The sequence below is a fragment of the Alexandromys fortis genome, unplaced genomic scaffold (assembly GCF_014885135.2).
Source record: "Alexandromys fortis isolate MF-2015 unplaced genomic scaffold, M_Fortis_MF-2015_v1.1 scaffold_75, whole genome shotgun sequence".
Lineage (NCBI taxonomy): Eukaryota > Metazoa > Chordata > Mammalia > Rodentia > Cricetidae > Alexandromys > Alexandromys fortis.
Genome location: NW_026067956.1, coordinates 5187603 through 5259691, shown reverse-complemented (window position 1 = coordinate 5259691; position 72089 = coordinate 5187603). Strand labels below are relative to the sequence as shown.

Below are 72089 nucleotides of genomic sequence, written 5' to 3'. Positions count from 1 at the left end.
AGCTCTACATAAATCTCACAAAGTAACACTGGTTGTTCACACATCTTTGCTCTTGTGCCCTGTGCACTGGGAAGTGTTCTCAATTGGTCCTTGTGAGTCAAGAACTATCCCTGTGGGAAATGAAAAAGGCCTGAAGCCAGAGCCTCATCCTTCCCCAGATGCGGGCAGCAGCTAAAACCTGACCTCTAAGGAAGAATGACCTCTTGGCCTGAACCTTGTCTGCACTTTGCTCAACTAACTGAACTCCCCTCAGTGTGAGACCTGGCCCGGCCCTTGTAGTCCTTAACAGCTTTGTGAAGGGCTTGATTAGGAGGCTCTTGCCCCTTACCTCCAAGAGGTACAGAAGAGAGACAGCAAGATGTCTCATCTGGTCAAGGAACTTGCTACCAAATCAGATGACCTAATGTTTGTCCCTAGGGCCCACGAGTGATCTTCTGACCTCACATGCACACACATAGAATAAATAGATAAATAAATGCAATACTTTTTACATTTTTAAAAATAGTTTTAAAAATGAAAAGGAAACATAGATAAGTGAAATAAAATTAGATGCTCTGTGACAAGAAACACGTCACACGCTCCATGACAAGAAGCACACTTGACATACAGTCATGTGCCGTTTAACCGCAGGGATTTCTTCTGAGAAATCTGTCAGGCAGACATCAGAATGTGTTACACAGATCTAGAGAGCATCTGAAGGTACTCTAGCTGGCCCAAACACGGTCAGTATGACTCTGGCAGGCCTCGCCCTTCCCCATTCTTTCTGCCTTGCTAAAAATCATTAGATTGCATTCCTAAAGTTAGCCACCAACATCTGTTCCCATATTTGGCCACTTCCTCCTCCTCGAGCTGACTAACAAGGTCAGTATTGAATGGAAGTATTGAAGCCCCCTTTTGGCTGACCAATTAACACGCCCAAGCAAAACAAACCAACTCCTCCCAACTCCCCTTTATAAACCGCCATTTCCCTATGGTCCACGTCTGTCTCCTCTCTATCCAGAGGCAGTCCTTTGTCCCTCTGGTGCAAATCCCTCCCTTGTTCCCTTCCCCTTCTTCCATTTCCTCTATCTCCTGTCCTTGTCTCTAATTCCCTGCCCTTTGTCTGAGGAAAATAAATCTCCTTTGTGCTGAGAATTTGGTCTTGGAGTGTCTTGTGTTGATACCATTCCCTTCAGGGTCATCTACCATACACTTGGGGAATCTGGCGCGCGGGCGCGCGCGCGCGCGCGCGCACACACACACACACACACACACACACACACACACCACACTCCCGGTCTAGCATATTGTTCATAATGAACCAAGCAATATTAAATTCAGAACTCAGAGACAGTGATGTGGTGGATGTGAGATGTACAAAGCTGATGGCAGAGTGACAGTCCTATTGTGTTACAGTGACCTTTCTGAAATTTTATGAGACAACTATACTCCTGGTAATAAAAAACATAAATACACGAACCAGTAGCATGGTTGCCAGTTACTATTAATAATATTATGTAATATCCCTAATTTGATGTCTTTATTTTTTATACAACTGATAGCATACTGTGTTCATACCAGCATCGCCCTCCCCCCAACACACAGACACACACACATACCACACGAGTGACAAAGTTACTCTAACATCTATAGGAGATTTGAAATTCCGACCTCACACTTGGTGTCCCTCATTGGCTCTCCTGTCACTCTGGGACACTGCTGTCTTAGGAACAGCGAGTCACAGTATTTTATTGTTGACTCCTAGGATCATGTCCCAGCGTAAATGACGCCTCTTACTGACTTTACAAAGGTGTGCTTTAGTCACTGGACTATGCGATGGGAAAGTGTTTTAGTTAGGATTTCTATTGCTATGAAGAGACACCATGACCGTGACCACTCTTACAATGGAAAACATTTAATTGGGGTTGGCTTACAATTTCAGAAGTTTAGTCTATTATTGCCATGGTGAGAAGCATGGCAGCATGCAGGCAGACATGGTGCTGGAGGAGGAGCTGAGAGGTCTACATCTTGATCCACAGGCAACAGGAAGTGGACTGTCTCCCTGGGTATGACTTGAGCATATGTGAGACCTCAGAACCTGCCTCCACAGTGATATACTTCCTGTAACAAGACCACACCTACTGCAACAAGGTCCCACCTCCTAAATAGTGCCACTCCCTATGGGCCAAGCATTCAAACACACAAGTCTATGGGTGGGGGAATACCTATTCAAACCACCATAGCTTTATAGCTATGTAATAATGCAATCTCTCAACTATAAAACCCTGTAAAATCAAAATTAAAAAAGAACTTACTTTTTGTAGGAGAATGCTTGTGTTTCCCTGGCCTGTCAGACTCCCATAATAACCACACAGAAACTGTACTAATTAAATCACTTCTTGGCCAATCACTATAGCATGTTCCTAGCAAGCTCTCACATATTACTTTAACCCATTTCTATTATTTTATATTTTACCATGAGGCTCATGGCCAACTGGCAAGGTTCCAGCTGGCAGCTCACATCTTCCCCCTCTGGTGGCTACATGGTGTCTCCTGACTCTGCCTTCTTTCTCACAGAATTCAGTTTAGTTTTCTCTGTCTAGCTCTGTTCTACCTTGCTATAGATCCAAAATAGTTTCTTTATTAATCAGTGGTAATCACAGCATACAGAGGAAAATCCCACATCACCTCCCCTTTTCTGTTTAAATAAAAAGGAAGGTTTTAATGTTAACATAGCAAATTTACATATAATAAAACAGGTATCAAGCAAGAATTACAATTATAACATTTATATATAATCTTTTATCATAACTAAGGAAAAGTATAATTATAACTATCTATTCTCCAACTCCATCAAAGACTCCAGAAAGATATAATATTACCTAAGTAAACAGGAAGTGCATTGCAAGCAATTTCCAAAACTCTAGAGTTAACAGAGTCATCTCGCTGCTTGGACAGTCACCCAAAGTTCTGTACTGTTGGGACATCCATCTTCAGCCTACAGGCTCATAGTTCCTGGCAGACTTTCCCATGAAGAAGGAAGTTTCAAAGACAGCTCTGACTATATTGGCAGTTTGTTAGTCACTTTCTTCTGTATCCTGCAGAATGTTTGGCAGACTCTTTCATGAAGCAGGAACCCTGAAGGACCATCTCACCTTTAGGTAAGTTCAGCAGTCATTTCTCTGTGGGTCCTGCATGTTCAGTTCATACAGCATAACATCAAGCAGTCCAGGCAAGAGCAGTTTCTTACCCAAATGGCTAACCAATGCCATAAGGAACCTCTTCAGTGCCAATCATCCTCTTGAAGTACCTCGGTGCTGCCAGGAGCAGATGTAGCTCACTGTCATGATAAGTTCTAAGTTCTTAAACATTTTAAATGTCATATTCTATAGTCTTTGAAAGGATTGAAGAATGCCTATCTAACTGAAATATATCTCTATATATCTAGAAACCTAACAAGCTTGACTATTATAAATGACTATCTATTTGTAATGGATTCAAGCCACAAGTTCCAGGCAAGTCCCAGGCAGGGAGCCACATGATGGGTGAGAGACCTTGATGGGGCAGCCAGTCCCACAAGAAGAGATAGACAGATAGGCATGCCACAAGACCACACCACAGGCTGGTCCTGGGCAGGGAGCTATGCGGCCTGCGGGTGAGAGACAGATGGATAGGCACACCATGCAGAGTGAGGTTGGATATTTATTTAGTGGGTTATGGAAGGGAGAGGGAGAAGGGTGAAGAGCAGAGAGAGGAGCAGAGAGAGAGAGAAACAGAAGGGGAAAGGGGAGAAGTGGAGAGAATGAAAAGAGGCAGAAGTTGCCTCTTCAGGGGAAAAGATGGAAAAGGAAGAGAGTCAGGCTGCAAGCAGGAAGATAGATCTGCCTGCCTCAGCAGATGGGGGGGAGGGAGTGGGTGGGACTTGTCTCTTAAAGAGTCAGGACAGATCATGACACTATTAATTTATATTTCTTAATTATAAGTTATATTTTTAAATGATCTACATAAACACAATACCTTAATTAAGAACAGAAATATACAAATAACAAAATTAACCTTAAATTTGTATCAATAAACCAATATCCATACCAATGCAAAGTATTCATTTCTATATCACTTACTTCTAACATATAATAATGTCACAGAATATACATTGTGTTCTAAAATGGAGGAAAGGGAGTTTAATGAAGAAATACTGGGCCAAAGCAAGACCTAAAACTAACAGGGCAAACTCCAAATTCTGTATTTTTATGCCTGATGTCAAAATTCTCTTCAGAACCCCAGTTGTTTCCAGCTTTGTTGACTGCAACACACTTCTTTTGCTTGGACTGATTACATACCCTGTTAACAACTCTCCTTGGCAGTATATCAAGACTCTGGCATCTCCAACATCTTGGGGTCTCCAAGGTAATCCAGGCTTCACCTTCACAGCTTCACACAATGGATTCTCTAGACCTCCACGCAGGGACACCCCTGACTCATGCCTGTCCTCAGTGGCTTCCTAAGTCACAGAGGGAGATCTCACAACCTCTTTCTTGTATCCTTGACTCTAAAGCTGGGACCATATGGCCAACTTGACAAATTCTGTGGCTTGCTGGGAGTAGAACAGGTCCCTCTCTTTCAATTACTTTTTTTTATTGATTGTTTTCCTCACTTCTTAAGCTTTTCTTTAATTCCTTTTACAAGTTAGTAGTTTATCTGGATGGGGGTCTTGCCCTGAGGTCACCACTCCCTTTATTTCATTTGGCATCACATTTTTCTTTCAACTTCTTATCTCCTTGTGCACTGGACTTAGCACCAATATACTTCCTGGTGCTCTTTTTCCCCTCATAAGAGTGTCCACAAATAACCACACAAAACAGTTAATACTAAACTGTCTTGAAATCTCCTTTGCTAATACCATTAATCTAAAACTCTTTAATTTAGCATCAGGCAGATTTCTTTTTAACAAGATCAGAAAGCAGTCACACATTTTGCCAAATACCATAATATTTCTTACTTGCTAATATTCTTACTTACTAATATTTTTCTCTTCTGAAATCTCTTGAGCTGGGCCATCATGATCTACACTGTTCTCAGCACCACTGTCTTCCTTGCTCCCACTAGCATGGCTCATTAAACTCTGCTTAACATGTTCAACTGTTTTCCTAATCCAGAGCCCCTAAACCTTCCATATTATTCCAACAAATGGCACAATCAGGCCTGTCATAAAAATACCTGGAACCAACTTCTTCTGTCTTGTTTCTTTCTGTCGCTGTTCTATTGCTGTGGAGAAACACCATGACCACAACAACTCTTATAGAAGAAAAGTATTAAATTGAGACTTTCTTACAGTTTCAGAAGTTTAGTCCCTTATCATCATGGCAGGGGAACATGGCAGCACCCAGGCAGACATGATGCTAAAGAAGTAGCTGAGAGTTCTACATTTGCATCTAGAGGCAACAGGAAGAGAAAGACACTATGCCTGTCTTGGTCTTTTGAAACTTCAAAGCTCATCCCCGTGACACACTTTCTTCAATGATGCCAGATCTCCTAATCCTTCTCAAGTAGTGCCACTCCCTGATGACTAAGCATTCACATATATGATCCTTTGGAGACCGTTCTTATTCAAACAACCACACCCAAAGAGAGAACGGGGAAGAGGATACCTAAGTACAAAGAAGAAATCTTTATGAGAAAAAAAGTACTGGGCTGTTTTTAAAATTACTGACTAGTAATTTTCATTGTCTGGGCATTTCCTGTTTCTTTGTTCATTCAAAGATGATGGTGAACCAACATCTCAGCTGCTTCAGCTTTGTATCTGTGAATAAGGCTACTGAGAATTTGGTGTGAATATGGTGTGGACATACGCTTTTAACTGAATGATAGTCCGTACCTAGGGGCACAAATGCTGGGTACAGGGCAGGACTATTGTTAGTGATTGAAGAAAGAGCCATTACTCTGTCTTATAAAACACCTGTAATTTGCATTCTCTCTAACAACGAAAGAAACCAGCAGTGCTCTGTTCTCAGCCACTTCAGCAATGCTAGGTTGTTTGAAACTTGGCCACTCTGCAGTGCAATGACCCGCGCCTGCTCTGGTTTGCAGTGGGCTCTGCCACGGAGCACTTTCTCACATGTTAACTGGCCCTCTGTATTCCATCTTCAGAGAAGTGTCTGCCCAGATCTTCACCACACTGTACATTGTTGCATTTTAACAGTTACTTGCATATTTGGGTATAAATTCTTTATCAGATATATGTTTTATAAACACACATTATTTACCCCCATCTTGTAGCGCCTGCACTATGGGACTGTATGAGAGCCTGGAACTAATCTGGAGACTTAAAAACACACATGCACAGACAGATAGCAACACAGGGACACGGGTCATCCTTGATACAAGAGTGTCAAGTTTATTGTGCTCCAATGAAGCTTATACAGGGATTCCATGCCCCATCTCTCAGGATCTTTCAGCTGCAGGCCTCACCAGAACCCACTTCCCTGCCATCAAGGCCTCATGCTCAGAGCAGCTGCAGGCACAGGGGTTTTGCTCATTTCACTCCAGCAGGCAAAGGGTCTGAGATAAGCAAAGAAAGTCAAGGGGCCAGGGGTCTGCAGCCCCCAACACCATTTGAAATTTTGTATTCCTGGTTTCAGTCATTAATATCAACAACTACCAGAAAACATCAATGTAAAATTCCAAGAACAGATAGTTTTTAAGTTTTTTTTAAATATTTACTTATTTTTATTATGTTCTGCTTGTATATATTCCTGTATGTCAGAAGAGGGCACCAGATATCATTATAGATGGTTGTGAGCCATCATGTGGATGCTGGGAATTGAACTCAGAACCTTTGGAAGAGTAGTCAATGCTCTTAACCTCTGAGCCATCTCTCCAGCCCCCAGTTTTTAAGTTTTGTGACCAAGTTTATATAATAGTGTGTGCCTACAATCCCAGCCCTTGAGGGATGAAGGCAGACATCTAAGGAATTTAAGGTCATCCTCTACAGTAAGTTTGAGGCCAGCTTGGGCCACATGAGACCCCTCTCTCAAAAACACAACAACACAAAATAAAAGTTTTGGGTTTTTTTTTTTCTTCCCAGTGCCTGGTATTGGATCTTGAAGTAGGAAGAACCACCCTCAAAGTGGATGGGAATGTCACATAGGCTAGGCTCATAGACTGAATACAAAGGAGAAAGCAGGCTGAACACAGCACCATCTCTCTCTGCTTCCCAATTGTTGACACAATGTGCTTCACACTCTTGCCATGGTAGTCATCCTTCTCTCCCATGGTAGACTGTCCCCTTCAAACTGTGAGCCAAAATAAGCCCTTCCTCCCTTAAGCTGCGTTAGGCAGATCTGTCACCACAAGGAGAAAAATAGCAGTATACATGTCATGGTGAGCAACACGGTGAACAAGTGGCCCAGTCTGTTCTGTCTCGTCTATAGCACGAGTCAATCCTGTCCAGTTTCTCACGGGTGCTGCGTCTTCTGCTCACCTGATGGGTTGTTTCATAGCTGTCCTGACTACCACAGTCACTGTCTTAGTTCAGAGACATCATGACCAGGGCAACACTTAGAAAGGAAAACATTGAACTGGGGCAGGCTTACACTTCAGAAGTTCAGTCCAGGGCTGGAGCGGTGGGTCGGAGGTTAAGAGCACTGGCTGCTCTTCCAGAGGTCCTGAGTTCCATTCCCAGCAACCACATGGTGGCTCACAACCATCTGTATGAGATCTGGTGCCCTCTACTGGCCTATAGGACATAAGTGGGCAGAATACTGTATACATGATAAATAAATAAATCTAAAAAAAAAAAAAAGAAGAAGTTCAGTCTGTTGTTGTCATGGCAGGAAGGATGGTGGTATGCAGGCAGGCAGACGTGGTGCTGGAGAGGGAGTGAGCAGTCTACATCTGGACTGGCAGGCAGCAGGCAGTGACAGTGGCACACTGGCCAGGCTTGAACTTCTGAGACCTCAAAGCCCACCCCTACTGACGAACCTCCTCCAATAAAGCCGCACCTCCTCCAGCAAGGCTTCACCTCCTAATAGTGTCACTTCTTAGGCACCTATGGGGTCCATATTTATTCAAGCCACCACATCGACTCATGGTGCCAATGGTGCATGTTCAACGGACCCCAGTTTTGCCATTTGACAACAACTCCAAAGTGCAAGAGCAGCAATAGGAAACAAAGAAACATTCCCAACAAGGGAGAGGAGGAATGCGTTTGGTTTATTAAGGAAAGTTGTGTGTAGCCATTGCTGACGTCAGCAGCACAGTGGATATTCTTGAGAAACAGCGTTTACACAATGTCTAATACAGCACATCTGTTGTAGCTGTCTATTCTGTTTGTAGCTGTTGTTAATTTCTTATTGTTTCTGATCTATAAATTAAATGTTATTGTTAAGTTGGGAGCTTAGGCCCCAGCCTCTTGCATCTATCCTAGCCCCCTGACCCTGAGAGTTAGCACTCTGAACTCCAAATCCCAGCAGACCAGGTCCTGATCCTTCCCTGGGGGGACTCAGGACCACTCCCACAGAATATTTAAGTGAATTCCCAAAAGAGGAACAGGTGGTCTCTTTTCCTTCCTCCTGGTGGTTGCGTTCGAGGCCCCTCAGGGTTACCCGAGAGTGCAGAACTCCCATTAAACCTGGATATTTTTTAATTTGGCTTGTTTTGATTTGGCTTGATTGAGATTTTGCGTCAGTGTTGAGCTCGCGTTATGAAAATATTCCTAACAGTTATCACCGTTGTACACAGCACATGCGGGACTTGGAGGTGTTCTGGGTCAGATCTTGGCCCCTCCATGGTAGAGAAGAAACTGTTCTGCATTTCAGTCTGTGGATCTCCCCCCAGGGCCTTCACAGGACAGAAACTTTCATATTTTTAATAAATCCCACTTACTAATTTTGATAGATTGTGTCTATTGTATATTACGTTTTTAAAAAACTGCAAAAACCTAAGGTCATTCAGATTTTCCTTTATGTTTCACCTTAGAAGTTTCAATTTTCTGTATTTAGAGTTGAGACCCATTTTTAGGTAATTTTGGGGAAGGGTGGAGACTCCTTTTCTGTTGAGTTCCCATGTCTTCGGTGTCTGAGACCAGGTGATTATATTCCCGTGTGTCTGCTTCCACTGGCCCATTTTCCTATCGTTTCGCTAAGAGTATAGCTTTATACATTGTTAGACTCGGGTAGCCATAAAAAGGAAAATTGAAGATTTGTTCTTTATCTACTCTCTCTCCCTTGATATAGGTCAAATTTTTGACCCCCGTCATTGTCCCTTCTTGGGAGAACTTTGAACACCCACCCCTTCCCCAGGCCCTACTAGTAAGGAATGTCTTCAGCTTTGATTGCCGGGCCAAGTCCTTTCCCCTTTCGGTTGCGAAGGGGTTTGTTTTACACAGAACCCTAGCACCATGTTTTTGTCCTGCTGCTTTATTTGCACTTGCATTCCGTGCTCTGCTTGTGTCCTATCTTTTCTTCCTCAGCAGGAAAAGATGTCCTTGTTAGTATCGCCTGCCTACATTTGATTAGATTAGATTTGATTTTTAGACAGGGTCTCTCTGGGTAGCCTCAGTTGGCCTGGAGCTCACGCTCCTCCTGTCTCAGCCTCCCGAAGGCTGAGATTACAGGTGTCCCCAACATGCACACATATCCTGTTTTCTTTTATCGTGGGTTGGTTTTCTGCTGTTTGAATGCGCCACGCCAATGTGTAGATATTTCCAGTGTTTTTTTTGTTTTGTTTTGTTTTTTTAGTTTTTCGAGACAGGGTTTCTCTGTAACTTTGGAGCCTGTCCTGGCACTAGCTCCTGTAGTCCAGGCTGGCCTAGAACTCACAGAGATCCTCCTGCCTCTACCTCCCGAGTGCTGGGATTAAAGGCGTGTGCCACCACCGCCCGGCCAGTGTTTTGTTTTGTTGGGTTCCTGGCAGATAGCGTCTGAGCTTCCTGGATCTGTAACTTGGAAGTTTTTGTTAATTTTGGAAAATTCTCAGCCTTCACTAAAGATTTTTGGTTTTTATTTTGTTTGATTTTAAGAGTGTGTGTGTGTGTGTGTGTGTGTGTGTGTGTCTGCCTGGGTGCACTTGAGTACAGATGCCTGCTGAGGCCAAGAGAGGGTGTCAGACCCAATTGAGCTGGAGTTACAGGCAATTGTGACCACCCTGTGGGTGCTGGGAACTGCCCTCCAGTCCTCTGCAAGAGCAGCAGGAGCTCTTACCAGGTCATCTCTCCGGTGCCCACTACTATAAGTTTCTTCTGCCTTTCTCTCCTCTAGAATCCCCACTACCCATTTGTCATAGCTTGAGCAGTCCTTGCACACAGTGAGGCTTGAATTGCAGGGAGTCTGGTTCCAATGCTGCTGTGTCTCCTTCAGACTGTTTCTTTCTGGAAGTGTGCCTTGTCATTTCAGTCAGTCAACTAATTAATTACTGAAAGTGGGTCGCAACATGTGAGGTGACAAAGGGAGGTCAGGAGGCTTGTAGTGTAAGGTTTTATTCTGCTGGGGCAGAATCTGTGTTTAGTGTTTTCTGTGGCAGCCACAGGACTCAGTTTCCTCCCATCCCCCGCCTGTCCCTGCCACCCCAACCCCACCCGCCCCTTAGGCCTGGTATCCCCAGGAACTCCTTTTGCAATCGTGCAGCTTTCTTGTGTAACCCACTGCCTTTGATGTGGTGGGAAGCTTCCTGTATTTCACCGTGAGAGCCCAGGTGTCAGCCGGCCCCATCCCTGCACTGTTCCAGAGTTCCAGAAGTTCTTTGGAGATTTTAGGAAAGGCTTCAAAGGAATGGCAGGAGTAGGAGGGCTGTGCTTCTTCTTGTGGGACAGGTAAGGCTCAGGTAAGACAGCATCTTCGGAAGGCGGGCTGTGTGATGGAGATTATCTTGTCCGTAGTTCTGCTGTTTGACCCTCCTCTCCCCCTGCTCGTCCCCCCCCCCCCCAATGCAAATGGTTTCTCTTGTCTCTGTAAGAACCCTGTGGGGGTTTCTAGAGGTAAAATCCATGAAGGTGTGGTGTCTCCCTGGTCCTCCAATGGTCTCTAATGCACAGGACTCTACACACAGCTTCTGGAAGTCACCCCGGTCATCCTGGCTCTGATGTCCTGGGCCTCAGTTAAACTGATGTGGTTCGGGTGAGGCCGCATTGGCATAGGCTACCAGACTGGGGAAACAGGTTTGCCCTGTGAACTCAGTCCCAGTCCGTCGGTGAATCTAGAAAAAAATCAGTGACTTTCAACTTTTTGTTTTGTGTTGTGAGGTTGGGGTGATGCATTCCAAGCTCTTCACACACAGACGTGGGAACCGGAAGTCCTCTGAACACCGCCATGCTTCCACAATCTTTATTATTACCCAGATAGCACTTTTCATCTTGATATGTGCTTCACGTGTGGTTTCAGTCATCAACACTTCGTTCCTAGTCATCAACACTCGGTTTAAGTCCGTTTGTACAAAAACTGTAAGCAAACACTGGGAATGGTGTTATTTCAAGTTCTGATTTGTTGTGGCTTTCTCTGTGACCTTAATAACATGTCATTACGGGCTGAGGGGAAGGCTCGGTGAATAAAGTGCTTGTTATGTGAATGCAGGGACAGGAGCTGGCATAAGCGGCTTAGAGGTGGAGGTGGAAGATCCTGCAGCGAGCTGGCTCGCCTGACCACCTGCATGAGTGAGCCGACTTTCACCTGAGAGACCCTGCCGCAGTGATGAGTGAAAGGGGAAGAATGAACGTGGAAACATTCAATGGCAACTTCATGCTTCCATGTTCACGTACATACACATGCATGTGTACACATACACACATGCCTCCGTTCATCTTGTATGCATTCACACATTAAAGCAACACATGCATGCATGTGCGCACACACAAAAATTCGTTGCACCGTGGGTCTAATTAAAAGGACGGTTGATCTGCCGTTAGAGCAATACAGTTCATTTCACTCATGCCTGGTGCAAGGGCTTTTTTTCATTTTGTTATTTGTTTTTACCTGTATGGATGTTTTGCTTGAATGAATTTCTGTGTACCATGTGTGTACAGTGCCTTCAGAGGCCAGAAAAGGACATCAGATCCCTTGACATGAGTTGCCATCAGGTGGGTGCTGGAAATCGAGCCTGGGTCTTCTGGAAGAGCAGCCAGTAATCATAGCCAGTGAGCTATCTCTTCTGCCTCTAGGATTTAATCTTAAAATGCATTTTAAAGGTAGGTCTTTCTGTGTTGTTCATGCAGGTCTTGAATGCCCAGACTCCCTTAAGCCTCCTTTCCCAGTTTCCCGGGTAGCTGACATTACAGGCGTGAGCTACTGTGCCCAGCTCCAGTTCTTGGCTTTGGTGACCTCACACTTGTCTCACGTTGGCTGCTGCAGCACCGTTAACTTCAGCTCTTAAATGTCCCTTGTGTAAGCTTAGAAGCGAGAATCAATTAACTATAATTACAAGACACTGAAGCAGCCAGTGGTTTAGATAATCTGCTCCCTTCAGGAAGTTCTGAAGTCAGTTATCATTAGTGAGTCCAACAGCAGAAGAGATGAAAGCGACGTTCCGTCACTGTGACGAAACACGTGGCTTTCAGTGTTGTAGGAAGAAAGCAAGTCAATTTGGATCACAGTTTTATTTAAAAGCGCTGCCCGGTTCTCACGAGGGCCTTGTGGCAGACGGTGTCACAATGACGCCAGTGCCGAGGAGATCACAGGCAAGACAGAGAACCAGAGGATTTACGGGACAAAGAAGCTCTGTTACAACCCATTCTTGTAGGAAATAGTGGGTTGCCCTCTGCTGAGGGCAATGTCCCAATGATGTCTTAAAGATCCTACCATTGGTTAGCATCACCAAACTGGGTGGCAGTGTATGTTGGAAGAGATGGGGCTGGGTACCAACAGCTTGTTCAGGGGCATGGCCCTAACGACCTGACTTCTTCTCAATAGGTCCTAATTCTCAAGGGTGATACCACCTCTCAAGGAAAGCATGCTGGGGGCCAAGCATTAACGCATGGGCCTTTAGGGGATGCATAAGATGAGGGTCATAGCAGGGTACCTGTCTCATAGGGTTCTCACACGCTGTAGATCAGAATCATGCCGACAGCACACAACACGCTAACCAGCTATTTAAAGCATCAAGAATGTGCTGGGTTGCAGCTCTGAGAGGGTGGACCGAGCATGCATGAGGCCCTGGATTTAATTCCCAGCACTGAACACTTAAAAAGCCCTGGTTTAAAAAAAAAAAAAAAAAAAAAAAAAGACTGTTTTTCATTCTTAGCTGGTGAGGAAAAGCATTGTTTCCCTTAGGAAATACAAAACCACCCAGTGTATTCTACTCTTCCCAAGTGTTTCTCATCCTGAAGCGTAGACCAGGTTGGCCTCGAAATTACAGAGATTCACACCTCTAATCCCAGCACTCGGGAGGCAGAGGCAGGCGGATCTCTGTGAGTTCGAGGCCAGCCTGGTCTACAAGAGCTAGTTCCGGGACAGGCACCAAAGCTACAGAGAAACCCCGTCTCGAAAAACAAAACAAAACAAAACAAAACAAAAAAAGAAATTACAGAGATTCTCCTGCCTCTGCCTCGCTAGTGCTAAGATTAAAGGCATGTGCCAAGATTGCCCAGCGCGCGCGTGCGTGTGTGTGTGTGTGTGTGTGTGTGTGTATGTGTGTCAGGGTTTCTCTGTGTAACAGTCTTGCCTGTCCTAGAACTCACTCTGCAGACCAGGCTGGCTTCAAACTCACAAAGATCCGCTTGCCTCTGCCTCCGAGTGCTAGGATTGAAGGCGTGTGCCATCACCAGCCAGCATTAGGTATTTTTCTGCAGTGCTGTTTTCAAATTGGCCCCTTGTGTAAAATATTTTGATAAGCCTTTTCTCTTCAGTATTTATATTCCTCACTGTAATAAATAAAGTCTTAATTATGTACATTGATACAAAATTACTAACTTTCAAGTTCTGTTTTTTTCTGAATACTGCAGAAAATGGGTAAGTATATAAAGTATATAAAAATAAAGACTGATACATGTAAATCTTGTTCTTCTTTAAGGAATGGTTTACTTGCAAATAGTTAAAGAGGTGGAAGCCATCATTCTCAGAGACCTCATGTCCACTGCCAGATACCCCTTCCCAGACAGATACCTGGGGCTTGGAGCTCTGACCCAGCTCTGCTGCTACACTGCCTCTTTTCTTCTGGCAAGTTCTGAATAAAGAAGGTTGCCCCTTCCAGGAGTGTGTCTCCTTTCCTGTTTTGTCCTGGGTGCTGAGGGTGGGGTGGGGACAATTCCTTCAGTGACATTAATACTTGAACTGTGTTGCCAGCACTTTCTCTCACGTTCTCATCAGGTAGGGTGTTTACCACAAACATGGCTGACAATCACTCTTTTTTATGTGCATTTGTGTTTTTCCTGCATGTATTCTGTGTGAGGGTGTCAGACCACTTGGAGCAGGATTACAGACAGGAGTGAGCTGCCAGGTAGATGCTGTGAGTTAAATCCTGGGTCCTCTGGAAGAGCAAGCATTTCCAGGTGGATGCTGTGAGTTAAATCCCGGGTCCTCTGGAAGAGCAAGCATTCCCAGGTGGATGCTGTGGGTTGAATCCCAGGTCCTTTGGAAGATCAAGCATTCCCAGGTGGATGCTGTGAGTTGAATCCCGGGTCCTCTGGAAGAGCAGACATTGCTCCTAACTGCTGAGCCGTTCCTCCATCTCGACAACCACTCTTTTAGTCGAGACCTCTCCAAAGCCAGGAAAGAGGCAGCACAAGAAGACACAAGCAACCACTAAAGGACTCTGAGAGGAAGGTGTCTTGTGTCGGGCTGAGGAGAGAGACCTCCCCACCTCCCTGGCGGCCAGTGTGAGAAGGCATGAGAGCAGCTCCAGGGGTGGAATGGCAACATGCAGTGTCCACTGGGAAAGCTGCAAGACTAGGCACAGTGGAAGGGACGGATGCCGCCTCTTCCTCCCACCTGCAGGGACTTATGGGAGAGTCCCACCAGAGGCCATGCCTCACACACTCTCACACCATATGTACCCACACCACGCATGCTCTACAGCCCTCAAACAGTCCTCACACATGCATGCTAAGTGAGACACAGGATCTCACGGTTCACTCTGCTCTTAGTAGTTGTGCAAGGTCAGACAGCGCCCACAGTCCCGGGCCATTCTGTTCCCGCTGCTTTCATTTTTTTCACTTTCCAGATCAGTTAACACGCTAGTACTGACTGGAGATGATTTTTATAAGTAACAGTCCATCTACTACATTGCAAAAACTGTCTTCAGATCTGTGGTTTGCGTTTTAAACTTGCGCACACGACATCATCCGCTGGAGCAGTCTTCCAACAGTTTTCTGGTGTATTCTGTAGCATAGGATTGCTTGAAATTGTATTTTTCTTCATTGTGTTTTATATGTTTTCCTTTCTATTCATATTTAGAATTTAATTTTCTAATCTCTTCAGTATTCACTCCTGTTTATTAACGTAGAGGAAACATTTTGTACTTGTTTTCTAGAATTCCAGATTTACTGTTAAGATTGCTGACTTTCTGAACCAGGTCTCCTTGTACTGAACTGAAGCATCAAGTCATGAAGCCGCTTCCTGGGTATATACACTTCGGCTTATACACTGAAGGCAAAACCAAGTAATGCATATATTACTCTTCCTGGAGCTGACCTCCTCCCCAGAGCTGACCCCTTTTTTCCAGAACTGAGCCCCTCTGCATAACTAACCCCATTTCCATAGCTGACCCCCTCTCTCCATAGCTGACCGACTCCCATAGAGTTGACCCACTTCCTCAGGACTGACCCCTTTCCCCCAGAACTGACTCCCTCTGTATAGCTGACCCCCACAGAGTTGACCCCCTTCCCCCAGAGCTGACCACCCCTCTCCAGAGCTGACCCCTCTCCTAAGCTGATCCTCACTCCCTGTGTTCTCCTCAGAGCTGATGCCAGTGCCTCTCTTCCTGTCTTTTGAGCAGTACCCTGGCCTCCTCCTCTCCTCTCTGCCTCAGAAGCCCTGTTCCAACAGCCCAGGCTGATCTTGAACTTTCGATGTCCTTACCTCAGCCTCCCAGGTTCTGGATTGCAGGCCTGTCACCAAGCCCAGCCTCGGCTCTTTCTCTGAAGAAAGACACATAGAGACATGGGCTCTTGATACGTCCAGGTGAGGGGCTCATAGAAGTGTTAAGACTCGACAGCTGTATTTACCCACTGTGACTCTGGGGCAGCGTGCATGAAGAGATAAGACAGATGTCCATTCTGTCATGATTTGTTTGGCAGATGAAACAATAACGTTGTCCCTGTTTTTTGTTGGAGAACATTGGCAGTCACTCTGATGCCCCACACTGAGGCATTTTTGTATCGGGGATTGCTCATTCATTTCTGGCCACCCAGACCCAAATAATCACACAGAAATATATATTAATTACAACACTATTTGGCCAATTAACTCAGGATTTTTATTAACTAACTCTTACATCTTAAATTAACCCATTTTTTTATTAATCTGTAATATCGCCATAAGGCTGTAGCTTACCGGAAAGGTTTTAGCGTCTTTCTCCTTCGGCAGCTTCATGGTGCCTTCTTTGCTCTGTCTATTCTCTATCTCCATTTGGATTTCCTGCCTGGCTTTATTCTGCTAAGCCATTGGCCCAAACAGCTTTATTTGTCAACCAATAAAGCAACATATATACATCCCACTCACATTCTCTACCATGGAGATCTTTGCCGTAGAAATCAGGCTGGGGTGGTTGGCTGGGGAGGTCAGTGCACCTTTGGCATAGTTCAGGAGGGTCATCATTTTATAAGGAATGGGGTCTGAGTCCAAGTGGGAGGGCACATTAGCTTGATCATGGATCCCTCCACAGGTGCAGATTTGTGGTAAACTATATTTTCTTCAAGTCCCAAGGAGATTAGCCAGACTCAGGTTTCTGGTGGAGAAGCACCGAGACATGCCTGTTCCTGTCTACCCTCCTTCCGTCAGCTTGATCCTCCTAAAGCATGCCACAGAGAAGGGCTGCTACTCAAAACTCAGGGGGCCCAATCTGTGCCCTCCAGAATGGAGCCTGGTCTCTTGAAATGGGGTGCAGGTAGGAGACTGGACACTAGGAAATCTGAGGAGGCTTGGGCAGTCAAGGTTGCTTCATGAGTGGTCAGAACCGAGGGACATTGTGTGGGACAACAAAGAAAAGGACAATCTATAACCATTGCCTCCACCAACTCGAAGGTTCCAGAACACCTGGGGCAGTACACCATTATTTCAGAAAATGTCTTCCTCTTGCATCTATGCAGAGAGTTTTGACAAAAAAAAAAAAAAAAAAGCAGGCAGAGGGGAATCATTTTTTTTTTTTTTTTTTTTTTTTTTTTTTTTGAAAGACTGTGTCCTCATCCTGGTCTTCTGAAAAACACCAGTCAACTTGCTGTGATCCATCAGGAAAACAGGGTGCCAGGCAACTGTGGACCCAGTGCCAGGAGCTTTGGGAATAATCTCAGGGAGCCATCATGACTCCCCTCCAGGAGGCAGCCATGCACTCCCTGCTTTGGCCTGCTTTCTGCCACTATGACAAAATACCCGGCTCTGAGTGGTTTATAAAGAAGTTTGTTTGGCCCATATCTCTGGAAGCTAAAAAACCAGACAGCATGGAAGCAGTGTCTGTTTAGCATTGTATTGTATCACAGTATGGTAGAGACACAAGGCAAGGCAGAGCTATCTTCTAGCTTGCTCGGGTCTTTACCTTCTTACAAGGCTGCCAGAGATGCCTCATCCTTATGGCCTCTTCTGCTCCTAATTACCTCTCCAAGGTCTGACTTTTAAAGAGCATCAGGGTGCAAATCTAGGGATTAGGTTTCTGAAGTGTGAACTTTGGGGGGATATATTCAACTAATCGTACCCCTTGTAAAGACCATAATGAGGGAGAGACTATCTTCCAGACTATGTTAGCAATGAAAAAGGGAAAATGCACACCTTGTACATTTTGTACCTATCAGTCAAATTGAGGTTTATATGTATGCACAGGAAGATGAATGTGTTGTTTTGAAACTTAAAAGAAAAAAACAAGTTATATAATGTGTTAATTATTTGGTAGAAGACACTGACAAAAGCAACTTAATGAAGAAGGGTTTTATTTGGCTCACAGTTTGAAGGTGCATCCTCATGGTAGGGAAGCTGTGTGGCAGGGGCTTGCTGCAGCTGCTCACTCGTATCCACAGTCAGGAAGGAATGGATGGGGCTGCTCATCCAGCTTCAACTCTGTATTGTGGTCCAGACCCAACCCCTGGGATGTTGTCACCCCTGTTGACACTTCAATTAACCTAATCAAGATAACCCTTCACAGGCCTGCCCAGAGGTCAACCCATCTAGATAACCCTTCACAGGCATGCCCAGAGGCTAACCAATCTAGATAATCCTTACAGGCATGCCCAGAGGCTAGTCCATCTACTTAACCCTGTACAGCATGCCCAGAGGCTAACCCATCTAGATAACCCTTCACAGGCATGCCCAGAGGCTAACCCATCTAGATAACCCTTCACAGGAATGCTCAGAGGCTAACCCATATAGATAACTCTTCACAGACATGCCCAGAGGCTAACCAATCTAGATAACCTATACAGGCATGCCCAGAGGCTAATCCATTTAGATAACTCTTCACAGACATGCCCAGAGGCTAACCCATCTTGATAATTATTCACAGGTTTGACCAGAGGAAAACTCATTTAGATAACTCCTCACAAGTGTGCCAAGAGGCTTGTCTCAGAGGTTATTCCAGATCTTATTATTGAGTTGGCAATCTACTTTAACCATCACACAGAACAGCACGTGTGTTATAAACCCAGAAAGTGTCCGTGCAGATGCCTACACACAGGGGGACAGAGAGATGAACACTCTTAAAGTGTACTTCTCTTTTTGAAGGCTTTCTTAATCAACTGTCTTTGAATTTGACTCCTCATCATAGCGGTGAACTAGCTCTCCAAACACAAAGAATACTATCTATAAATTGGTCCCTGTTTCCACTTTGCTCTCTGAAGGGAGAAATTATGGCACACCCTCTCCACTGTCCCCAACACTGAGGACCACATAGCTCTCCAATGGAATAGGAATCACTACAGTCATCTTCTGATTAGACACACTTAGAAATCACCATGATCTTAACTTTCTAAACACACTTCATTTGGTAAGGAAATCTCCAAAATCCGTTTAGAATGTCATTTGTCCTGGTCATTCTTCATTGGCAGGTTCCTGAGAAAGAGGACTAGGAGATGAGAAAATAAACAAGATAGGGAAGTTGGGAATGGGAGAATCTCTCACAAGCTGATGGTTCATGTAAGTGAGTTTATTAAGAAGTACAGCATGTTGGGGCTGGAGAGATGGCTCAGTGGTTAAGAGCTCTGGCTGCTCGCTCAGAGGACCTGTGTTGAATTCCCAGCACCCACATGGCAATTCACAACTCCAAGATCTGACATTCTCACACAGACATACATGCAGGCAAAACATCAATGCACATAAAATAAACATAAATAAATTATATATAAAAAGGAAGTACAGCATCTTATATACAGTTTGAAGGTGGGAAAGGGGGGGGGATAAAGCAAAAATTATCATACAATGGGATGAAGTCAGCAGGAAGCTAATCAAACCACGTTGCTCGAAGGGAGTCCAGGATATCTTCAGTGTGCTGCAGACCAGCACACACCGCCTTGGGGCTGACAATCATAGCCCTTCCAGGAGAAAAGCTGGGTCCTCAGGATCCAAAGTCATAGCTCTCCCAAGGCCCGAGACCCAGGCCTTTACTGGCCTTGCCAAGCATGCTCCTGGTTTTAAACTGGGAGCTACATTCCTTCTCCACACACCAAGGCCTCAGGGAAAGCCTTGGGTGGTCCTGGCTCCCAGGAGTCATCATGGGTCTTGGTTACTCAAGGTGGAGAGAGATGAGTGGGGAGGTTGTACAGAGCAGTGCCGTGTGTGAGGATGAGTCCTTTCTCCACCTAAGCATCTCACCGGGTACAAAACCATGGTTGGGATAACCTCTACTTATACAATGATCCGAGGTCATATTCTATGAAGACAAGTGCTATGCCATCATAAACCTAGCTTTCAATTTTAAGATTACCCCATCAGTGGGAAAAGCGTGGAAATTTGAGAATCTGACAGAAAGAATAAAGTCCAAGATTTGTTCATTGAAAACTACTGTATTGCATTTTTCTCATTTTTAATTAGTTCCTTGATAAATTTTGTACAATGTGTTTTGATAACATTCATTCCCAGACCTACCATCTAATACTTTGTCTTCTTTAAAAAAAAAAATTGAAACTCGTTGTGGTGGTTCGAATGTGATTGACCCCCCCCATAAGCTCATAGGGAGTGGCACTGTTGGGAGGTGTGGCTTTGTTGGAGTCCTGGTCTACCAGAGACCAGTGGTCAGCCTTGTGTTAGTGCAACAACACATTGAAGACAGCCAGCCTATAAAAAAGAATAAGTTTATTTAGTTCACACTTGTGGAGGTTCAGAGTTCAAGCTCAGGTATCCCTGTGGACAGCAGAAAGTGTTGAAACAGCCAGTGGGCAGAGACACATCTCTTTCCTACCCTGCTGTCCTCTCTGCCTCCAAGAATAGAATGGGCAGAGAGCAGAGTACCAACAGGCAATGCTTCATTGCCAATTTGGGTAAGATAACAAAATGGATTATCAAGAAGAATTTAAACGATACAAGTTTGAGCTCTTGGTAGTGAGATGACGAGAGCTGGGAAAATTCTAGAAAGTGTTATAGCCCAAAGCTCAGGAGTTCAGGTACCAGGTGAGCACAGTGTCCGCAGGTCACTGGCAGAAGAAGTGGGAACTCGCCTCCTGTCTCTGGCAGGCTTTGAAAACTGGAGTCTCTGGTTTCTGGTCTCTGTGGCTTAGGGACCGAGTCCCTCTATCTGCTACTGCTGGTGGAGTCCTGGAAGCTGGCTCACATGATCACTCTGCCTGGACAGAAGTCTCAGGCATGGCATGAGGAATTGCCAGTCCACAGGGGCCTGGCCTGAAGAGTCAGCTCTGAAGTCGTCCCATCTTCCTCCTCTGCCAAGTTTTGCAGAAAGAGTGTCCAATCTGCAGGACCAGCTGGGCCCTGATTCTCTGAGTCGCTAACCACATCCAGCCAATCAGAGAAGAGCTAGCTGTCAGTTGCCCACCATTCTGGTTGCAGCATCTTTGCAGACATCCATTTGCTGCTCTTCCAGACTGGTCACGGGTCTGCTCTGGTCCTCTCTCTGTCCCTTGTGCCATTGGGAAGTTTTCTTTTCTTTCCCCCATTGCTCCATTGTCCTCCAGGCTAAAGTTTCCTGGCCATCAGAGAGCCTCCATCCCGACTGGGCAGGAAGCTTTATACTGTGGGCTCTCAGTGTCACATAACGGTGGGAGCAAGTGGCCACATTTCATCCCAGGCTGCCTAGAGAGCTAGGTGGGCACGTGCTTGACTTTTGTGACAGCTCTAGCAGAAAATTTAACTCAGAATCCCAAGAGAAAGAACTCGATGTTTTTAGAGGCTCTGACCCTTAACGGGGTCCCAGTTCTTGAAGGTCTACAGCATGTACTACCACCACCACGCTGGATAGTAAGCCTCTAACAGAGAGCTCCATGGAGGGACCCAGAGAAAACACCCAGTGTCACTGATAAGATCACAAAGATGAGAAAGCCTTTGGTCAGGTAGGGTGTTAAATAGTGTGCTAACAGGGGCACAGCGGTCAGTCTTAGTGCTTTGAGAACAAGGACTAGTTATTACCCATGGTTATTTTCTGCTTTGACAAATAGATGCAGTTCTTCCTACTGTGTGTGTGTGTGTGTGTGTGTGTGTGTGTGTGTGTGTGTGTGTGTGTTTTAAGAACGTCAGTTTTCTCTGTCGGGAGTATTTTCTGCTCTTCTCCACACATGTCTGTTGTGAGCTCGGCCTTTGCTAGTCCCCATTCTATCTCCTCCAGGCAGGCAAAATAGGGACTTGGTTTCCTCCCTGTTAACACTTTTAAATATCTGTGGACTCTTATCAAGTCCTGGCTGTCTCCCTCCCACCGCTACCTGGCCTGCACCATCAGGGCGTTTGATCTCAATGCACTATTTGTTCCTTTGATCATCTGGGTACAGTGCTCAGACCCTCTTGGCGACAACAGCTCCTCCGTCACTTGCAGCATTCCAGCTGGTCTTTGGAGAAGCAGATCACAGAGAGTACATTCCTGGTGGCTTTCTTTCTTTCTTTCTTTCTTTCTTTCTTTCTTCCTTCCTTCCTTTCTTTCTTTCTTTCTTTCTTTCTTTCTTTCTTTCTTTCTTTCCATGATGTAAACCTTTGCAGCATTGGACTCAGCCCAAGGTTTCCTTTTCAACATCCACTAAAGCTCCCTGAAGAGTACAGTTAAGAGATGGGTACAATGATGCATGATTGTGGTCCCAAACTCTGGGGAGGCTGAGGCAAGAGGATTGTTTGAGTTCAGTTCTGGGCCCTCCTGGGCAATCTAGTGAGATCCTGTTTTAAAAAAGAAAGAAAGCTAGCTCAGTGATGTAGCCATTGGTAAGTCGTTCGTGTCCTCATAAATACCCCTAACCCGTGATCGAGTAAGTAGTCCTGTTTGGAACTCATTAAGTGACACAAACAAACAAGACATGACCGTTGAAGAGGGTTGGAAAGAAGAAAAGGATCATGGGTAGGAGGGGGGACAAGAGAGAGTAAGAGGGGGGTGAATATGACGAAATCACACTATAAACACATGAAAATGGCACAGTGAAATTTGTTACTATATATAATGGACACAGATCAATAAAAATTAAAATAAAATTAAGCTGCCAATTTTTTTAAAGGGAAGAATTGTGGGAGGGTGGGTAGAAGGAGAGAAAGAGGAAGGAAGGAAGGAAGGAAGGAAGGAAGGAAGGAAGGAAGGAAGGAAGGAAAGAAGGAAGGAAGGAAAGAAGGAAGGAAGGAAGGAGCAGACTCGTGTGTTAGCTATGTTGTGCCACTAGGGTCAATGAGCGTCACTAGCATCAATGTACCTGACAGAAGCAACCCCAGAGAGGAAAACTCTTTTGGCTCACAGTTTCAGAGGGCCCAAGTCCACCACGTTGGGGGAAGGTCATTGCTGCACACACCATGGAAGGCCAGGAAGCAGAGACCGAGATATGAGGCAGCCAGGGGTATTATGCTCCCCTCACCCCGCCAGTGAACTGCCCCAGTAACCTGTCTCTTCCAGCTCAGTTCTGCCTTCTATGTTTCTAGAACAGATGCCCGATGTCCAAATCATGACCTTGTGAGGAACCTCAAGCAAAAATGATTTCCGTTCAAATAATGTCCTAATCATGATAAAACGTAACATAGTTTGACTCGTGGGAAACAAGATGGCCCTTTAGCGACACATTCCACTGAGGAGTTTCTTTCCACTTCCGATTTGCCACCCTGCTTTTTCAATTGGAATGGATACGTTTTAAGATATGGATACTTCTGGGATAGTATTATGGGCTGAATTTCACATTCTCCCGAATCTGTATATTGAAGCCTTAACTGCAAATTTGGTGCTATTTAGAAGGAGGCATTGGGAAGCAATTAGGTTTCCATGAGGATATGGAGGTGGGGCTCTTGGGGTAAACAGTACAGTACAAGAGACACCAGAGAGCTTGCTGCTTCTCTTTCCCTGTGAGTTTGCAACACTCTCAGGAGCTCAGCTGCCTGCCATCCAGGAAGGACCTCCCAGAAACTCAGTCTGCCCGCTGCTCCATCCCGCACTTCCCAGTCTAGAACGCTAAGAGGTGACTTTCTGACGTTTAAGTGGCATGTCTTCAGCTTTTCCACACACGACTCCTTTTCCATTTGCAAAATATTTATACAACTCCGGGTTACAGGGATATAAAGTAGCTATACACATCAAACATTATTATTATTCACTGATAATAAATTTAAGTCAGTTTAAAACACTTCTTCAGCATGCAGACATTTTTTTTTATCGCGTGTTAGATAAAAGTAAATTTGCATTGTAATGACATGAGGTGCTTGTTTGTTTTTACATAAATAATTAAATCTTGGCAGAGTGTTTGCTACTTCAGGGCGTCGTAGAGAATTGGAGAACACTTCTCAGAGCTGATTAATGTTTTGATTTTATAATAATCAATGCTGAGAATACCATTTCACATCAACATGTAGTACAAAATAGCAGAGACATGTTTAAGGCCATTTCAGAAACTGGAAATTCTCCTTAACCTCAAACCAATGTCCTTTAAAGATTTTTTTTTTAAATTAAAACTCAACTCAGCAGCTTAAAGATCAACTCCCAAGATCAGACATTCTGCTTCCAGCCAACCCAAAATATACTCACTTGACCACATATCCATACTGAGAAATGACACTGGGCAAAGTAGAAAGTCTTTGTCTTTCGTTATCATAATGTTTCTATAAAAGCAGAAAACTGACGGCGCAGTAAAGATACTACAGCTCACAACAAAACTATCACGAAGATCGTGGTACTGCGTCTGAGGTAAAATGTCCCAGACATGTACCTATGAGCAACAGTAAATGGACTCAATGTAATTGTATATCATATACTATTGCATATGTATATACATATGTGTGTATATAGTATACAGCATTTAATGTATATAATATATAATAATAACTAGAAAAGTAAGGGTCTTGTGATGGAGGAAGGTCATTGGCTAATAAAGAAACTGGCTTGGCCCATTTTATTGGTTAGAACATAGGTGGGTGGAGTAAACAGAAGAGAATGCTGGGAGGAAGAGGAAGTGAGGTCAGAAGTAATGCAGCTCCTCTCAGAGCCAGACGCCTCAGAAAGAGAGGCATGTTCCGCTCTCCCGGGCAGATGCACGCAATGAAGCTCCTCCGACCCAGGATGGACGTAGGCTAGAATCTTCCCGGTAAGCGCACCTTGGGGTGCTTACACAGATGATTAGAAATGGGCTAAATTAATATGTGAGAATTAGCCTAGAAGAGGCTAGATAGAAATGGGTCAAGCAGTGTTTAAGTGAATACAGTTTGTGTGTTGTTATTTCGGGCATGAGCTAGCAGGTGGCCGGGGTGCTGGGGACGCAGCCCCGCCGCTCTTATTTCAACAGTCTTGAGTCTGAGTGGGAGTGAGAGAGGAGTTGGAGGGGAGACAGGAAGAAGTGGGAATGATGTAAATAAAGTACTTACGTACGAAATTTTCAAGAGAAAGTTACAACCACTATAGCTGGATATACAATTACTAACGTATTTATTTGTTTTAGTCATGGTACTTAGAATTAAAAATTGAACTATAAAGAGAAAAGGGACTAGAGGAAGTTTGCAAAACCAGGAATAGGAAAGCTGAAGGCAAAAGTTATATGTCTCAGAGTTTGGGTCCAAATTAGCCCTGTCTTTAGGAAACTTTGGAGACCCAATCAATACCTTATATACATAAATAGCCTTTCTTATCTGGGTAGGGTGGTGCTTGTCTTTAATTCTATCACTTGGGAGGCAGATGCAGGTGGATCTCTGTGAGTTCGAGGCCAGCCTGGTCTGCAAAGTGAGTTCCAGGACAGTCAGTGCTGTTACACAGAGAAACCCTGTCTCGAACACCCAAAAATAAATAAATAAGTAGCCATTCTTGACATGTCCTGTGGCATGTGTCATTGCATGGGACCAAAAAAGAATATTTTGAAAAAAAAAAACACATGATTGATCTTTGTTAGGATTCAGAACTTTCTTGAATTGATCCATTCCAGTTTGCCGGATTAATATTCATCTTGTCCAGGGTATACCTTGGTTTCTAACACAGTGCCTTTGCTTTTCTGCTCTATAACCTACTTTGCATGGTTCCTAAATATTTGTTCTTAATGTTGTTTCTCAATTTTATGTGTGAAAAAGTGTTTCGCCTTTGCAGTCATGGATTGCAAACTTTGCAAAAAGACTGCTAGTATGTTATTCAGGATTGTGCTTGCTGAACTCAACATGAGTTTGCATATAGGACATTGCTAATGCTCGGCGTATTATCGTCTTCAAATTTCATATTCCCCGGAGGTCAGGTGTTCCCTCCCCAAGCAGTCGGAGCCTGGGTATCTCTTGCCGTGGGAAGTATAAAGGGAACTGAGCCGTCTGAGGAATTTCAGATTATGGACAGAAGATCTGTGTAGATTAAATCAAGGCTTTTGAGGCACCTTCAGAAGGGAAATAGAAAGCTTTTGTTAGGCTCCCGAGAATCCGAGTTCTGCATATCTAGCTTTCTGAGTCAGCGATTGCTGCTTAGCCACTGTTGAAATCTGTCCGAGGCGCAGAGAAACCCCCCCGAGGAATTCTCCTACTGGAAATGGCAAAGGGACAAATCTCTGTCCTGGCATCTTTCCCATGAGTTCTAAAAGGCTTGCTTTGTTGTTAAAAAAAAAAAAAATGAAGTTAGCGATCTCTCTGCACATATTCCTTCTACAATGTCATACCTTAGACTCAAAAGGGGACATTTTCCAGCAGGCACTCGGCTTTGTTCTTAAAGTCCTAAGAACCATTGTGCACGAAGACAGTGTTTATAAAAGGCTCTGGTCTTGTTCCAGGTGGCCAAAAGTTTAGTTAATTAAATGTTTATTAGCTAATTCTTAGCAAGATAGCACGTTGGACAGGCCAACGGATGGGGCTGACATTGATCCTCTGTGCAGAGTTGGTGTACAAAGTGTGCCTACAGAACTCACTCAGGAGCAGAGCAGACTAAAGCATCCCGAACGTCTCCTGGTTGGTGACACCTCAGACGGTTGCAGGCAATTGCCCCAGTGTTCAGACTTGCAGGCTCTCTTTCTGTACCCAGCCAGCACTCTGCACTGTAACTCTGGTGGGATATGGAGCCATTAAGAATGTCCCAAGGCAGGACATTCATACCCTCCTCGGTCTTGCACTAGGTTGCACTCTCTCAGCCAACTGAGGAAGGCAGCTTCTGCCTGAAGCTGGAGCTGAGACATAGGGCCCAGTGCCTGAGCCCAAACAGAACCTGAGTTAGTTCTGCTGGAGAGTGGGCATCTGAGTGCCCAGAAGAGCATCGGAGTTGCCTTCAGGAGGGAAACAGCTCCTGTTGGACCACAAGGAATGCAGAATTCTGCACATCTAGCTTTCTGGGTTAGACGTGGCTACCTCAGGTTGCCGTTGAAATCCGTTTTACAGCATGTTGTTGGGGGACTCTGGAAGCTGACAGATCAAGAGCCTCCAGCACAGCACAGGTGTTGAAGCTCCAGCCCTCCTGTGTGGTCTGGCGACTGGGGAGGCCCTCTCTCTCCTCCAGGGCACAAGGCCACAGGACACCCATGCTGTTAGTCATGGTGGCCCAGCTTTGTGGGAGGAGGGTAAGCCTGTAAGCTGCCCATTCACCATGCTCCACCTCCTTCCTCACAGGTTTGCTTCCTGCTTCTTCATTTGCCTAATCTTATATGTACATTTCAAATAGCGATTCGCGGCTGGTTGTATTTGCAGCGATCATCTTCTATCTTTGCCTACCATACTTCGTGTGTGCTAAAGCTAAATAAGTATACTGAAGTTAAAAGGTAATAAAATGCATGGTTTTTTTTAAACTGAGAGGTTATTATCTTTCTCTGTCAAAATTAGAATTCCCTGTTCCCCAAATCACCTGTAATCTATGGCCAACACATCTTTCTCACAGTCAGTCTTTTGCTCTCTGAGTTTAGATGTCTACCGCATTTGTGTTTATTTGTGCATTGTAATGGGAGACTTTCCTCCCAAGCTTATATGGTCTAACATATATGGTCCCAGTATATACAGTCTAACGTATATGATCCAGTACATATGGTCTAACATACATGGTCCCAGTATATATGGTCTAACGTATATGGTCCCAGCATATATGGTCTAACGTATACTGCCCCAGTATATATGGTCCCAGTATATACAGTCTAATATATATAGTCCCAGCATATATGGTCTAACATATATGGTCTCAACATATATGGTCTAATGAACATGGTCCCAGTATATAAAGTCTAACATATGGTCCTAGGATATACGGTCTAACATATGGTCCTAGCATATATGGTCTAACGTACATGGTCCCAGTATATAAGGTCTAACATATGGTCCTAGGATATACGGTCTAACATATGGTCCTAGCATATATGGTCTAACCAGCTGAGAGCAGTGGGGGCTCTTGCTGAAATACCATTAGCAAGAAAGAGGGTATTTAAAATTTCTGACTTTTATTAACAGTTCAAACTTTAAAAAAAAAACAATCAAATGTTACTTAGAACTTGAAGATTACAAAAAAAAAAAGGGTCAAAATTCTCACAGGTAGTGACAGACTGAAAGGTTTCGAACACTCTATGCGATCTCATTGATCTGCCCTGCTCCCTCTCCAGGACTGTACGTGTATCACATGTAAACACACCCTACCATAGCTTTCGATTTGTTTTGATTTATCCAATATTATATTTAAATACTCTTTTCCTTTTTTCTTTCTTTTTTAGTTTGGTCTGGTTTGTTTGTTTGTTTTCTGAGAAAGGGTTTCTATGTGTAGCCCTGGCTGTCCTGGAACTCACTCTATAGACCAGGAGGACCTCCAACTCAGAGATTTACCTGCCTCTGCCTTCAGAGTGCTGGAATTAAAGGCATGTGCCACCACTGCCAAGCAATACAATGTTTTTCAAATTAAGGAAAATGTCTAGTTAGGGCTGGTGAGACAGCTCAGGGGCCAGAAGGGCTTGCCAAGGAAGCCTGGTAACCGGACTTTAATCTCCACACTCCACGCTGGAAGAAGAGAACCAGCTCTCAAAGGTTGTCTTCTGAACTTCACATTGGAGCTGTGGCATGCTCACACCCCATTCCGATACTAAGCTAAAAGAAAAGAAAAAAAAATCTAGTTCATTTACATGTTACAAAGCATATATTTATTTGAAATCATATGTCAACGCAATGATGAATCTTGTAAGACAGATGGCCATAAATTTTTCCTCAAGTTTTCTTTTAACAAGGTAAGTCACACCACTGTGTTTTCTTAGGGGACTTGGTAGGGGTAAACACAACTTGGCCAATTACAAACTGGTTGAAGTAATTTGACCCTTCCTCACTCCCAGCTCCTGAGAGCAAGCAGCAGAAGGTTCACCCTTCCCTGGATCTCCTTACCAGGAAGACACAAGGAAGCAAGTCTCATCCCAGATCTGTTACTAAACACACTGACTTCAAAGTGGAAACCTCCTTTCCTATTCTCTAGCCGGCCTTCTAGCTCTGTTTATTTGAGGGCTCTTGCAGGGAGCCGATTTGAGTGGCTGCCATTACAAGATGGCATTTGGCCCCGGCCTCTCTTGATACCATAATAAAGGTTGCAGTTCTTCCACTAGAAAACAGGATGAGTTGTTGTGATCTAGCTGCCCACACTTTCCCTGACCGGCAGGGGAACTTCCTTGTGGTCTGTAATTGACAGGGATGTTCCCCTGCTTTCTTTCTGGCTGGTGGGTCTCCAGAAAAGCAGTTAAAGTATCAAAGTATCAAAGGTTGCTAGGCAGACTCCCTATATAAGCAGCTACAGCTCAGAGCTCTGGGCCCCTTGCTTTCTGCTCTCCCTTCAACCAAGAGGCTCCAATAAAGCGTGATTTGAGAAGAATCCTCGTCTGGTGGCTGTTCTTTCCTGCTGGTCAGGGAGTTCGCCGCAGGCTCTGACCTGCAAGCTGCGTGAAGTCTTGACGACACTGCACAGGTGGGGCTAGACAGCCCGAGGTTTGCCCGGACCAATGGCTGGAGTGATACTGTTTAAAGAAAAAAGCTCTCGGGGGCTGGAGAGATGGCTCAGTGGTTAAGAGCACTGCCTGCTCTTCCAAAGGTCCTGAGTTCAATTCCCAGCAACCACATGGTGGCTCACAACCATCTGTAATGAGGTCTGGCGCCCTCTTCTGGCCTACAGGCATATAAGCAGACAGAATATTGTATATTAAATAAATAAATATTAAAAAAAAAAAGAAAAAGAAAAAAGCTCTCAGGGCATCCTGTGAGGCTCAGGGTAAAGACTCAGTTTTTCTGCCCCATGCACTCTAAGGATTATGACTGTCCTTAGCCTGTTTCTATAGCCTGACAATTTCAAATATCACGCATGTTCACATGTGACCTGCTAATTAGTCTTAGGATGTTCGCTGTTACACCAGGCAGTGTAGGCTAAGGAAACTGATCATACAGATTAAACTTTGAATTTAGTGGAGCAAACATACATGCCATCCTTTCTTGACCAAATTAGTCTCATGTAAATTACAGACAGCTCAATCATTCATCTGGTAATTTAACAAGTATTTATGGTACATTTAGGTACTAGAGAGAAAAAGATCCAAATTCATTTCTGTATAGAATTTATTTTGTAGGACCAACTGAAGAAAACGGGAGTGGGGTGGGGAAGTGTGTGCTTAGATAACGAGATGAAGGCTGACGAGCAGCTTTTGTTTCCACTCATAGTATAGGCGCACCACTGGGCTCACCCTCCCACCATGGACAACCATGGTATGCTGTACTTGAGGGCCCAAGACCCAGGAACTCTGAGAGAAGGGACACAAACAGTGAATGCCTATTGTCATCCTACTTTTGTGTCTGAACAAACTTAAAATTTTGGCTAAAAATGTCAAAGCCAGGCCATGAATGCGTGGCCTCACGAAGGACAAAAATAGGACCAAACCATTATTGACTGTGCAGTGTCCAGGGGCTTCCTGGGGTCAGGACGCATCCACAATCTCATAGTCCTTGGTATTGTGGAAAGCAGGCAACAAAATCTGCATGGGACCCAGAGAAGAAGCCTAGGGCAGGCACGGTATAACAGCAAAGTCAAGACCTGGGGAAGAGGGATGCCAAGAGCGGAAGATGCCAGGGGCAGGTGATGGCAGGTGTCACTCTGTGCCTGAGGAACAACAGGAGGTCTGTGAAGACCAGGATGGCCCCACAAACAGAACTGTGTTCAAATAAATGATAGTGATATCAAGTGTGTCTTAATGAGAAGCCACAGAGACTTCATGACAGTGCAGCCAAAGTCCCCTGAGCGCTATGCCCTAGTCCTGCAGTACCTGCTCTGAAACAGGGTTTAACACTGCTCTCCAGCCTTGCAGAGCAGAAGCATCAGGACTTTAGAGGAGCTCGGTGGGAGTGGAATGTGTGCATTGCTAACAAGGTTCCATGCATTCGGGGTGTGCACACTGAGAATCCCTGGTTTGACTAATTCTGAAAACTGTGAATGAGAGAGATACTGTTGTCACCACCATCTGACACACAAGTAGCAGGAAGGGTGGAGGAACATGGTGGCATCTCCGTTCCCCATGCACTTCCCCAAGAATCTCCGAGACTGAGCTGGAACTAGGCAACTTGACTCCAGAATCTGGATCTTGTGCATTTTTTGAGGCAAGGCCTTTGCTATGTAATCCAGGCTGGCCTAGAACCTAGGCTCCTCCTAGACTACCTCCCAGGGCTGGGACTATAGGTAGCATCATCATACTTTGTTCAGAGTCTGTATTTCAAATGTTCAACCCGACTTGTTGAATAACCAGTTTTACCTGAAAGATTGTGTCTAAAACAGTATCCTGCAGACTTATTTCCATCAATGTAGTTCTAAAGCTATTTAGTCTCCCAAAGCAGCAACTACCACATATTAACAAAATAAATCAGTATATTTACACCCAACAGGATGGCTCTACAGATAAAGGTACTTGCAGCCAAGTTAGTGACGTGAGTTCAATTCCTGGAACCAACATGGTGGTGGAAGGGAACTACTACAAATTGTCTTCTGACCTCCACACATGTACACACATACACATACATGTACCACATCACAGCACATTACATGTATAAACATGCATATACATATACACACATAAACAAATCTACAACATCATACACAAACACATATATATACATACACATCACACATACAAACACATATATACACATACGTGCACACACATTAGATAAACAAACCTACAAAAATTATGATAAGTACCTTTCAATGCAATTATACTAGACACTGTTAGAATGAGTGGGTAAGCCTTCTAATCCCTCACATCTTCCTGGAATTTCAAATACCTTGAATGTGGGTTACTGTTTGCTCTGAATTTAAATGCTTTAAAAAGAAATCAATTTCGTTTTCTTCTGTTGTTTGCTGCAGGACCGAGCAGGTCAAAGCATGCTAAATAAATTGACAGAGAACATTCTCAAGTTAAATTTAGGTGCATTTAATTTAAGACTCCCCTGGCAGAGAGTACCTGCCAGCTCCACCCATCCAACCAAAACTGAGGTGGTTATCAGAGATGCTGGAGGGCAGCGTTGCTTCAAGGCCTTAACTGTAGAATGAAGAGCGTGCCAATCCATAGTCAGAAAAGGGAAATCAGCTCAGAAAAGGGAGAGGGAGAGAAAATTCAGGCTGCTCTTCCGGGAACGCTCTCAGCCTGCTGCCTCCCTCGGAAGGCCCCTCCCTCCCCCGTGCAGGATCTCTCACAGGTACAAGCACAGATGAGTTCGCAGTATCAGTGGCTGGTGACAAAGGATGGGATTCACTAGCACTGTGTGTTCCTATCTGTTCTGTTTCTATTTCAAAAGCCCAGGGGAATCTTCTGTTACTTGTGCAGTTCAGAATCTGATGAGGGGTGCTAAGAACACTTACCTGTGAGAAGAGCAGTGCTGGGGGAACAGCTCAGTGACAGAGCATCTGCTTACCAGTCATGGGGCCAGCCCCGGGAACAGTCTCCAGCACCAAAACCAAACACACAGCCTTTGGGTACAATCCAGGCCAGGTCTCAGCCTGGTGCTGCTGGTATTTTGGGACTCAGTCTCTGCAGCATGGGGACTGGCTAGTGTGATACTCCTGTCCTCAACCCCAGTTGTCATGATGAGAGCTCTTTCCAGACTTCGCAAATGGCACTTGGGGACAACAGCTGCCCCCACCTGAGAATTTCTGGGTTAGATCAGTTTACTAGTTAGTTCTCTCTTTTGTAAATCATTGCCACCGAGAACATGATCAGGCTTGAGAGTCTGAGGAAATAATGAGCAAGAAACACTCACTGGTCATGCTGGCCAGTGCCCCATCATTCCAGGTACTCAGGAAGCTGAGGCAGAAGGATCGAGTTTGATGTCAGCCTGCGCCAATTAGCCAGACCCTGTTTCAAAATAAAAATTTACCTTTTTTTTTTTTAAAAAAAAAATGTGTGTGAGTGTGTGTGTTTGTTTGTCTGTGTGTGTCTGTCTCTGTGTGAGTATATGTGACTTGTATTCTGGTACCTTCAGAACCCAAAAGAGGTCATCAACTCCCCAGTGCTGTGGTTACAAGAGCACCATGTGGGTGTTGGAAAGCAAACTCGGCTCCTCTGCAAGGGGAGCCTTTTAAACACAGGGCTATTGCTCCAACCCTTCAAAATAAAATTTTAGATAGGGGTGGGATGAAGATGTAGCTCAGAGGCAGAGCACTTGCCTAGCATCTGGAGGACCCCGTGTTCATTCCCCAGTACTGCAAACATCAACAAACAAGAAAATAAATAAATAAATAAATAAATAAATAAATAAGGAAAGGGAAGCAGTGAGTTATAACACAAAGATTCTTCCTGGTGGCTCTGCTGAGACAGTGCATTGTAACTAGGTAACCACGCAGCATGTACCACATTCACTGGCCCTTTACACCAGCAGCCCAGGTACCACATTGGCTAGGTTTTGTTTTACTGTGAGTAAACAAATGCAGTGTATCCATTAAAAGGCACCCAGGTAAAGAATGCACTCCACAGTACAGTTGGGTCATTGAAGTTGTGCTGAGAGGGCCCAGCAGAGCCACAAAACCACTCAAAGTTTTCTGTGGAGGATTAGTACCTGAGCGAGAAAAATCAAAGCAGATTTGTATAAAAAAGTGGAATGTACCTAACCTGTGGGAACTTGTGGGACATTTTGTTAAGGACAGGAAAGGCATATTTCTGTGTCTGGATCATTTGATGTTCTAAACGAATCCAGCAGATATCGGGGTTTAGAAAGAGATAAACAGCATGCTTGTAAAAGCACCCCAGAAAAGCATGAGGTACCTCAAGTGTTGCCAGACACCGTGCTGGATGCAAGAGGCCTAGAAGGTTCTGCAGAGAACTCAGTTGCTACTGGGAAAGAAGGCAACAGTTTTGAGCCCTCTGTCTACAGGCCTGGGGTTTTCGTATGTAGTTGTGGTAGAGCAGGCCAGGCAAGCTGAACATAAGGGGGTCTCTATTAACCAAAATGTACTAATGACAAAGAGTGCTTATCTAGCATGCCTAAGGCCCCGTGTTCCACCCCCAGAACCCAATAAACTCACCGTGGTGGCATGTGCCTATAATTCCAGCCTTGGAATGGCAGGAGCAGGAAAATCCGATGCTGCAGGTCATCCTTAACTTAAGTTTGAGACTAGACTGGACTACGTGAGACCCTTGCCTCAAATAAAACCAAACTTGAAATGCTTTAAAGGATCCTTTTATACCCAGATCAACAGACTTGGATCTATAGTTACCACGTAAGGGACAAGAAACGCAACACAAGGAATAATTATACACACTTTTGACATAGAGCTCGTAATGTTCTATAGTAGAGCAGAATAGTCGATAGAAAGGCAGAACAGCAAATCTGACGGCTGTCAGCTGTGCCTTTCTTATGTCACCGTCATTGCCATCACCGTCACCACTGTCTCTGCCGTCTTTGCCCTGCTTAGTTAAGATTAGGAAAGTGTTTTGCATCTTACTAAGAACGGTTTGAACCATTGTCATAATGATAACAAATCCCAACATTGTGGAGGTGACGTCTGCTTTTTATTTTGAAGCGTTGACATGTTCAGTGGTTGACGGAGTCAACTCGTGTACTGCTTTTGACAGTGATAATTCACGACTGAGAAACCTGAGTGAGTTTCTCTCTACTTTAGCAATTTAATCGGAAAGTGGCATCATGAGAAACGTCCCAGATTCCTAGGACACTCACCGGCCTAGCTTTCTTGAGGGCTCTGCTCTCAGGCTCCCCTCCAGAGCCACCTGTGCAGAGGTGGTGGCTTTCAAACAGCAGGTGGTAAGAAATGGGTATCTGGGGAAATAGAATCATGGATTGCCTCTTGAGAAGAGTTAATTCTTTTCTTTGTTTATTTCCGCATATGTATTGTAAATCGTGTGTGTGTGTGTGTGTGTGTGAGTTTGTGTGTGTCGCATATACATGAGTATGTGGTTGTATATTTCCACATATGTGCATTCCAAGGCCAGAAGAGGATGTGTGATGTTTTCCTCTGCAGCAGCTTTTTGCCTTATTCCTTTGAGACAGGGTCACTCGCTGAACCTGAAACTCACCATTTTGACTAGGCTTTCCAGAGAGCAAGCTCCCAGAAACTCCCTGTCTCCATCACCCAATGCTGGCATTACAGGTACACACAGTCAGGCTCAGCTTTTTACCTGGTTTTGGGCTCAGACCACCATAGTCACACAGCAAGCCCTCCTATCTACTGAACTATCTGCCTAGCACATCCCCTTAGCAATATTTCTTTTATGTAGAAAATAAAAGCAGAATGTGGTGGCTTGTTGAACAAGTCACTGTGTGGGATTTTCCAAAGAGTGACAGGTGCCTAGTCCACCCATCCCAGAAGACTGACTGTCAACAGTCTCACAGCAGGATGAGAAGGGTTCTTAAAGTGCAAATCCTGAAGTTGACGATGCATTTGTCCTTGATCTAATATACACTTTAGCTGCACCAGGTTCCTGATACCCCTTGCCTGTGTGGGGGACATTAATCCCCACCATTCTCTCTTGGCAGAATAGTCTGGAGTTTGCCTGTGACAGGCACTACTTTAAAACCCCAATGTTAGGAATATTTCTTAAGGACGAGTCTCTCCGCTGACGCAAATAATTCCAATCAGACCAAATTACACCAAATAGAAGATGCCCATGTTTAATTCAGTGCTCCCGATGGCGCTGCAAAGCATGGTGAGGGGAAGAGAGAGGAGGGGAGACTATAAAAAAAAAAAAAAAAAAAAAAACCAGAGACCACCTGTTCATTTTCTGGGCAGCAGCCTAAATAGCCTCCCTGGGGAGGGGTCACCACTTGGCGGGCTTTCCCAGAGGCGGAGTCCGGACCAAGGCAACTCCTAGGGGAGGGGGCTTGAAGTGGATGCCAGGGGCTGTGGTGATGCTTTCAACCAATACCCAAGGATTGAAAGAATGGGCACAGCAGTCGAATAATCACAGAACAGATCTACGAAATGATTACGAAACAAACAAATCTACACATCAAAGCGATGGAGAAGATTACACTTTAAATGAGCCAGCTACACAGCGAGAGTGAATTTCAGAACCCCTAAATGCTACTTGGCTTTGATGAAAACGAGCATTGGTTAAAATCCAGGCCTGAGCGATTCTTCATGCTGTTGCGGCAACAGCATCTAATTCCAGCCCACAGGTACCCTTTGATTCTTGTTAGCCATGTGGGAGTATTATGAATCATGTTGAACAATTCTAGGAGAACTTTCCAGAAACTCCTAGGGAAACAAGATGTGGCTTACTGGAGCTTTCCAATAAAACACTCCATCATCTCTAAAAAGCACTTCTTTGACTGGCACCATGACGTCGAGAATGAGGAATGGTATTCCCATCAGCTCTGGGTTTGAATGTGTTTCACTCCGCAGCGCTGTTTGGAAGTGATGTGCTAAAAAATAAAATATAATAAAAAAGGAGGAAAATATTCCGATTTTTAAATTTTTCAGTTCTGACAGATGTTTCTCTGTACACCCACAACCGCACACACACACACACACACACACACACACACACACACACATATTCAAATTCACATCGACTAAGACAAGCACCTCCAGGATCATGTCTGTCCATCATAATTTCTGCTTGGTGGAGGAGATGACAAAGTCCCAGAGGGTGACCCACTGGCCTCAGCTACACAGCAAGTCTTCAATGGATGTCCTAACCCAGCCCCAGCTTCTTGCAAACAAGGCAAACCACCAAAGAGGTTGAGCTGAGTCCTTTCCCAGGGAGGTTGATAAGGGGGTACCAGTTTCCTAGCTCCCATTGTTTTCAGTCTCCTGAGGGTCTCAGGTTAGCTCTGTAGCCGCCAAAAAACGAAATCTCTTGAATTTCAAAGACACCAACAGGTGGTGACAATGTTAATGGATGCTAATGGGCATGACCTGGGCTGATTGCATCTGGCTCACTGGACCACTGGCTCCTGCAGACGTCATAAGAAAGATTTTGGAGAGAGAGGCACTTCTACCCTCCTTCTGTAGCAAACCCAGTGAGTTCTACCTTGCGCCTTCCAGGCAGAGGCTTCCTTGCGACTCAGCAAGTCCTCCAGCCCTAGGGAGAACAGGTGGATTTCCAGGAATCTGCCCCTGCGTGCTCTGATTCCGTGCTGGTATCAGTGAACTCCTGCCATTCCTCCAGGTCCTCCCGGTCCTCCCAGCTCAGCCCCTTATCTGGAGCTGGTGAACCAACCAGCCCCTGCAGGGCAGGGAGGCTTCTTTCCCATCTGGTATCTGTTGTCACATTTTTACTGTTTGAAACCGGAGTTACTTAGTAAGGTTTAATGTTTTTATTTATCCATCCAGGCTTTCGTTTAAAACTCCAAGGATCAGTATTCATGGGCCAGGAGCATCTACAGTTCTTTAGCAGCCAGGAAACCAGTTTCCTTCCTCTATGTCTCTAAACTATTCTGTTTAGCTCTGTCAACCCTGCTTCTTCACTTAATTTAAATGAAACTGGGGTCTGGAATTTTTCCCTTCTCCACATAAAGCACTTGGAAGTGCTGATGTCTTCTTTGTTCTGTTTGTTTGTTTGCTTTGTTTATTATTTATTTATTTATTTTCTTCTTCCTTTTTTCTTATCTAGGAGTTAGTCTCAGTAACTTATTTGGTCTATACTTAAAAATATTGCCTGGCCTAAGAATTCAGGGCAATAATTGAGAAATGAGACCTCCTAAAATTTGAAAGCCTCTGCACAGATAAAGAGACTATCCAGTGAAGAAGAAGCTCACAGAATGGGGAAGAATCTTCACCAGCTGTACATCTGACAGGAATGTATATTCTGACCCAGAATATATAAGAATTATAAAAAAAATAGTAGAAAGCAAAATGAAAGTCTGACCCATTCTAAAAAATGGACTGCCACGTCCACAGCAGTGACTGCCGTGTAGTGACAAAATGCCTCTGCGCTGGCTTTCGCCCGCTGAAGGATTGGGGTTAGAGCTTCCTGGAGTGAAGCCCCAGGTGGTCCCCTGGCAATCAGTGGTCAAGATAGGACCTGATGCCTTAGGCAGATCTCGTATCTGGAAATGGCCTTGAGAGCGAGCCCTCCTGGCACCCTGCATGATCTTTCTCTGTATTTCTTATCTTTCCTGTTTTCAGCTGACTGCTCACCAAGAAATCAAAGTATGTCCTTGGCTCGGCCCCACCGTTCTTTAAGCAGTCCTTGAGGAACTGAAGCATGCCCCACGCCACATGAGCCTTGGAAACTTTATTAATAATAAAACAGAAGAATAAAAGACTATATAGACAAAAGCTAGACCCAGGACTCTGAGAACTAGTCCCCCACGGTAGAATATGGTTAGTGGTGTGAGACAGAATTCTAAGAGACAAAACTAAAAGTCCTTGCCAACACCTTGAGCACGTAGAAGGAGTTCTATTTTGATTATGCTTAGCCTTGATTTATGTCTGGAACCCTGAATGGGGTGATGCAGTGAGCCTGCCAAGTTCTTTGATCTGTTTTGTACATAAACTGAAGCTTTGCAGAAGTAAAATTGCAGCAGATTTTCACTACCAGTGTGTCTGTCTGTCATTCCCTTGCGTCGTATCCTGGCTATCCTATCCTTCACCCTGTTCTCCCGTGGATAGTGGTCTCCAAGAGGGACGGTCCGCGGCAGGTGGCGCTCGGAACAGGGACGTGAAGGATAGGTAAGCTTTTCCCCCTTCTCTTTTTCTTTCCAATAGTCAGGAACGACTCTCACCAGGACGCTGCAGGTTCGCCGGTAAAGGATCACCGGTTAAGTGTGAGTAATCTAAGTATAAGGGAACCATGGGGCAACATATGACTAAGAGCGATAAAATGATGGTAATTATGCTGCGGCGACAGTTAGCCAAAGCAGGATTTCAGGTCGCAGAAGACGACATGGTAACTTTTACCAAGTTCCTGAAAAAGGTCAGCCCTTGGTTCACGGAGGAAGGGACCTTATCGCTAGATGAATGGAAGCGTGTGGGTAAGGAAATGAGGCGCTATGTGCGTGAGAATGGGGAAAAAACTTTACCTACCTATGCTTATCAAATATGGTTTCAGATCCGAGAACTGCTGTCGGAAATTTCCCCCTTTGAAGGCTTGTGTCGTGACACTGCCTCTGAAACGGGAGCTGCTTCTCCTATCTATAGTGAAGTTGGGGAAGAGGAGGGGGACGTGGAAGAAAAGAGACCATTAAAACCTTCTGCTCCCCCCTTCGCCTCATCTCATCAGCCCTTAGCAAGGAATGATCTTGATGGCGACTGGGGTCTGGATGATCAGCAGGAGGAAACAGAATGGGAGGATGATTTTAGAGACCACACTGATCCTCCAGTAAGGGCAGCAATTGGGAATATCACAAAAGGAAAACCTGTTCCAAAGCCACGCAGCCGCCCCCTACCTCCTGTAGGTTTTCAGGGAGCGCTGGCTGAGGCACGTAAAACAGGTGATACTTCCTTGGGGATATTTCCTGTTACAGAAATTGGAGATAACGATGAGCCCATATGGGAGCCTATGCCCCTTAAAACTCTTAAAGAATTGCAAAGTGCTGTTAAAAGTCTGGGGCCTTCTGCCCCCTATACCTTACAGGTTTTGGATATGGTCGCAAGCCTTTGGCTCACTCCTCATGACTGGATGCAAACTGCCAAAGCCACATTAAGTCCAGGAGATTACATTCTCTGGCGTACTGAATATGAAGATAAATGTAAAGATTCTATAGTTCAATCTATAAAGAAGAGAGGCCCTAAGCCAACAATGTCCATGTTGATGGGCACAGATGACTATGCTCTTCCCCAAGATCAGGTAAAAATCCCACGTGATATATTGACAATAATAACTGGTAATGCCGTTTTGGCATGGCGCAAGCTCCCACCTCCCGGAACCAAGGGTGGAGCATTGGCTAGCATTAGGCAAAAGAATGAAGAATCCTATCAGGACTTTATTTCCAGGTTAGAGGAGGCAGTCACCAGAATGCTGCCTCCTTCGGAAGGAACAGATATGCTATTGAAACAATTAGCATGGGAAAATGCCAATGCTCTTTGTCAAGATCTTATTCGACCTCTAAGACAGACAGGGACATTAAGTGATTATATCAAAGCATGTATGGATGCCTCACCAGCGGTCGTTCAAGGAATGGCCTATGCAGCTGCAATGAAAGGACAAAGATTTAGCGCCTATGTAAAAAAGACATATGGAGGGGGTGCAAAAGGCATCACCACTCCTACTTGTTATAATTGTGGAAAACCTGGGCACATTCAAAGGGATTGCAAGAAATCCAAAAGCTCAGGACGAAAAAGTTTACCGGGCATATGTCCTCGGTGCAAAAAGGGAAAACATTGGAGTAATGAGTGTAACTCAAAATATCATAAAGATGGTTCACCTCTCACTAAAGAAGGAGAGGAAGAACCTAAAGAGTCAAAAAACTAGAACAGGGGTGTTCTCCTAACCCGACACCCAAGGGAGAAGAAGGTTCTCCGTCCCAGGGCATGTTAAACCCTGAGGCATCAGAATTCACTATTCATGATTTGCCTAGAGCTACTCCAGGAAGTGCTGGACTAGATCTAGCAAGCTCAGAGGACTTGCTCCTCTCCAAATGGGATGGAGTGGCCTTAGTTCCTACTAAGGTTTCTGGGACACTCCTCCCTCAGACAGTGGGACTAATCATAGGGCGAAGCTCTAACTACCAGAAGAACTTTGAGGTTCTTCCAGGAATAATTGATGCAGATACCCAAAATGACATTAAAGTGATGCTTCGGCCCTTGGCTGAAACTATACAAATACACAAAGGACAACGTATAGCACAGTTATTGCTATTACCATACATTAATTTACCCAATAAAATATTAAAAGAACAAAGAGGTGAAGGGCAGTTTGGATCTACTGAAGGGATCTTCTGGGTTAAGGAACTCAATGAGAGACCATTTAAAACTATTAAAATAAATGGTAAAAAGATAAGGGGTCTCATGGATACTGGGGCTGACAGGACATGTATTTCTAGCAGGGACTGGCCAAACTCTTGGCCGATACATAAGACGGGATCATCTTTGCTTGGATTGGGATCAGCCTCAGGAGTTATGCAAAGTTCCATGATTCTTAAGTGGGAAGATGAAGGAAAAACAGGACATATCCAACCATATGTTTTACCCTCCTTACCATTCACACTCTGGGGGAGAGATTTGCTGGATTCCATGAATGTTAAACTGGTTACTTCAGATAACCTTAATGAGCAGTATTTTACATAGGGGCCACTGCGGAAAAATTATATGCAGATAAAATAGAATGGCTGACTCAAGAGCCGGTTTGGGTGAGTCAGTGGCCCCTAACAGAAGAAAAAATACAGGCTCTTGAGCAGCTGGTGCAAGAACAACTAAACAAGGGTCATATAGTAGAATCCAACAGTCCCTGGAATACTCCTGTATTTGTTATAAAGAAAAAGTCGGGAAAATGGAGATTGTTACAGGATCTCCGAGCCGTAAATGCAGTCATGAAGGATATGGGGCCCTTGCAACCTGGGCTTCCATCACCAGTAGCCATACCTCAAGAATGGAAGATTATTATTATAGATTTGCAGGATTGCTTTTTTACCATTTCCTTGCATCCTGAAGATAGTGAACGTTTTGCCTTTAGTGTACCTTCAGTGAATTTTAGGCAGCCTTTTAAAAGATATCAATGGGTCACCTTGCCTCAAGGGATGAAGAATTCTCCAACATTGTGTCAGAAATTCGTAGCTCAGGCCCTGCAGGAGGTCAGGCAGGAATTTAAGGAAGCCTATATAATGCATTACATGGATGATATCCTTCTGGCTCATCCAGAACAAAGGACAGTTGAAAAAATTTTAACACAAGCCATTTATAAATTAACCCAGTATGGACTTGTTATTGCCCCTGATAAAGTTCAGCGTGACAGACCATTGAGCTACTTAGGACAAACTATAGGCACTAATTATATTAGTTCACAAAAATTGTCAATTCGAAGAGATAAATTGAAAACATTAAATGATTTTCAAAGGCTGTTAGGAGATATCAATTGGCTAAGACCTTATTTAAAAATTACCACTGGGACTTTAAGCCCTCTTTATTCTATACTTCATGGGGACGCAAATCCTAAGTCGCCTAGGCAATTAACCCAAGAAGCATTAAATGCATTACATATTGTTGAGGAAGCCATTGCCTGTGCCAGGGTTCACCAAATAAATTATCAAGATAGATGGGGCCTGCTGGTGTTTCCAACCGCTTATACTCCCACTGCCTGTTTGTGGCAACACGGAGTATTGGAATGGTTACATTTACCACATACTCAGGCAAAAATGTTGGCTGACTTTCCTTATTTGTGCTCCCTTTTAATTATAAAAGGTAGAATTAGATCTAGAGAACTATTTGGACGAGAGCCACATTTTATAATAACTCCTTATAAGAAGGCTCAAGTAGACTTATTATTACAAAATAATGAAGATTGGATTTTGGCTTTACAAAATTATACAGGTCAGATAGAATATCACTACCCCAAACATCCTCTCATAGAATTTGCTAAGACCGTGGAAATTGTGTTTCCTATCTGGTATTCATCAGAACCTCTAGATCAAGCGATATTAATCTTCACAGATGGTTCTTCCACTGGAAGGGCTGCAGTTTATACATATCATCATGGCTCATACTGGGAAGAAGGAGAGCAGACTTCTGCCCAGCAGACTGAAATAAGAGCAGTAATTTTAGCCTTCATGACATTTCAGCAGCCTTTTAATTTATACACAGATTCTAAATATGTAGTTAATTTGTTTCCAGCATTGGAAACTGCCCTTTTGTCAGGGAAATCACCTATATTACCTTTGTTACAAAGATTACAAATGCTTGTACACCAAAGGAAAGAGAAGTTTTTCATAGGCCACATACGTGGTCATTCAGGTCTTCCAGGCCCTCTAGCACAGGGAAATACTATGGCTGATTTATTAACTCGGTCTCAAGGTGTCTTTTCAATGCAAGAAGCACAAGAGAGTCATGCCTTACATCATCAGAATGCAAAGGCTTTGAAACAAATGTTTCATATTACCAGAGAACAAGCTAGGCAAATAGTAAAGCAATGCCAGCATTGCCCAGTTGCCTACCATCCCTTAAAAATGGGAGTGAACCCTAGAGGTTTAAAGGCTAATGTTATTTGGCAAATGGATGTGACTCATGTTCCATCCTTTGGAAAATTGTGTTATGTCCATGTGGTCATAGACACTTATTCTCATTTCATACATGCTTCAGCCCGAACAGGGGAAGCTGTAAAAGATGTGATTCAGCATCTTATTCAGAGTTTTCAAGTAATGGGTATTCCCTCACAGATCAAGACAGATAATGGGCCAGCATATACTGCCAAAGCATTTGAGCAGTTTTGTATGCAGTGGCATATTCAACATGTCACAGGAATCCCTTACAATCCACAAGGACAAGGGATTATTGAAAGGGCCCATCAAACCTTGAAGATGCAAATACAGAGGCTACAGCAAGCCAACAAGTATTATACTCCTCATCATGTGTTGTCACACAGTTTATTTACATTAAATCATTTAAATATAAATGATCAACAAAATAGTGCTGCAATAAGGCACTGGAACAAGGATAGAAGACAATCTCCATTGCCACTAGTAATGTGGAAAGATCTCCTTTCCGGCCTCTGGAAGGGGCCGGATGTTCTAATCACCTCGGGACGAGGGTATGCTTGTGTGTTTCCACAGAATGCCGACTCCCCCATCTGGATCCCAGATCGCCTCATCCGACCTGCTGTTGCAAAGCAGAAGAAGGAAAAGACGGTGGCGGAAGCAGAAAAAGCAGCTCCAGCAGCAAATGAAGAAAATGAAACTAAGCCGGCCCACGGCAGAAATAACATGGACGAAGATTCGTCATCTGACACGAGAAGCGAAACAGCTGCTCACTGAACAAGGAAAATCCCTGACAGCGTCTATGTATTTCCTCGCCTTTTTGGCCATTATCTCTGCTCCCCAAAGGGTGGAGGGAGTTTCCTACTGGGCGTATGTCCCGAATCCCCCTATCTTGCAACCCGTGGGGTGGTTAGATCCTGAGCCTTTGAAAGTGTTAACCAATGATTCAGTGAGAATGGGTGGTGCTCAGGATTCTGACGCACGAACTGGTTTGTCCTCTCTTATAACCTTTGAGGGAAGGGCAGACTCGCTTCCGATCTGCATTTCGCTTCAAGGGAGAGTGCCTTCGGGTTGCCTGAGTACACGCTACAGTACTTTTCTCACTGACGGGCCAGACAAAGAGAATGCAGGTAGGAGATGGATGTGGGAGATTCAGATGCAGACCTTGGGAAATCCTAATTATCATGACAACTTTACGAAAGTTCATGATCTACCTATAGATCCCTGTATAGGAAAATATAGAGACAAGAATCAATTTTGGGACTCTTCTTTGTCTAAGTTTCCTACATGGCTAGCTTGTGGCTTTTCGGATTCTGCGATGTGGGTTAGGCCTGTTGATTATGATTATGAGATATGGGACTATTCAAATTCTAATTCAGGGGTTAAAAGGAGCAATGGCAAAGGACTTTATGAAGATTACATTGATACCCATAAAGACAAGTACCACAATTATGCGTGGACTGGATTAGGAGAGCCACTTAGGCGATGGTTTTCTCCAGGATTTGTAGAACCCTACTGGTTTGCAAAACATGAAAATAAGACAAGGAAACATACTGATCTTTTTAGACTGGTTGCTGCAGCCAATATGTTTCTGGAAAAGAAGCCCAATCATACAAAATCTGAACCTGTCGGACTGAAAGCCTGTATAGCATATCCTAATGCATTGCTGTTAGCTCAGGCAACTTTTGTGAATATTTCTCAGGAAGGGAAGTCGTATAAAATAGTTTGTCATTCCTGTAAATTGACCAATTGTATAACATCGGCAGAACAAAAAGAGTTAGGTACTATGATCATTGTTAGACGCCCTCCTTTTGTGATGTTGCCTGTAGATTTGGGGAATGATCCCTGGTATGATAATTCTGCTATGCAGGTTTTAAACACTCTAAATGAGTTGATTAGGCCAAAGCGATTTGTAGCAGTATTAATTTTGGGAATTACAACATTAATTTCTATATTAACCACCTTTGCTATGGCTACTACAGCCCTGGTGCAGGAAATTCATACTGCCCATTATGTGAATGCTTTGAATAAAAATATTACTTCAGCATTATTAGAACAAGAAGCTATAGATAAGAAGTTGGAAGCAAAATTAAATGTGCTAGAGGAAGTAGTGCTCGTTCTTGGTCAGGACATTGCTAATTTAAAAACAACTCTATCAACACGTTGTCACGATGATTTTAAATCAATCTGTGTCACACCACTACCTTATAACACTTCACAGCCATGGGATAAAGTTAAGGCTCACCTACAGGGATTGTGGCGGGATAACGATATTACTCATGATCTAGCCGCATTACAAAAGGATATTTCTGCTATGAGTCAATCTCATTTACAATTAGGGGGACTGCAAGATTTGGCTTCGCAATTGGAACGTGGACTTAAGAGCCTTAATCCCTTAGATTGGGTGCAGTACTTTGTATTCATTGGAGTAATTATACTCTTGATAATATTGGTCATCTTTTTATTCCCCTGTCTCTTAAAGTGCTTATTTTCTTCATTACAGGCAGTGAAACAGGAGGTGTTCGAGCTTCATTTTAAAAATAAAAAAGGGAGACCTGCCACGTCCACAGCAGTGACTGCCGTGTAGTGACAAAATGCCTCTGCGCTGGCTTTCGCCTGCTGAAGGATTGGGGTTAGAGCTTCCTGGAGCGAAGCCCCAGGTGGTCCCCTGGCAATCAGTGGTCAAGATAGGACCTGATGCCTTAGGCAGATCTTGTATCTGGAAATGGCCTTGAGAGCGAGCCCTCCTGGCACCCTGCATGATCTTTCTCTGTATTTCTTATCTTTCCTGTTTTCAGCTGACCGCTCACCAAGAAATCAAAGTATGTCCTTGGCTCGGCCCCACCGTTCTTTAAGCAGTCCTTGAGGAACTGAAGCATGCCCCACGCCACATGAGCCTTAGAAACTTTATTAATAATAAAACAGAAGAATAAAAGACTATATAGACAAAAGCTAGACCCAGGACTCTGAGAACTAGTCCCCCACGGTAGAATATGGTTAGTGGTGTGAGACAGAATTCTAAGAGACAAAACTAAAAGTCCTTGCCAACACCTTGAGCACGTAGAAGGAGTTCTATTTTGATTATGCTTAGCCTTGATTTATGTCTGGAACCCTGAATGGGGTGATGCAGTGAGCCTGCCAAGTTCTTTGATCTGTTTTGTACATAAACTGAAGCTTTGCAGAAGTAAAATTGCAGCAGATTTTCACTACCAGTGTGTCTGTCTGTCATTCCCTTGCGTCGTATCCTGGCTATCCTATCCTTCACCCTGTTCTCCCGTGGATAGTGGTCTCCGAGAGGGACGGTCCGCGGCAATGGACTAAGGATCTGAACAAAGAATTCTCGAAAGAAAAAAATAAAAGTAACTAAGAAATATTTCAAAAATCTTTATTGTCCCTAGCAATTAGAAAAATGCAAATTAAACCAACCTTGCAATTTCATCTTACACCAAGTCAGAACAGCGAAGATAAACAACACAACCAACAAATGCTGGAGGGGATGTGGGGAAAAGAGAACTGTTGGGGGCCTTTGTAAACTGGTCCAGCCACTCTGGAAACCAGTATGGAGAACCTTCCAAAAGCTAGAAATAAATCTACCCTATGACCCTCTTACCAAGTCTTGGACTCCCTACCCTGTGCTACGGGTGCTTGTTCAGCTGTGTCCATTGCTGCTCTCTCGTTCTGTCCACATCAGCCAGATGTGAACGAAGCAAAGCCACCTGAATGTCCTCTAGCTGCGGAACGGTTAGTTGAAACGTGGCACACGCACGCCATGAGAGTGAGAAAATGATGAGATTTGTAGACAAATGGAGGGAACTAGAAATGATCCTGTTGAGTGAAGTGACCCAGATCCAGAGAGACAGCCAGCTCATACTCTCTCTCCCCTGTGGCTCCTAGCTCCAAACCTCCATATGAGTACCAAACCTGGAATAAACACTGAAGCTAGAAAAGGAAATAGGAACCGTGATCCCGGAGCAATGGATAGGGAAAGAGCAGGGTATGAGAAATCTGATGGGGAAATGGGAAAAACAGGGCTATGCTTAATTGGGAGCAGGGAGGTTAATATGGGAAAAGGAAGGGGGCGGCAAAATGGCAGTCAAGATGTCCAAACGAGCCATAAAGAATAACACATATAAGTCTGTGTATATACATATATACATAGAATCTAAACGAAAATTTCCCATCTGGGCTGACAGTGATCTTCCGAATCTACCTAAAAGCAAACATAACCCCCCTCCCAAAACTCAATAGCACTGTCTTGGGGTTTTTATTGCTGCAAAAAGAATCCATGTCCACAGCAGCTCTTACAAAGAAATCATCTAATCGAGGGCACTCATGTACAGTTTCAGAGGCTCAGTCCACTGCCATCATGTCAGGGAGCATGACAGCATGCAGGCTGATGTGCTGCAGTAGTAGCTGAGAGTCCTCCATCCTGCAGGCACCAGGAAGTCCATAGACTCACTGGGTGCTATCCTGAGCATAGGAAATCTCAAAGCCCGCCCCCACAGTAACACATTTCCTCCAACAAGGCCATACCCACTCCAACAAAGCCACACCTCCTAATAGTGCCACTCCCTATGAGATTGTGGAGACCAGTTACATTCAAACTACCATAACTACAGGTGAAAATCTCCTTATGAATTGTTAATGGTCAGGGTAGTCCAAGAGACTCCCAAAACATTATAGGTAATTGATACTGCCTTAGATTACTTCCCAGAAGTTGAAAATAAGTCTGTATTTGCTGATGACACTATACATTTGGGACATGAGATCCAGAAGATCCCAACTGGATCTGACCCGAGAGCCTCCTCCCTGAGGACTAGATTTCATGGTACCAGAAGGCATCGTGGAAGCTTCCAAGGGAGGGAAGCCAGCAAAAGTCCTACCCAACTTTGGTGCCTACAAGCTACAACCACCATCATGGCATAATAACCCTGAGGGTGCAGCAGTCATATGCATACCTTGGTGGTGACAACAGTTCCCTAATTGGACCTAAAGATCATCCACAGAAAGGAGATTATGCTTGGCACTGGAAATCTAGCCAAGGACTCAGGTTAGTGAGGTCATGAATCTTCGGGGAGCACCTACCACCGACATTATACTAAGTCAGCGTAATTCCTAAGTGCATTTAAAATATTTGTCCTTATGCCCACAGACAAGTAGGGTTCTCCCCCTCTGCAAGAAAAGCTTCTCTTTGCAACAAATGGAAGCGTTACAGAAAAACACAACCAATTAAAATTCAGACAAGTGACCACATTGGGGACCCAGCTCCACTAATCCATCTACAGCACAGCTCTGTGCCTAAGACTCCAGGTACATCGAGGGAAAGGAGGCAGAAAGATCGCAAGGGTCAGAGGAACACGATGTCTGCTATGAGATTGTGTCTCTTAAAAATCTCAGAGAAGCTACACCCATGAACTCTCACCAACATGGCTGCCTAAACAAGACCCGAACCATGATGATAGCAACAGGCATGCTACCACGGAAGGGGGACTCTCCCAGGGTCCCAACCCTAGAGAGAGAATGACAGGCAGCTAAAGAACGCTGAGAGTGGGGGACATAGCCTTCACTAGGGCACAGCCCCCATTGCTTATCTAACACCAAGGGTTCAGCCCTGTAACCATATGCATTCGAGTAACAGACAGCCTGAGAAGATTGTGTCTATGTATTTAAGAATATATGCGTGCAACAAGTAAAAAAAAAAAGAGGCCGTGGATTTGAGGGAAGGCACAAGAGAGGTGTTGGAAGGAGGAAAATGATGAAATTGTGTATTATTTATTAAATAAGGTGGTAATATGAAAAGGGTAAATGGGTTCCGATAGCTCTCAAGTCACGTGTTTCATAAATCTGATATGAAAGTAGACTAGGAAGAGGCACAAGTGGTATCACCGATGAAAATGGCGTCAAACACCCTCCCACCCCATGCTGTTAGCCTGTAGGCTGACCTGGCCTCTTCTCTGAAGAATTGTTCTTGGCCTCTTCTCTGAAGAATTGTTCTTGGCCTCTTCTCTGAAGGATTGACAATAAGGGCTCACAGAGATCTGCCGAAGAAGCTAACTGACTTTATCTGAGGTAAAGTGGATTGTGCAGATTGTAGAGGAAGACATTGTCCAGACGGACAGGGCCCGTGTGTGTAAGGATATTCAGGGGCCCAGATTGCTGCTCAGGGTTCTCTTATGAAGGACAGAGAAAGGAGGAGATGGCAGCTTAGGTGCGCATAGTCTAGGTGGTTTTTTATTTTGATTGACAGGTTAGGTCATATAATCATTTTTCCTACTGTGCATGTTACTCCCCCTATGCTTTTGATTTTAATCATATGCTCACCCAGTTATGCACGGGCACAGGGCAGTAAGAGGCCCTCCCTAAAAGGTTACCAAGACGACACAGTTTTGACTTACCAAGCATGCACCCCAAACTAGTTCATCCAAGATTGCCTTTTTTAGGCTTCATACCTGAATGTATTGGGAATGCATTTGAGTAGAAACTGTCTAAATTTGATTGCTACACGGGGCAGAGAAACCGATCCCATGGCTCAGAGACAGTCGTATGACACGGAGAGGGAGGGTAGGGGTTCTGAAGTTGCTAGGTGAATTATCCTCAGAGGGGTGAGTGTACACAATCCTTGTAGAAGGGTCTGGGCTGCCAAGTACATTATTATGAGAGGGTGTGGTCCTAGACACTAACCTACCTGCTATGCTGGCCTGCCTCCATACTGGGGATTAAACCTGGGGCCTCTCTTGGCTGTGCTAGACAAGCTAGGCAGTGATCTACTAGAAAGTTGCTGCCTCTCCTGCCACTGCATCTGCTGCTGCATCTCCTGCCTCCTTTTTCCTCTTCTTTCTTTCTTTCTTTCTTTCTTTCTTTCTTTCTTTCTTTCTTTCTTTCTTTCTTCCTTCCTTTCTTTCCTTTTTTTTTTTTTTTGACAGGGTCATGCTAGGTTGCCTGGACTGTTTCTGAATTTGTGATCTTCCTGACACAGCCTCTGGAGCACCTGGGATGTCCTTGCAACACCAGGTCCAGGTTCAGCATTTCTAGTTTTAAGTGTGATGTTCAAACACATAAAAAAAAAATCAAAATCGAAACGTTTGCTAATAGAGCATCAGCAGAAGGGATTCTGGTTGATGAATAGTGTGTTGATGCAAAACATGCTCTTCAAGATGAGGGTGGTGACATGTGGCTGTAACCCCAGCACTCAGGAGGTTGAGACAGAAAGATCATAGGCTTGAGGCCAGTCTAAAAACAGCTAGTGTCTTTCTAAAAACAAAATAAACAAAGCCAACAAAACCCCCAGAGGATATCTAAAGCAAATTTGTAGCATTCCATGTAATCTCTTTATTCATTTCATAATGGGTTCTAAATCCACACATTCCACGCTTGGCCCTCTGCAGCCTTGGGTTTAGCCGACTGAGATGGAAACTGTTTGCTTGTTTTTGAATAACATTTGTACGAAATATGTGCATATTTTTATCATCAGTTCCTAAACCGAGCAGCATAGCCATTATTTCCCTAGCATGTACAATTTATTAGGAGTTTGTCATCACCTAAGGATGTGTGGCTTCTGAGCAAACACCACATCACCTTATATCATGACCTGAACCTCTAAAGTCTGTGCTTTCTACCCAGGGATCTTGAAGCCAATCCCCTTCAGTCAATGGTGGATTGTGTATTTGGTCACAGCTGGGTTGAAGGATGTAACATTGGAGGTCAGCTGCCTTTGGGTAGGTAAGTGATGGCAGGAAGAGCCATTACTATAGCCGAGGAGAGTGGACATTCATTTGAGAATCGAGTAATCCAAGAGATTGGGCCTGGGAGACCTTTGGTCCATAGAACAGCTCCTGAAATGACTGGGTGATGGGAACAGAGGAAGGTAGGGGGATGAGTTGATTGGCTTGCCAGTAGGGTACTGTCTGATGTGGGCCAGAACATCTTGTCCTTCAAGCCCGGATCTTTTGTTCCTAAGATTGTCAAGCATCATGAAGTAACACATACACGTGCGTGTGTGTGTGTGTGTGTGTGCGTGCGTGTGTGAGTGTGCATGTGAATGTGCATGTATGTGTGAGTGTGTGTGGGTGTGCATATGAGTGTGTGTGTGAATGTGCGTGTGTGTGTGAATGTGTGTGTATGTCTAGGATTTCCCCTCAATATTTCCTCTGCCACAGCAGCATTCTAAGCAGCTAAGGAGGCACACAGCCTTCAGCCTCTGGATGTTCAGGGTTCTGAACCCTAGACTCTGTAATCTAGAATTAAATTCTCACTTTTGAATCAACGTATAAGAATCAAGGCATCGAGGGACAGAACACTTGCACTGAAACCCTGGCTCTGCCCCCTCAGCAGCTCTTTCAGTCAAGTTTGTAGTGAGTCTATCATGGCAAAGAAAATGAAACCCGTGTCTGGTGTGAGCCACTTTCTCTGGAGGTTATAGTTCATTCGGCTTCTCTCACACCCTGTCTCATCAGGTGTTAAAACAGTGGGTGCCCTGTCAACGAGGAAATACACCGTGGCATACACATGTTGGGAAATTCGTCTGAGGTCACACAGGACAAACCTTGCAGTTCTTAAGCTGCTCAAAATTTGACCTGTATTTCCACCCCCGCTCAGACTTCTTAAACCATAAAAAAGTGTGCATCCCGCAGTCTAATGTTTCTAAGCTATAGCAACAGTAGTAATTTGAATCTGGATTTTTGGGATGTACTGGATTTCATCTCTGGAAAACAGAAGCAGGTGTCTGGGTGGGGTGTAGAAGCCTAGCTCAGAGATCCAGCAAATTGGAAGGCCCTGATTGAATCCTGAACCTACCAGATGGAGAAGTCCCAAAGTGTCACTCCCCTCTTCCTTGTTCGGCAATGTCTCAGGATATAGGGCAGGTGTGGAGTAACTTTAAGAACAGAGAAAACTAGAAAGGCCTAACCAATAGCAACTCTGAGGCCTTCAAAATGGGTTGTCTGTTAACCAAACACATTCAACTGGCAAGGAGGAAGGTGTGGAGAAAAGACGATTCACTCCAGAAGTGCTGGGGTCCGTCTTCTTCCCGAAGCAGTGACCTCAGGCACCAGGGACACCAACAGCAGAAGTCTTGGTTTTGTTCTATGAGCAGTATTTCTGTGATATGCTTTTGCACCACCTGCTGGCAAAGGATTGTGATCCTAGCTTGTACAGAAGGGAGGGCCCTGGGAGGAGGCCGGCAAGCAGTATCTAGTGCAGTGGGAATCCTTGTAATGGAGACCACAGAGCAGCGATGGCTCCTCAGTGCCTGGTTCCTTGTTACGCCTTGTTAATATGTTTTCTATAGTGCCTGGTGACTTGTACAAGTTTTCTATTTAAATTGTTTTCCCAGACTCAAATTCCTGTGTGTTAATGTTATTCTCATCTTCCTGAATACAAGAAGAATACTTTATATTTTTGGTTGTGAGCCTAGCCTTTAATGGTTGAGCCATCTCTCTAGCCCCAGGCAGACTGCCTTAACAAGAGGACCAGTGAGAGAAAGCAGTGTCTTGACTTTGTCAAGATTAGCTTAAACAGGGCTTTGGTGGCATACACCTTTAATCCCAGCACTCGAGAAGCAGAAGTAGGTGGATCTCTGTGAGTTTGAGGTCTACAGAGCTAGTTCCAGGACAGGCTCCAAAGCTACAGAGAATCCTGGTCTTGAAAAACCAAAAAAGAAAAGAAAAGAAGAGAGAGAGAGAGAGAGAGAGAGAGAGAGAGAGAGAGAGAGAGAGAAGATCAGCTTAACTGATCTCCCAATCCCAACAGCCCAACAGGAACTGTGATTGGTAGACATGAACTTTGAATGTGAAACATTACCTCCACTGGGGAAAAGCGACAAACCTCTGTAAACTGTAAAGTGGTACCCTGGAGCATCACTCTTGTGTTACCGAAGTGGCTCTGCTGGAACCACAGTCAGGCTGTGTCCTGGAAGCTCCTCAGAGAAAGAGGAACACATCCTGTGCCTGGTTGTCCTATCCATATCTAGCAGGCTCTTTCAACCCTTTTGGTTTTTTTTAGATCTCCCCCTGAAACAGATGCGCCAATGGATACTGAGGACAGCTGGTATGAAGTGGGCTAGCCACGGTAGACATTGCTTCCTTCAGGAATGTGGTTTGGGGTCCACGGCGATTCCGCCTTGAGGGAAGGCATGCACATTGACTTTTGAAACGAAGATCACCGTCAGCTGACGGTGGTTTGAAATCCTTTGCAACAAACCTGAGAGGCGCAATGCGGCTGAAGATCTCGGTTGTTTTCTGACACACAAGGTAAGGAAATGCATGGAACCTATTTTCTCTGAAAATTAAAATTGTACATTTCTGACCAATTGGAAACTTCATGTTCGAAGAAAATCTTAAATGTTTCTAAGTGAATGAAAAATTTGAGGAAAAAACCATATAAGATAATTCTATGTTTTTCAAAATATGGACATTTTGAGTGGTCTTGATCAAGAAAAGGGAAGGACACAGCCAGATGAGAGATAAGATGGGGAATTGGGACGATCTGTTAGCAACTCTTCGTCCAGTATTACATTCGGGCATTTAGTCTGCTTTAGGTGGAATATGGTTTCCACCTGGCATGTTTTTTCCTCTGAAACGTACTTCTTATCAAACGAATACTTGGCCTCTCTTTTTATTCTTGATTTTTTTTTTTAAATGACATTCCTTTCTTCTCTGGGTTTCGGTCTGGGTGGCTTCCAGAAATGCATTCTTGCCCCGTTCTCCTGCCAAACGCAGAGCTGGGGACAGGAAAAGCCAGCGGTTTGCTTTATTCCACCGACGGGGTCCTAGGCTTTAGGCATCTGCTGCAGCACCTTGCAGCCCTTTCCCAGGGAGCATCCCCTGGGGGTTGTGCAGCTTCCCCTGGTGGAGCACACCTGGAGGAGTCCTGCCTGCGGGAGCACACCTGGCATCTGATGATGTTCTGCAAGCCTGGGATGATATTCACAGCCACCTGAGACGGTTGCCTCCAGCTCTGCTCTGACCTATTTGCTACAGCATTCCATGACAACGGCCCTGGTTTGTGTTTTGCAGCTTGTCATATCAGAACCCAGGGCCTGATCATAAACATGCGACTTTTCATGCTTATAATGTAGAAGAAGAAAAAAAAGTAGTTTCGGGACTCCTTGCAGCACGTGGTACATTGATGCTGTGGTTTTAACAGCTTTATTAAAAAGAAAGAAGGCGTCGTCTGTAATTGTTTAAATATAAGACCACTTTCTCCCAAACTCAGAGCAATATATAATTTTTTATACAATCTTCAAACAACTTAATGAAAGCAGGGATTGGTCTCACTGGGAAAGATAATGCTCAAATGCACATCTATTTCGCTTGCTCTCTCCAGGTCTTAGGGCTGGTCCACCAGCAAGAGCAGAAACTTCAAGGCCATATGAGAACATCAATAATCACCAGTAAGAAACCAGTAACCTGATACTGGTAAAGGTTTAAACTTCTTGTTAGGTTTTGTTGTTGTTGTTGTTGTTGTTGTTGTTGTTGTTAGACAGGCTTCCTCTACGTAGCCCAGGCTAGCCTCTGAGTCATTGTGATTCAAAGTTGTTCTAAGACTCCAGGATGTCCCAGGAACGTGTTCTCTGCTTTAGCCCGAGCAGCAGCTATTTCTATGGAGTCCCTGCCTCCTTTCCCTGTAGTGGGTTTTACTCTGCTGGTGAGGGGGTTGCTGTTTTCTATCCCCACTGTCTTTGCAGTGTTTAGAATTTTTGAATGATTTAAATTGCCCTTACATAAGACCTTCAATACAATATTAACCAGACATACACAGTTCTGTCTGGCCTGGAATTCTCTGTGTAGACCAAGCAGGCCTCCACATGACAGGCTTTTAAATAGCATAGACATCTCAGTCTATACTGATAGAGGGATCTTGAAGGGTGTGGGGAGTCCAGTATATTACAACTACCCATAGTTTTATGATCTAAAATGATTTGTGTTTAGCGTTTGGTTTTTGTTTGTTTGTTTGTTTTGATGTGTGTGTGTGTGTGTGTGTGAGGGTGGTATGCCCAACATCATCCAGTGTGTCCTTCAGTTGTGTACAGTCCCTGAAAATACTCTTGTAAAGTAGATTCTTCAAGTGACATTTTGGGTCCTTTGAGACTTGTTGGTAAAGGACCAGGCTTGGCTTCTCCTTCCCCCTTCCCTGTGGAAAAGGATGGAAACACACACACACACACACACACACACACACACACACGGTGCTGGTTAGTAATCCAACGGTTAGGAAACACAAAAGACGAAGGGATGGTTTGCTGGAGATTTTTTCGCTGTCTAATTTCCTACTTGAGGTTGACTCTGTATCTGACTCCCATTGAAATCAACCAAGAACCCAGCTGAGTACTTCTAATGGCATTCTCTCGAAGCATCTATCACAGAGTTCTTGGGCTTAGGAAGTGGTCCAGAATTCTCTTCCCAGGACCTTTTCAGGATGCTGAGCTGAGAATCCAGCAGTATTTTGTAAAGAGGCAGTCCTGGCTCATGCCTGCTGGCTTTGATTTCTGCAGGATACGCCCCCGCCATTTCCATGACCGGCTTCATTGTAGTCTCCTTCTGACTATCCTCCTGGCCAGAGATGGGATGGGATTGTTTTATGCATTTTCCAACTTGGCTGGCAGCGTGCAAAGCCGTAAACCCAAACAGATGGGGACAGGGTGCGCTGTCAGTCACGGGGCCTGAGTTCCCTTTGGGCTGCTTCCTGCTTCTACGTTTTATGCTGCCTCCCAAAGGACTGAGCTTTAGCTTCGGATCCTCGCAGCTTAGTCGGCTGTATTTCTTCTCAGCCACCCAGGTGCCTGTGCCGATTCCTGCGTTTTCCCCTCGTGAGTCCCTCACGACTGTTTTCTCACCGAACTTTCTTGAAAACTGAGATGGGAGCTTCTGCCATTGATATCCAGTCCTGAAGCAGAAACGGAAGAAGTGGGCTGCCAGGATGGCTCTGCAGATAGAGGCATCTGCCCCACAAGCCTGCCAGCCTGAGTTGGATCCCACGGTGGGATGAGAGAACCCACTTCCCAGGGTTGTCCTCTGAGTTCCACACATGCGCTGTGGCACACCGCCTTACACACAGAGACGCGCAACAAAAACAAAACAACAATGATAAAGGACTTGGAACAGCAGCCGAGGTCCCCACGACATCTCTTGCTATACAGACGTGGGGCCATGCTGTGCAGTGGACAGAGACAGCCTGTAACTTGGATTGCTTTCTGTGGTAACTCCCCACATGACACACCAAGGCATCCCCCAACCTGAACCCACAGTTTGTGTTTTCATGAAACCACGTGAGTCTTCAGTCAGCTGTATTTCATAATAGGAGCTCTTATTTCCTCTTCTAATATGCTTCATAATTCTCACCAGTTCCAAAAGCTTGTAATTCTAGAAAATTCCAGTAACTTTGAATCCAATGATTTTTTTAAAGTGTATATATCTAATTTTTTTTTTTTTTTTTTTTTTTTTTTTTTTTTTTTTTTGCACACTGTTTCTCTGTTTTTTTTTTTCGTTTCTTTTTTTTTTTTTTTTTTTTTTTTTTTTTTTTTTTTTTTTTTTTTTTGCACACTGAGTCAGTTTGGAGAATAATTTTACCAGCCTAAGCTCCAGATTTCCCTGGTTTGGGGTGTTGGGCACAAATGCACTGTTGGTTTTTCTCTTTTTGCCTATATTTGTCCTCACTAGGGTTTTTGTCAGATCTACAGATACCCTTAGTTTCGCCAGCCAGGCGTCTGTCTGTGTCTGAGCTGTTTTGGTCTTAGCCAGTATTTCTCTAAATGCCCTGAGAACCGATCTTGTTTTAGTAGCTGGCGTCCTTCCATTAGCAATGCTGGCTATTCTTCTGCCTCTTTGTCCCATCTGTGCACCCGCCCAGGCTCCTCCAGTTCTCTCCTCTCCTGAAATACGCTGCAAGACAGTTAGTTCAGCCCTCAGATCCTCACAACTACCCAAAGCTATCCTTGTCTGGGCCTTGCAGTGAATGTGGATGACTGTTTCATTTCTGCATAAACTTCTGTTTTTCCTTGGTTTGGGGTCATCTTGTGAACTCAGCTCCAGCTTTTCACAGGCTGTCTTTGTCTTTCCTTGGGCCTCCTATCTGTTTTGTTTTTCTGGAGCAGCATCGGTGGTACAGGGCTTGTGTTCTGTACCTGTGCGCAGCCAGGTATCCCAGCCCCTCTTGGCCCCCTCCTTTATTGGTTTGGTCCTTGGGAACAGAAATTAGTGTCCAGGCTTCACATGAGATGTTGTGAGGCCACTGCCATCATGTGGAGGGTGTGCACGTTTTAAAAGGTCCTTCCTATGTCCTCTCAGCCGATCTACAGTTGGGCTTGGTGTATGATTCTAAGATGGAACAACATTTTCCCTTAGAATCTCAAAAGCACCGCTCCATTGCTCCAGGCCTTCGCTAAGGCTCACATGATAAAGTTCTGTGGTCCTTCCGGGTCTTGTGCTCTCACACTCTCCCTCTCTCTCCCTCCCCCCAAGTATGTACATATGTACGTGCATGGGTGTGTTCGTGTGTGCAAGAGCATATGGAGGTCAGAGGTCAGCTTTAAGTGTCTTTTTTCTCGCTCTACTGTAGCACAGATCGTAATTGCTCTTAATAAAAAACTGGAGTCAGATATAGAAGCTAATGCTGGAAGATGAGAGAAGCAGAGCAGCCAACCACTAGAGAGTTCTTGCCTCTACCAACGCTCAGCTTGAAGGGGTGATCTGGTCTCTATGAATCTCAGACTGAATTCTCAAATTGCATCCGGACTTCTGTCTCTTCCCACCTTATATTCCTTTCTCTGCCCAGCCATATCACTCCTGTCTCCACCTCTCTGGTGCTGGGATTAAGGGCATGTGATTCCAAGTGCTGGGATCACCTTTGTGTGAGCTCCATTTCTCTTTTAGATAGATTCAATCTCGCATAGCCCAGGGTGGCCTTGAAATCACAGAGATCCATCCGCCTCTGCCTCCCAAGTCCTGGGATTAAAGGTGTGTGCCTCCACTGCCTGGTTTCTATGACAACTAGTAGACTTAGCTCTGCACTTCAGGCAAGCTTTATTTGTTAGATCGCAAACGAACGAAATATCCTTACACTCCCCCTTATGTTTTGAGACAAGGCCTCTCACTGGACAGGCAGGAACTAGATGCAGCTAGTTGCATCCATTGTCAAGAGCAGAGAGAGAAAGAGATGCATGGGAGCTTGTTAGTGCTCAACACATTTCCTCTATTCTTGTAGAGCCCAGGACCCAATCTTGGAGAATGATACCATCCACTACAGGCAAGCCTTACGATCTTGATTAACATAATCAAGACAGATCACAGACCCATGTGATCAAGACAATCTCTCACAGAGACTCTCCCTCATGTGATTCTAGCTAGTGTCAAGTTCAGGCTAAACTAAGCATCACATCTAATAACCCTGGGGGTAAGGATAACCCGGCTTGGCAGGTGTGCTGTTGTCCTGCTCATCCCCAGAGCAGAGACCCGGAAGGAACAGACACACCAAGAGCAGCTCAGCCTTATCCTCCGTGCCTACAGGACTTAGCATATCCAGGCAATGAGGCCAACCGTGCAGGAAACAGAATCATCCTTGCCATCCACAGGGGAACTGCTGGAGAACGCTTGCAGACACTAACATCCACCAGCACCCGAGGTTCTCAGATAAAATGATATGTACTGTTTGTCTGCATCAGACTTTAAACCCAGTACACAAAACACGATGCCTAATGTAAAGTGGGTGCTATGTGACCGGCTGTTACACCATACTGTTTACAAAACAAACAGCAAACAACAAATCAAAAAAACCCACAAGAGAAAGGACTGTGCATGTTCAGTACAGATGCGAATATTTATAAGTTGGTTTCCGAAGGGCTCTAGTGGGCCCAAGCAGGGCAAACAAACAAGGCTCTGGCAGGCCCCTCCACCCCCAGCCTTTCACTCCCTCCCCCACTCCCTACCCCCATCCCCCCACCCCCATCCCTCTTCCTTGGTAAACTGGTTATTTCTAAAGCTAGCCATCAAGGTCTATTCCCTTATTTAGCCACTTTCTCTTCCTGAGGCTGACTACCATGGTCCAGCTATCAAAATATTGAAGACCAGGAATCAACCCCCCCCCCCTTGGCTACCCTAATTAACATGCTCAATCAAGATGAAATACTTCATCCTAATGTGGGGTTTGCCCTTTAACCTTGATAAACTGCCATTTGCCCATCTATCCAGAGGAAGTCCTTTGTCCCTCCAGGGTAAATATCCCTTTCTATTCTCCCTTGTTCCCATCTCCTTCTCCCTCACCCTCTCTCTCTGTCTTTGTCTCTTAGTCTCTGCCCTTTGTCCCCATGGAACAAATAAATCTCCTTTGTGCTGAGAACTTGGTGCTAGGGTGTCTTGCGCCAACTCTGGTCTTTTTGTTTTGACTTACAGGTGGTTAGATCAGAGGCTGCAGAGCCCGGAGAGATGGAGGGTTAACTGTATTGGTTCCGTACAACTCCAGCAACAAACAGTCATTGGCAGGCAAGCTTGCACCTTTATATGGGGAGTGTGGATGGATTCGAGCAAAAGGCAGGCATATGCCTCCTCATTTGTTTCCACTGAGAAAAGCTGTACATGTGGGCCTACTTGGCTGTGTGGATACCCTGTGGCTTTATTACTGCTGTTCACATCCCGCTTCGTTTGATAGAGTCCATGTTTGAAAGCTGGCTACCCAAAATTGTCCTGGAAGCTCCCAGGAGCTTTGCAATGCCCTCAGTTAATTGTTAAACCAGCCTCAAGGCCAGCAGCCCTCAGCCAGCACCTTCTCAATTTCTGCTCAAGTTAGAAGACTCCCCCGAGACCTAAACCCCAAGCCCTTGGAGGTGACTTTGGCAGGGTTCTTGTACAAACAGATGACGGCAGCTGGTAACATTAGCGACTTTGCTTGTCATCTCCTTTTTCTAGGGCAGTTGCTTCCCTGAGAATTATTTGTGTTTGCTGGGTTCGTCCATGGCAACCATACAACACAGCTATCCAGTGCTCCTCCTGACACCGACAGTTGCTTAGTCTCCTTTTCACGGTTCTATTCTGGGAGAGATGCAGACATCCCACCATGCTGGCTTGAGTTCTTGATACCACCACGTCACCAATGGTCCCCTTGTAAAATAGTCTTCTACTTGGGTCTGAACTTTAATAGACAAAAAAGAGTCAGTTCTGATCATTTGCCCCAAGGGCATTATTATCCATGTTTCAATTTTAAAGGATTAAAAGCAAACAATGTTTTCTTCCTGCATCAAGAAATCTAAATGTTTGATTTTCTTTTTTCTTTTTTTCACAGTAGAGGGCTAGCTAGATAGCTCAGTAGGTAAAAGGGTTTATTGCCTAACCCTGCCAACCTAGGTTTGGTTCTTGGAGTTCATAGTGAAAAGAACTGACTCTCAAAAGTTGTCCTCTGACCAAGCCCATGCTCTGGCATGTGCAAACCACACTTACATGCATACAAACATGACATTCTTACAAACAATAAAAAAATAAAGATGAATAGTGCACCACAGCACTACATACATTGAGAAGCAAAATCAGCAAGTACAGAACACTATAAATGATCAAACGTGGCCGCCTCCCTTTCATACTCCCCCCCCCCCCGCCCCCAGAGAGATCCTACTAGGGGACTGGGGATGGCTCAGTTGGTAAAGGGCTTGTTATCTAAGTAAAAGGACCCGAGTTTGAGCCCTAGAACCCACACAACAAGCCAGGCATCATGGTATGTCTCTGCAATCCAGCCCTGGGGAAGTAGGGACAGGGGATCCCTAGGGCCTGAAGGCTAGCTGTTTGTCCTACTTGGTGAGTTCCAGTGGGAAACTCTATCTCAAAAACCAAGGTGTCCTGGCATGGTCTCTCTTGCCATGATGGACGCCATCACCAGAAGCAACTTTGGGGGAGAGAGATTATTTATTTTATATTTCAACTACACTCCACCATCCAGGGAGGCCAAATAGAAACAGGCAGAATCTGGAGGCAAGAACCGAAGCAGAGACGGTGGAGGCCTGCTGCGTATTGGCCGGCTACCCCACAGCTTGCTAGGTTTGCCTCCTTACATGATCCAGGACCATCTTGTGAATTTATTTTTCAGCTTCAAATTTTACCACAGAGTTGCAGTCTTCAAGACAGTGTGGTACAGTGATGGCGACAGACACTCAGACAGAGGTGGTGACAGTCCAGGGGTAAGTGTCTGTATCCATGGACAAATAACCCTGCCAGAAACACCAGGTCCACTAAGTGGGGCCATGTCATCTTTCCAGCAGCTGTCTGGAGAGTCAGACACCCCAAAATAAAGCATGAGCTTTATCCCACCTCCCACCATTTTAAAATACCAACTCGTAATGGATAAGGCCAACATTTAATATATACACAATTTCTAAAAGAAAACACAGATCTTTATGATTTTGTTAATGTTTCTTCAATATGACCTCAAATATTGAAGTAACCAAAATCAAAATTGTCAACTTGGACTTTGTCAGTGCCTGGCGTCTTTTGTGTGTTAAAGGACACTATGAAGAAAGGCCACAGGATGAAACACAATATCTGCAAGTCATCCATCTGGTGAGCATCTCTGATCCAGAACATGTGACAGTCCCTCACATGTCACAGTGCAAAAGGATGCACATAAATTCCTTTACTTGTATGACACATCAATTACAGAAAAGGGAAAAATGATCTACATGGCCATTTCTCAGAAGAACACACGTGGGTGGCGACCAAGCGTGGGGAAAGACGCCGGCCGTCAGTCACTAGGGAAATGCAAGTAGTAACAGTGTGGTTCTAAATGTATACTAGAATGCCTATAATAAGCATTTCTTTTCTTTTCTTTTTTTCTTTTGAGGCAGGGTTTCTCTGTGAAACAGTCCTGGCTGTCCTGGAACTCACTCTGTAGACCAGGCTGGCCTTGAACTCACAGAGATCTGCCTGCCTCTGACTCCCGAATGCTGGAAATAAAGATGTGCCCCACCACCGCCTGACTTATAATAATCACTTTTTCAAGGGGAATTGAATTGTGGCAAAGATATTGAGAAGTGGAAATGGTCACATTTGCTAATGGATTCTAAAATATCTTCAGTGCAGAGAATAGCTTGATAGCTCATAAAAGGGTTCAATATAAGGTTACCATATTGCTTGGTAATCTCATTCTTATGAGTATGATTAGGGCAACAGAACATGTATGTTCACACAAAAACTTGTGTATATATGCTCACAGCAACATTGCTCATAATGGCAAAAAAATTGGAAGTAAGCTAATGCTCCATTAACAGACGAGTGACTGAATAGAAAGGGGATGAGTAATCAGCATATACTACGACATGCATGGAGCCTGGAGATCCTTTGTTAGCTTCAAAACAGAAGCAAACATAAGCGACTCCTATGTATTACTTCATTTACGTAAGTGTTATAGGCAAAACCATGAAGACAGAGACTAAATTAGTAAGTACCAGGAGTTAGGGAAAGGGGACCATAGAGAATGAGTGGTGTTAAGCAAGAGATGTTGGGTGGTGAAACCCCCCCACCCCCGGAATAGACAGTATTTATGTGACTGCTGATGAAAAACACCAGAAACCCCTGAAGTACAGACTTCAGACTGGCAGGTTTTATAGTATGTGGTATATTTCAAAACACGAAGGATGCAGGGACAACTCAGACATGCCCTCTTCTGTGCACAGCACTGTCAACAACACGCATAGGCACTCTAAGTCACAAAGTGAGCATGGACACACTTGGGGGAGGGGCAGGTTTTTGCTCTGTAGCCCAGGCTGGTCTTGAACTCTCGGTGGTCTTCCTGACTCAGCTTCTCAAAGACTGGGTTTACAAGTGAGCCCCCATACCTGGCTGGCACACATGCACGTGTGCATGCACGCGCACGCGCGCACACACACATACACACACATGTAAAAACTGTCTGTTTTAATGACCTTTGTGCACACTCAATAGATGTGCTATTTGGTACCTCTCTCTGTGCCCTGGGCTTTCTCCCATCCCACCACTTAAGCTGTACTCTGACCTGGGCACTTGGGCTTTGCGTTTTTCCTTTCAAAAATGTCTTTGGGGTTTTTAAACTGTATTTTTGAAAGAAAGAGTCAACAGTAAACTAGAAATTTAAAAACAAAACCTGGTCTTTCGGCACAGAAGATTCCATAAGCACTGGAACTAGGAGCCCTGGTATGGAGTGGATCTGGCTTTGACACTGGCTGACTTGGTGAATAGACACAGTTTAGTGAATTTGTTTTGTTCTGTTTTGTGTGACTCACAGTTACACCCTGTAGCCTATACTTGCTATGTAGCCCAGGCTGGCCTCAAACTCAGCAGAGCTCCTACTGGGATTATAGGTGTGAGCCATTGTGCTGGCTTCGTTACAGTTTTCACTGATATTTCTCTAAGCACTAACATGTTGACCAGTCTTTCACCTTCATATTTTCTTATGTGTATCCAATACCAAGTCTGCTCGTCTTTATTGGCTTGTCTATCTGCCTCTATGGTGTGGTATGAGGTTCAGTCCTCTCTTTATGTCCATAACTCATTGGTCTAGAATTCACCATTGTAGCTCAGGCTGGCCTCAAACCCAAGCATTCATCCTACCTCTGTCTCCTGGATGCTGAGATCACAAATGTAAACTCCATGCCCAGCTCCACCTTCCAAGTCTTGATATAAATCCTATTTGTTTTTTTTTCTTACATAGTTTAAATGGTTCTGTATTATTTTCTTTATTGTTTCTATACCTTTATTCATAAAGTTTCGATGGATACTTTTGTGTTCCTTAAGAGGTTTCCCTTTTGTTACTGGGATAGTTGTCGCACAAAGGGGACTCATGAGCTTCCTTTGTCTTTCTCTTGTATTAGCATCGTAACTGGTGAATCGGTTGTCACTGCTGAAGTTACAGGAATTTGCTGGTGAATTCCCCAAGGTTGGAAGAGTGGCTTACACATGCCTGCATGTACAATTCTACTGGAGAGTCTTGAAAAGTCCCAGTGCCCACACCACACCGCAGACAGCGATGCCAGAAACTCTCAATTAGTGATTGATGTTAGCCTTTTAAGTTTTGTGTCTGGGAACTGAACCTGGGGTCTCAGCATGCTAGGCAAGTGCTCTACAACTCTTCAGCCTTAATTCTGAAGCCAGGATTTTAAAATGTAAAGTAAAACGAAAGATTTGATGACCCATAAAGATTGCACACTGCCCCTGTCTTTCTTTCCCACCTCAGTTGGATGTGGGGGATGGGTCTCTGGTTCTCATGCTTGTCGAGTGAGAACTTTAAATGCTGAGCTGTCTCCTGGCCCTTGACTATGATTGTTTTGACACCAGCTAACTGATGGAGTTCAGGAGCAATAGTTCCATACCCTCGTTTCTCTGCTTCCATCTCACTTTAGTCTTCCAGTGAGAAAAAGCGAAGACTACAGCCAGCATTGGAAAGCAAACACAACAGTAGCCTGGGCTTCTTGAGTGGTCCAACTTCCTGACTCCCATCACTATGGACTTTCAATCTATAACTTAAGCTGAAGACCAAACACTAAAACAGAGGTTAAGAAACCAAGAAATGGAGTTCGTGGACTAGTTTTAGGTCTGTTTCCCAGGGTAGGTCTATCCACACTGCCTTCATCTAGACCCTCAGTGGTCTAGATGTACCCGAAGGAGGAAAAATCCAATGTCACACAAAACCTTTTTCTTCGCTGCCTCTACTTCTCAGAGGAGTCCTGGGCACCCTGCATTCCATCCTGCAGAACACTGCATTTGTCTACATGCCCTGGCTTTCTGCAGGCCCTGATGGGCTCCTGTCTTAGTTAGGGTTTCTGTTACTAGGAAGAGACAACTCTTGTAAAGAAAAAAAATTCATTGGTGTAGCTTGCATTCAATCGAGAGGTTCATTATTGTCATGGTGGGACATGGCAGCATGCAGGCAGACATGGTGCGGGAGAAGGAGCTGAGAGTCCTTTATCTTACAGGCAACAGAGAGTGATTTGAGACATTGGGTGGTATCTTGAGCATATATGAGACCTCAGAGCCTGCCTCCATGGTGATGTTCTTCCTCCAATGAGACCACACCTCCTAATAGTACTACTCCCTTTGGGAGCTACTTTCTTTTTTCATACCACCAGAGCTCCTCTTGTTCCCCCTGAAAGGCTTGTCTTCCAGAGCCTTTTCCTCTCCCTGCTGCTCCATGGACTGCTTTACCTTCAGAACGGGACTCTGCTTCAGGGCCTCCTTGTCTGAGCTCACCTTTTCACGATGCTTCTCATTACTGCTGTTGCCTAAGGGGAGGTGACCACTAGTCACACTGCCTAAAACAAGGGCACCAAGGATGTTCAACACCATCCTAGCAGGGAAGACTGAACTCTAACCCTCACATCTGGAAAATGTGAGATACAACACAAAATAAAACATCGGTATCTCAGACTGGCCTTAAACTTGTGGTCCTCCTGACTTGGCCTTTGGGCATGCACTATCACTCCTGGCTAAATATAGTATGATGTCTGACAGGAGTCATTATCGGCAACTTCAGGGGCCTGCCAGTGGAACCCAAAGCTCTACCTATTAACCTCTGCTTTTGGTCAGTCTCTGTCCTCAGACACCAGAGGTTTTCCATAGAGTCGGAAGGTCAGTTACTCTTTTTGGCAATTCTGGAGCTTTCTTCTCTCCTCAGTGGGAATCAAAAAAATATGAGTCAATGAATGCAGGGTCCTGACAGTGTCTGGGAACAGAAGCAGTGACATTCACATGAGGTCTGTGGTTTAGTAGCTGATGTTGTGCCCAGGCTGAGTGGATGGCTGGCTCAGCAAGAGCTCCATCCACTTCCTATGCAAGCATGAGGACCTGGAACTGCAATACTCACGGGAAGGTTGGGTGTGGCCATCACACGCTAGGTGCAGTGAGAAACACTGTCTTGGCAGATCCTGGCAGAGAGTGATGGCATGCGCACCAGTGCACATAGCACATAGGTGGTGATTCTAAGACCAACGTTAACGTCTCATTCCTGGTGGGAATTCTATGGTCCACTGCTCGGGGAAGCCTGGATTCCTGACTTCACCTCAGAGAAGAATTTCAGTATGAGCCAGTGTGAAGCACAATTGTGATTTATTAAGGAGAATTTTCTAAGACATGGGTTTAAATATGGGGGTAAATGGAACAGGGGGTGTTTAGGGAAAGGAGAAAGCACCCAGGCTTGGCTACAATCTTTTTAAGAGAATGTCTTCACGCTTGTCAATCTGAAGGACTTTGGTGGCTTCTGAAGTTACATTGCTACGAGACTCCAATGAGAGCACTGGACACTCCAGGTCACCTGGGTTGTGATGGAAGTCACGATCTTCTTCTTCTTCCTCTTCTTTTTTTTTTTTTTTTGAGACAGGGTTTCTGTAGCTTTGGAACCTGTCCTGGAATTAATTCTTGTAGACCAGGCTGGCCTCGAACTCACAAAGATTCACCTACCTCTGCCTCCCAAGTGCTGGGATTAAAGGAGTGCAACACCACCGCCCGGCTAAGATATTCTTCTTATAAACCAAAGTTTTCTGTCTTGCTTGTTGAGAGTCACAGAAGGGATGTGGCTGTGTATGCTCAGGCCTTGAGCATGGGCCAGTGCTAGTTTGCTAGTTTACTTTAGTTTATTTAGTGTGTGTGTTTGTGTTTGTGTGTGTGCATGTGTGTGTGTGAGAGAGAGAGAGAGAGAGAGAGAGAGAGAGAGAGAGAGAGAGAGAGAGAGAGAGAGAGAGAGAGAGAGAGAGAGAGAGAGAGGTCAGCTGAAGCTGGTTCAGTCTGTGTTCTCGGACACACTCTCACAGTTTGCAGCACAGCTTCCTGTGCTATGGCCAATGCTTTGTCAGCAAGCTATGCTTTATTCTTCTGCAGAAAGTCCCATCCTGGGGCACTCGTTCCAGCCTGTTGTGTGTGTGCTAAATGCAGGGTTAATGTCGATGAGAAACATGGCTGGTTCCCTGCACAAAAGATGATGTCTGAGAGGAAGAGGGGCAAGCGTGGATGAGAAGGATGTGAGAATGGGCTCAGGGTACCATGTTGGAGTGACGAGCTGGGGGCAGCTGCTGGCTCTCTGCAGGGCCTGTGTCTTGTCCAAAGACAAGACTTTTTCTCGACTTGCTTCATACAAAAGTTGTTTTGTTTTGTTTTGTTTTGTTTTGTTTTAGGTCTAGCTGGAAACAGGATCCACACTATAAAATCTGCAAGGTTGAGTTGGCTCTGGATAAATATTTGTCAGATTGGAGGAAAGTAGAGAGCAGAGAGTTACTCTTCTTAGGCAGGAAGGATGATGGCTGCAGACACCACGTGTTCTTCTCTGAGCCCCTCCCACATGCTTCATCCTTCTAGCCCTAGAGTATATCCCATGCCTTAAGCACTCTGAGAGATCTGGCATCTTTGAGACTGGGATAAAGAGGTTTGTTTGTTTGCTGTTTAGTCTAGCCCCTGTCTAGTAGGGACACATTTTAGCTAGTATAGGAGTCAAGGCTCTGTTGTTGTGGCAAAATACCCGCAAAAAGCAAATTAAAAGAAGGAACAGTTTGTTTTGGTCCAGGTTCCAGAAGCTTCAGTGCATGGTATTAGACTTGTCCTGAGCCTGTGGCCCAGGGATGAGGTGACAGGACACTGTGGTGGGAGCATCTATCAGAGACACTGCTGGCCTCATGGCAGCCAGGAAGTCAAGAGAGGAAAAGACAGGGTCCCTTTAAAGAACATGTCCCAGTGACCTAACTTTCTCCCACTACCCCTCCTAAAGGCTCCAAGTCAGGTGTGTGTGTGACTGTACACAAGTGTGTATATGAGTGTGTGAGTGTGTGTGTATGTGTGTGTAGACTTAGGCATGCCTCAGCACTTCTGTGGAGAATAGAAGAGAACTTTTTTAAAAAAATATTTATTTATTTATTATGTATACAATATTCTGTCTGTGTGTATGTCTGCCGTTCAGAAGAGGGCACCAGACGTCACTACAAATGGTTGTGAGCCACCGTGTGGTTGCTGGGAATTGAACTCAGGACCTTTGGAAGAGCAGGCAATGCTCTTAACCACTGAGCCATCTCTCCAGCCCCCAGAAGAGAACTTTTTGCATCAGTTTTCTCCTTCCTCATCGAGGCAGAGGCTCTCTTGCTGCTGTCAAGCCTTGTGTTCCAGGCTTGCTGATCCCAGAGTTCTAGAGGATTTGTCAGGGAACTAAATTGTCACACTTACACAGGTTGTCACACTGCACTAAGCTGTCCCACTTTTACTAATATCACACTTGCACAGGTTGTCACACTTGCACAGGTTGTGCAAGTGCTCTTAACTACTGCGCTATTTTGCTGGCCCCAAACCTGATCTTTGAAAGGTGCTTTTTGATTTAAAATCCCAGCATCTTAAGTTTTTTTTTTTAAACTTAATAGTAAATAGAAAACAGCTGGTCAAAATTCAACCCAGAAATGTAGCCATGACACAAAGCTACATCACACACCAACAATGTGCCTCCCTTTGTGTATAGTGTTGCCAGATGGCACACTGCACAGCCCGGGGACAGACATGGGACCAAGGAGACCCAGTCATCCCTGAGCAGTGCTGACTTCCTGCAGACTCCATGGGGCCGCCTCATTTGAGTGGAGCTGGGACTGACCGCAGGAGCAGCGACAGAGCTGGGACAGTCACCCCCCCCCCCAGGCCTCTATTAACCACGGCTCTTTTCAAGGTCTGCTCATGCCCACCGCTCACACGGTCAATGGCATCACGCTGTACTCTAGTGGAAATTCCACCCTGTCCATTCACATACAAGCCCTAGGAGGAATATCCTTTATGGCTTATTCACTCAAAACTCTACATGAGAGTTATTTCTTGGAGAAATACTTTTTACATTCAATTTCTGGGAATAAAAAATTTTGAGACAGGGTCTCACCAGGCAACTCTGGCTGGCCTAGAACTTGCTATATAGATCAGGTGGTCCTCAAACTCACAGAGATCCACCTGTCTCTTTCTACTGAGTTTGGGGATTAAGGGCATGTGCCACATTGCCAGTTCTGGAAGAACTGTTCTTATTGTTTTTAAAAATCATTATTATTATTATTAGAGACAGGGTTTCTTTGTAGCTTTGGAACCTGTCCTGGAACTAGCTCTTGTAGACCAGGCTGGCCTCTAACACACAGAGATCCGCCTGCCTCTGCCTCCCAAGTGCTGGGATTAAAGGCGTGCGCCACCACTGCCTAGTTAATTTTTAAATTTAATTTTAGTTTCTATTGAAAATATTTTTTGTACACTATATTCTGATAAGGGTCTTCCCTCCCTCAGCTTCCCCTAGCTCCGCCCTACTTCCTCAGCCATCCAAATTCACACCCTTTCTCTCTCATTAGAATGCAAACAAACTTCTAAAACAATTGATAATAATAATTAATAATGAATATGATACAAACAGGAGGAAAAAGAACCAAAGAAAATCATAAGAAACACATATACATTTACACGCACAGAAAACCCATAAACATGAAATCAGAAACCATAATATATAATCAAAAGATCTATAAGTATAAGGTAAGGGGAAAAAAAGGCCAGAGAAAGCAACGGCAAGACAAGAAACCTCCAAAACCACGACTGAGTTCATTTCGTGTTTGCCCTCTACTGTTGGGCATGGGGCCTGCCAGTCAGTGTGCATTGTATAACCAATGAGTCTCCTTTGGAGAAAACTATTTTTTTCCTTTGCCCAAGGGTTACCCATTGGAGATAGCGTCTGGGTTAGGGGATGGGGGCTGTGTCTAACTTCCCTTTCCGCCCTGGAAGCCCATCTTGCTTAGCCCTGTGCAGACACTGTGCCTACTGCCCTGATTCTGTGAACTCATCTGTGTGCCAGCCCAGTTGTCTTGGGAAAGCTTTGCTTCCTTGGTGTCCTCCATCCCATCTAGGTCTTACAGTCTTTCTTTCTCCTTTTCCTTAGAGTTCCCTGAGCCCTGGAGGGGCGTGTGTGTGTGTGTGTGTGTGTGTGTGTGTGTGTGTGTGTGTGTTTATGGAAACATCCCATTTAGCACTGACTCTTCCAAGGTTTCTCACTCTCTGCGTCTGTTCCCATCTGCTGCAGGAGGAAGCTTCTCCGTTGACACCTAAGCAAGGCACTGATCTATAAGTATATCATTGCCTCACTGTCTTCACTTGATCCTACTGGTTCAGGTCCCCACATGGCCTCCCTTCTCAGTACATCCTTAACATCTGTTCTATTCCCCCGCCCCGTGTCCTCTATATCTAACCTCGCTGTACATGGACTGTAGCCTGCTTATTGAGGATTCAACAGCTAACATCCGAATATACATGGATAGATACCATATTTGTGGTTTTGTGTCTCAGTTATCTCACCAGGATGATTTTTTTCTAGCTCCATCATTTGCTCGCAAATTTCACGATTTTTTAAATAGCTGAATAACATTCCTCTGTATAAATGTACCGCCTTTTCTTTATCCATTCTTCTGTTGACAGACTTCTGGCTGTTTCCGGCTTCCTGCTATTATGGGATAGAGCAGCAATGAATATGGTTGAGGGCCCTGGAGACTGAGAAGTCCCTGGAGCTGAGACCCGGCCACTGTGCTCCCAGGACGGGCAGATGTTGCTGAAATCCAGGAGGGTCTACTCTGGCTTTTTTTTGTGGTTCTTTGGGAGGTGTGGGGGTGGGGTGTCCTCCCTGCACTGTTCTCAGTTTGTGAAGCAGTGGCTAGGAACCCGAGTGATTCTCCAACGTGTCCAGTTTGAGTTTGTAGCTGCAACCCCTTTGCCTTTAAAACAATCCTGCAGCGCCGCCATGTGACCAGAAGTCAGGAGAGCAGCTGTTCCTGAAGCCGCTGCAAACGCGGCCTGGAGGTATCAGTCCCGGTCCCAGCAATTATCACAGCGACGGGAAATTATCAAAGCCCCTAATTGTGGGCTGCCCACCTTCGGCTCCCCAGTTTTACTTCTGCTTAATATAAAGCTAGAAACATCCATCCCCGCCCCCTCCCCCTATGGGGGCGACTCACAAAAACAACAAAACAAAACAACAACAGAATCCCTCAAACAAACAGAACTTCATACCTTGCGGTTGAAAACAAATCCACTGTTTACAAACACGCCGCGCCTTCCCTATCCATCCCTCTGCAGTTGGACACTCAGTTCCATAACCAGCTGTCCTCACCAGTACAGCTGCAAAGTCGGGCAAGCACGGCTGGTAGGAAGTTATCTTGGGGTCGTTCTGATAATGCACCTTTAGCTGGACTATATGGTGGCTCTAGCTCCTCCCTCCCTCCCTCCCTCCCTCCCTCCCTCCCTCCCTCCCTCCCTCCCTCCCTGGTTTCTTCTGTAGGCCTGCTGCCTGTTTTTGTTCTTAGAGACCCTCTGTACAGACTTCCCTGGTGGGCTGGACTAGTTCCCATTGAGCCCTCTGTCTAAGGGTCCCCCAAGCTATCCATTTCTAAGCGCACAGCTCTTACCCCTAACCCAGTCACCTCCTGTAGCCATCTCTCTATATTTCCAAACTTGGACTCTTGAGGCTAAGCTCAACCCACTTCCAGGTTACAGGATGAACCTGAATGAAAGGCAGCAGCTCAGTCTCTGGTCAGTTTAACTTTCTAGGGGAAGTGGCTGGGCAGCCTTTCCAAGACAGAAGAATGGCCGTCCTGTCGGAGTTTGTGTGTCCCCATGAGGCCGCACCAGGAGATACAGAAAAGTGAAAGGCCACTTCAGTTCTTGTGGTCTAGACTAGAAAACACCTACCAGGCGAGATCTGTCCCAATCACGGCAGGAATGGGGCAGAGCAGCTGTGACCCCAGGCGCTCCCAGATAGTCCTGGAGCACAATCCTGGCCAAGGAGGTTGGTTCCTTCCTGGAGCAGTGAGGTACTGATCTGCCCCTGGGATCCTGGTTTTTGGTTCCAAAATATACTATAGATCAAAGACTTGTTTTCGGA

At 44.8% G+C, this 72089-nt stretch overlaps 1 protein-coding gene across 1 annotated transcript; it reads left to right on the top strand.

Annotated features, from left to right (window-relative positions):
- The first annotated feature begins 37972 nt into the window (after nucleotides 1–37972).
- LOC126507601 (endogenous retrovirus group K member 25 Env polyprotein-like) lies at nucleotides 37973–46933 on the top strand. Its single transcript, XM_050152164.1, has 3 exons — nucleotides 37973–38778; nucleotides 43809–45750; nucleotides 46886–46933. Exons 2-3 carry the CDS (start codon nucleotides 43810–43812, stop codon nucleotides 46931–46933), a joined length of 1989 nt encoding a protein of 662 aa, XP_050008121.1. The 5' UTR covers nucleotides 37973–38778; nucleotide 43809.
- Nucleotides 46934–72089: the final 25156 nt, after the last annotated feature.

Bases quoted from the DNA above. Each gene is read 5' to 3' on its own strand.
- LOC126507601 (XM_050152164.1), top strand. From the start codon at position 43,810: ATGCCGACTCCCCCATCTGGATCCCAGATCGCCTCATCCGACCTGCTG. The intron at 45,751-46,885 runs GTGTTCGAGCTT...GTGCTTGTTCAG, and splicing joins TACAGGCAGTGAAACAGGAG to CTGTGTCCATTGCTGCTCTC.